The sequence below is a fragment of the Marmota marmota genome, unplaced genomic scaffold (assembly GCF_001458135.2).
Source record: "Marmota marmota marmota unplaced genomic scaffold, marMar, whole genome shotgun sequence".
NCBI lineage: Eukaryota > Metazoa > Chordata > Mammalia > Rodentia > Sciuridae > Marmota > Marmota marmota.
In genome coordinates, this window is record NW_025999853.1 from 21,856,684 (window position 1) to 21,908,951 (window position 52,268).

The following is a 52,268-nucleotide window of genomic DNA, read 5'->3' on the forward strand; positions in this document are numbered from 1 at the left end:
ATATATATATATATATATATATATATATATAGTGTATATAAAGTTGCCAATGTTCCATTTTATGTAGGTATATGATGAATTTTTAAAGTACTATAAATACAAATACATAAATTACTGACATGAATGACTGTAGGTCTGTATATTTTATATATTTATATATATAAAATAATTAGAGGCATCTTAATGTCATAACTTAAAATGCTAATTTTCCTTTGAGATTTTGCCAGATCGATAAAATTATATTTTTCTCTTATGCATATAAAATGAAATGTATTTTGCATTATAATATTGTATGTTTTAATAAAATAGACTGATGAAGAGTCACAGAAATACTAGGAAAATATTTTAAAATATTTTTCAGTAACATTCTTAAATATATGAAAATACTCAACTATCATCTTTGTTACCCAAATTGCTTAAAAAATTCAGAAGGATAAAAATGTATAGAAATGTCATAGCAAAAATAAACCACAGGGACTGGGGTTGAGGCTCAGTGGTACACTGCTTGCCTAGCATGTGTGAGGCCCTGGGTTTGATCCTCAGCACCACATATGAATAAAAAAAGTAGAAAAATAACTACAAATTTCAGCTATTTAAATTTTGGAAGTAAAGAAAAAAACCTACTAACCTTTTGAGTTTTCTTTGGAATGTAGAAAATTTTTAAATCTTTTGTCAGCTTTTTTGTTGGGTTTTCTATCTAGTCGAGCCCAAAGATATGGCTGATCTAAAAAAAAAAAAAAAATTCATAAAAAGAAAAGTGTTTAAGAGGCAAACAACATTTATCTTGAAAGATACTTCAAAGTAGAATTATCAATAAACAGTAAGGTGATCTCTCCAAGAGAAGAATCAAAACCCTAGAAGACAAAGGAAAATATGCAGTCCAAGATACACACCACCTAGCAGTACCTTATGTTATGAAAGACTGACTTTGATTAAAGAATGATGGAGATGAGATAAGAACTAAGAATGTGGTCCTTTTATAAGGATATTCCATAATCATATTAGTAGCATCTGTGAGAAACCAAAGAAAGCTATATCCAAAATGAAAATATCACCGTATTCACATCTCCCCTGAACATAACACTGTGCTGTGTAATTCTGTAAGAACTAACCCTGGAATCAGGCTGACCTGCTTTGCATGAAATCATATTAGTAGCATCTGTAAGAAACCAAAGAAAGCTATATCCAAAATGGAAACATCACCAGGTAATTGTATTCACATCTCCCCCTGAACATAACACTGTGCTGTGTAATTCTGTAAGAACTAACCCTGGAATCAGGCTGACCTGCTTTGCATGGGACCAACCCCTAGTCAAGCCATTAAACCTACTGATTGCTGCCTTGTAATGATGGGTCCGAGTTTCAGGGCACTGTGCCAACATTATTGGCACAGATGCATTTGATGAGTTGCACCTGGCTTTAGACTCTTGGATCGCTCTGCTGTTGAGAATGGTTACTTAGTAGGAAGATGCTTACTTGATCAGCAAAATTAGAATGATTTCTAGCTGAGATATTATTTTGGATCCCTGGTTTCAAAGTGTTGCCTGCACACATCAGTGGATCCTGATCCTGATCTGAGAAAATGTATCCTGCCAGGATTTAAAGCAGGAAAAAAATATAGTTTTCACCTGGCCTTTGTAGACCCCTTGCTCCCTCAGACAGTCCTTTGCTATAATTCACATCCTTACTTTTAAAGCCCTTTGTTATATTATATGCCTTTTACCAGTAATAAAATGTAGATTTGTATACACTGTCATCTTGATTTCCACGAGAGTTCTTTAGCAGTTAAACTCCAACCTTGCTTAGTTGATACTATCATGTACATAAGGATAACACTAAAAGTTCTTAATATTAAGGACAGGAAAAATCTTAGTTTCCTTAAATATAAATCAACATTTATAAAAAATAATTATACTTTGGTTCAGATATTTTCTATTGCTTACTAATTATCCAGATAATATAAAGAACCAAATTAAAATTATACTATCATTCCTAGTTGAATAGATGTTTTGTTCTTTTTAACCAGTAAATATAAAAAGTACAGTCCACTCATTTCCATTAGGCTACTATCAAAAAACAAAAATACACCAGGTATGATGGCACATGCCTATAATCCCAGCATCTCAGGAGGCTGAGGCAGGAGGATCTCAAGTTCAAAGCCAGCCTCAGCAACAGCAAGGCACTAAGCAACTCAGTGAGACCCTGTCTCAAAACACAAAAAGGCCTGGGGATATGGCTCAGTGGCTGAGTGCCCGAGTTCAATCCTGGTACCAAAAAGAGAAAAAGATACAAGTGCTCATGAGGATACAAATTGGAACTTTGGTGCACTGTCCATAAGAATGTAAAATGGTGCCACCACTATAGAAAACATGGCAGCTTCTCAAAAATGAAAATTACTATATGATCTAGTAATTCCACTTGTAGACACATACCCAAAACTTGGAAGCAGGGTCTTAAGAGAGAATTGTTTACCACTGTTCATAGCAGCATTATTCCTACAAAAGGTAGGAGCAACCCAAATGCCCTTCAGTGGTTGAATGGATAAACAAAATTTGAAAATATCTTAATTTATATATTTAAGTAAATGGAATATTATCAGCCTTAAAAAGAAATGAAATTTTGATACATGCTAACATGGATCAACCCTGAGGACATTAAACTAAGGAAAATACGTCAGTCACAATATGAGGCACCTAGAGTAGTCAAGTTCATAGAGACAAAATAAAATTCTGGTTACAAGGGGCTGGCTGGACAAGGAATGTAGGTATTAAGTCTCAGTTATAAAATATGAAAAGAGTCCTGGAGATGGGTGGTGTGAATGCACAACAGTAGGAATGTACTTAAACTACCACCATATTGTATACATCTTAAAAATGTTTAAGATGTTAAACTCTATTTTACCATCCTTTAAAAAATTTTTTAAATGATTTTTCAGAAGAGATTTCCTGATACAAAGAGTGTGTCTGTATGCCCACTTAACTGTTCTACTTCTTTTACTGGAATGAGAGGTAATTTCACCATCCAGAGATAATCACAAAGAATTCTTCTCTTTTCAGTGCATTTGTTTTCTTAACATAGTTGACAGCTTTTGTTTAAATTTCTACTACTTTTAAAGTACATTAAATGAAATTAGACATTGCCAATAATAATAAAACTAATGGAAACAGCTCTGGAATGATAAAATGAGAACAGGCTTTAGGGTTAGACAAAATTAAGTTGCATCAACAGTACAGCTATTCATTAACTATATGGTCTTGGACAAATTAAGAGAGCTGAGAGTTTCTTTATCTGTGATATGGAGAACCTTATTATACAAATTAAATATAATATATGAAGCATTTATAATACTGCCTGTCCCATAACAGGTATTAAATAAATGTTACTTTCCTACACCAAGAGAAAAACATAATAATGTAATAAATAACAATTATCACATTTTAATTTTGTTACTAAGGCTTCTAAGGGTTTATGAAGAGTAAATGCCCATTTCAGATTTATATAGTTTTAAAATGATCAATAAAGTTAAGAAATACTTGTAGGAAACATTACAGTTTTATTTTACCTTTGTAGGTAGTAACATAACAACATGTTCCATCCACTTTTTCTGTTGGAATTGCACTGTATATATCTGCATCTAATGCCTTGTGACTTACAGTTTCAGTTGCCAAAACTTTAAATGGCTTAAAAAAGAAAGAAAGAAAACTGGTTTAAGATAGACAGCCTCTGCCCTCTCATATACTCTCACCTGAAATGTTCCTAACTTTTTTGTTCTAAAGGATGATTTCCTGTCCATTCCTTAAGATAATTTAAAAATATCTGTGAAGTTTTCCTTAATCACCCCCCCTCCATTTTATGTTATTACAACAAAACCTGATTTTTCACAGACTATAAATTATTTGTTTCTTCTTCCACACATAATAACACAGTTGTTCAATATGCACAATAATATATTAGACAATTATTTATGAAAGTGCCTACTATTAAACACTGTCATTGGAATGGAAATATAGAAGGCAAAAAAAAAAGTACCTGCTTTTGTTGAAACTTGCTTTTTAATGAGGAATACAACAGAAATAAAATGCATAATATAGTATTAGGTATGATAAGTGCTAAAGCAAAAAAATGGGACAAAGACAGGGATGACATACTATTTTACATATGGTAGACATGGAAGCCCTTTTTGAGAAGGCGACATTTGAGGACTCTCAAGTGAGGGAATACACCATATAAACATCTGGGGGGAAAAGAGACCCCAAGTCTGAGGTTTCTTGATTTTTCTGCAGAATGCAAGTTAGCCACTGTATTTGGAACGAAGTGCAAGTAAAACCAAATCAAGTGAACTTTAAACGATTCCTAGGTATTTCTGGTGGTTCAATACAAGTATTTCCCAAAAACACTTTTCAGTTTTCCAAGAATGAATCTACTCTTCAATACATGATACCTTCCCCCTCTTTTATAAGTAGAAACATTTCAGTTATTTACAAAATTTGTCTTTTTAATTAAGTGGTTCTTTGTAAGTTTGGCAAGAATCTGGTGATATCTTCTTGCCTCAGGCCACATTCTCAGGGAGCAGGCAAGGGAGCTATGGAAGAGGGCTGTATTCTGTTTTTGCTTTTTTCTTGGAAAATGAAAACTCACATACTCATTTATAAAGTTAAAATATATAAAAGCATAAACAAGAAATCACCATAGTCTCGTTATTCAGATACAATCACAAAGAAACCATGGGCATAATTTCAGTATCTTTTTCATTGTCTTTTTATCTTTCATAGAATATCTATTTTCAACAGAGCATTTTTTAAAAAAGGCCAATCAGAATGCTTTCTGAATTTACTTGTTTCATACACTTTTCCTCTTCAACTGTATTATAAACATAATACTCTTTTCTTAATATTTCACCTTTGATCCATTGTGAAAGATCTTGCATCTCTGCTTAAATACTTTAGATTACAGACTTGAAAGCCATCTTAATTTCCAGAATAAGTTTATGCCTGATTCAATTTTCATCTTAAAACTGTTGAGATGCATTATAAAGTTCCTTTGGAAAATACCTGCTTGAAAGGAATATTAACCTCTGATGATTTCTTACTATTAACAATGACTTCTTGTATTGGAGAGATCTTTAAATATTATAAAGTTGAGCTGGGGTTGTGGTTCAGCTTTAGAACGCTTGCCAAGCATGCGTGAGGCACTGGGCTCAATCCCAGCACCACATAAAAATAAACAAAGGTATTGTGTCCATCTACAATTAAAAATAATTTTTAAATAAAGTTAAATTTCTGAGCTATATCAACTGTGGTTGTTTACATTTATTTATTTTTCAAAAAAGTCCAGAGCAAAATGAAAATTGCCTCTATTAAAAAAAAAAAAAAATCTCTTTCTTCTGAGTTAGGTTTCACCTTGACAATAGTGTTCTTCACAGTTAGCTGATAACACCATGTCATTTCATGAATCTTTTTATTTTGAATGTAGTATTCAGAAGTTTCATTATGTCAATCCAAAAATCTCTGTTGTCACTCATTCCACAAAGTTTGGGCATCTAGTTTGTAAAACGTGTTGTCTGGCAGAGTATACAGAAGGAATAAGACTCACTAGCATCACCTTTTGAGAGAGCCCTCAAATAGAGGACTCTGGGAAATCCAGCCTCTTAATGGCCAAAGGTGGACCACTGTGCCATATTAGGGATTGTACTCTATCATTCAAGTTCTATTCTCTATACAATGCATACTCAATAGTAGAGGCTGATTTTGATTTATTCATAGTTTTAACCTAACAGTTTTCACTGTTAAATCTACTAAGAATTACTTTTCTTTTTTTTTCTTAGATTTTGTTTGAGAGTATTCACTTCATATTCCTTTCATCTTTATCAACAGTAAACTGAATATGTATTTAAATTATGGCTTTTCTTCTGCCAGGAAGAAAAATCAAAGAGCATCAGGAATGGAGGAAAAGCCAATTTCTAATGTTCCTCCCAACCTTTTGTTATTTTCACTTCTGAAACAAAACTTATGACTACATTTTGTAATCTAAGTCTGAAGTTAACATTCACCTTACAATGTGAAAAACAATGCACAATATAAACCATATACTGGTGTATAGAGTATATTTCGAATAGAGTGAAGTAAACTAGGAAATCAGCCCCATTTTAGTAATGATTCAGTTCTTTTAAGATATATCTGAATGGGGATTATCACTAACATATGATTCTGATATCAGAGGATATCAGTTTTAACTAGAGTAGTAAAGCCAAAGGAGCTGACTCAATAGCTATGTGTATGTGTGTGTGTGTTTAAATTTAGCAAGTTCCTAGAGAGATTACTATGCCCATTAAGTTTTTGATGAATACAAAATGTTCCTTCCATAAGAACCAGTTATATCTCTCTTGCTATCAACACAGCCAAAGGACAAGACAAGACACAGAGGAGTACAGAAAGTTCTCCTTCTCTACCTATCATCAGACTTTAGGTGATGACTGGAAAAACAAGGCATGTGTATAAAAGTCATATCATTTGGATTGGATGGAACTCTACAATTTCTGGGCAAGGGAAATCACTGGGATAATTAAGCTGATCAAAGATTTAATGGAGAAGATAAAAACTGGAAAAATTAAAACAACTCTGTAGGTGATCCAAGCAAAGTGAATAGCCTGGACAAAAATAAAGAGGATTACTCAGTATGTTCACTTTGCTAAAACAGAGACCTCCTTTAGAGGTTAGAGAGTAGATGGGGCCTAATTAATAGGAGGCCTTGAATTATAAGAATGTGGATGCTATGCTACAATACCATAAGCTACTATTAATTGCAGAGTGGTAAGGAACTTATTTTTCTGGTAGTAAGTTTTACAAATTACTCCCTGAACATAAAAAGTTTAGAATCATAGAGTGAACCATTATTAAGAATGACAAAGCATTTGTCATTAAAACAAAAACAAAAAGTTGACAAGTACTGCTATAGACATTGGGTAGTAACTGTAAGATTTTGACTAGGGAAGAACATGATGATCATTCTATAATAAGAATAGCACTATAATAAGATAGCAGAACTATAATAAGAATAGCAGCAGAAAAGACTATGGAATGATCAGATATTATAAGTAAAAATATAGCATCAAGGTTGAACAGAAAATTGGTATGACTTGATTCCAGAATTCATTTTTTTTTAATTCAACATATTTATCCAGTGCCTACCATGTGTCAGGTCCTAGAAGCTGAGACTATAGATAACAGGGCAGTATCTACTCTAATGGCCATTTAGTCTAAAAGACAAGACGACCACTTTTAATGACGAAAATGAACATGCTGATTTCGTTTTAGTTGCAAACACCCCGCTAACAGGGATTTTTTCCCCCCCTCAAGGACTTTGTTACCTAATAAAGAATTATCCTGATGTAGACTACTTAGTATTCACCCACTAGCATTTTCTGAGGGTCCACTATGTAAAAGACGCTGCTAGGCGAATAGAAAACCTTGAGATAGAACACCAAAATTAGAATAAAGTAGATCATTGCTGGTAACAATACAGTAAGTCTGATCTTTAGTGACCTAATTAGGCGAGGTGTCAACACTGCCATCTATTCCCAGGGTTAGAAGAGGTAAGGCAAGTCTTTTAGTATCACCTGCACTTTCTCATCACACTCTCGAAAAGTCGTCAGGCTTGAGCTGCAGAGACTGTCTGACTGCTTAGGGTTTTACCCCAAAACTGCTAACCCGAGAAGAAAGAAATGTTATTTAGGACGTGTGGGTTTTCCATTTCCCTGAGACAGCAAGCTCGAATCGCCGGATCAGGAAAAAATTCCTCCCAGAATCCGTCCCCTTACGATTAGGAAGGCAAGGGAACTAGGTACTCAGGACACTCTGACTCCCAACGCAGACCTCCCCAGCGAAACCTACAAAAAACTCCCGGCCTGCAGGGCTGGCCGCCTTTGCCCGATTCAAACACAGCGGGTGCGCGGTACCTGATGCTCCCTTTTGGCGGAAGGCTCATCTTTCACCTCCGTCACAAACACACACGGCATTTTCCGCTGCACAGAGCCCAAGCGTCTCATGGTAGGCCCCAGAAGCGGTGAGCGACTTCACTGCAGAAAGGCTCCGGGTTTGGACAACAGAGAGCAGCAGCAGTCCTATGCGGGTTCAGATCACTCACGTTCGGTACCCACGGACAGCGACGGCGCTCCGAGACTGCCTACCCGAGACAGGGGCGGGGACTCGGACCGGAAGCGGCCTCCTGGCCGCGGCGCTTTCTGGGAGTTGTAGTGCGGCGCCGAGGCGCCAGGGTGTGCGCTCCCACGTGTGTCCCCCCTAGTTTTGATGACTGAAAAAAACCGAGGTCCGTTTCCGACGGTGTGTACGTGGCCACACCTAGTAACCGATGACATTGTCGATTTTAAACAGTGTCAAGTTGTAAGTGATCAGTAATTACAGATGGTGATTTAACACCGTAGTAGTGAAACGTACTTGCTTTTTCGTGGGGGAAGCGCTATAGAAGTTTAGAAATAACTGGAGATATTTTCTGATCTCAGAGAGAAAACTGATTTCCCAGAAAGTCAGAAAACGCTGCAAGTAAAACACCTGAGACCAAAAAAAAAAAAAAAAAAAAAAAAAAAAAAAAATTGAATTGCTTTCACCGGTGCAGCATATAATATGTTTGAAATTGGTTGATGGACTTTCCAGAATGAGTGCAAAGTGTTAACGTTTCACCAATCCAAAACCACAGGAATACAAACAACCATATCACACTGTTGAGTTTCTTATAAGATTCTTATTTACTTTAATTGAAGTTGAATTCCAATAAATGACATGAGTAGTTGTCATGAGCTAAAAAAATTAGAACTAAAAAATCTTATTTGACATTTCTCAAAATAAGTGATAAAGACAGTAAGTGATAAAGACAATGACTGAATAAAATAAATTTAAATAATAGTAGATTTTCTAAAATTTAGTCCTCAGCCTAAATTTTAAGGAAATTTTGACTTTACACATCATTTATGTGCCTGGATAAGCCCAGTAATTTTTGTAATTATGTTGTCTACATGTGTCCAACTGTCCAGAATTTCATAGACATAGCCCTTACAAAAATTAAACAATCTCACTTGAAGCTATCTGTACAATAAAGGGACTCCCAAAGAATGAAATATTCCTAAAAAGGAAATTCAGATTTTTGATATACAGGGAAGGGTGGGAGGAAAAAATTCGCCATTTCAAAGTGTTTCTTGTAATTTTTTCCTAGGAAAACACAACCACCACCACCAAATTAAAAAAAAAAAAAAAATAGAAGAGAAAATATGATGGTGGCTCTGTGATATTTGGAACTAGAAACATCTTAGCATTTTAGATTTAAGAACTCGTGAACTTTTTTCCTCCAAAGGAATTCTAAAAAACAGTTTTGTCACCTTGTGTGACTGGAAGAGACAATTAAGTAACCTTCACAACTAGCAACTGTCATTTCTCAAACTGCCTCAGAATCTTCTAGGTGCAACATTCTGTTATTTCTGAGAAAATATGATCTTTCAAAACATTCTACTTGTTCTTTGAATAGTAGAAGCAAAGCTAATCACCTTTCATGAAGCCCTGTTTCCAGTACTTTAGTTTTATCAGCAACCAGAACAAAGTCTCTGGTAGAAACACTCAGGGAAAGAGTCAAATCACAGTTCTAAACCAGACACCTACTATGATGGGTAACAGTCATCAGCTTCATCTGATTCTTAAAATCTCCAAAGAGAACAAGAAGTTGCTACCAGTCACAAAACGTGTTGTTACAGGATTACAAACTGAAAAAAAAAAAAAAATTATCTCTGACTGATGGGTCACTACTCTAACATGCATCAAGAAGGAGGACACTCAGGGTAATTCTGCTTTAACCAATAGAAAATACATAAGAATTTTCATTCTTACTCCTAGGTGTAAGACAACTTTGAAAAGACAAAGTTCCTATCACTTTTCTTTATAGATAATAAAAATCCTTATGCATAGGATGATAGCTTTCTGTAAGGGAAATTTGCAACAGGAAAGAATAGAAATGAAGAAAGAAAAATAATAAAATAGAAGAAGAGAGAATTTTTAAAAGGAGAAGATAAAACTCCAGTATCCTTAAGACTACCAAAATGTACAGATTCTATTAATGTGCTCTGCAATGAAACAATCTCTATGTGGATTTGACCTGCTTTTGCTGTGTCTAATTGGATGTGGCTGTTGGCACCTAATTTCAAGAGGTAAAAATGCTTTTTTTTCCCCTTCTTTTCCACCTATGTAAAATCATTTAATTATACACTAGTAGTGTTAGTATTTGAATACGGTCCATTGACATTCCAAGTTCAAAAGTAGAGAAAGATTTTACCACTTAATGATTTTTCTTCCAGATGTATGAATAAAATAAATTTAAATAATAGTAGAATTAGAATTAAAAGGAGGGCTAAACAAAAGTCAATATATATTTTTCTGTATATCTTTGCAAATATTTTCAAGGGTTTAGCCAAATCTTTATTTACTCTTTATTTATTTATAGTACTATTTAGTTCTTTTTTCATTATTTTATCTAACAGTTTTAGGCAAACAACATTTTAAAATATTTATTTTGTCTTCTAGATTTTAATTTAAAAAACATTGTATCAAAAAGGTTCATACCAACTTAGCCTGTTTAACTTAACCAAAGTGGAAATTCTTATTTGTCATGATCTTTGAAATTTCCAATTAAAATGATATTGCTTTTTCAATCTACTGTAATCTGTCATCTCCCTGGGAACCTCTAAATTGCCTATGATGAACATTTTTATTGATTTCTGCCAAGTTTTGATTCATTTAGTAAGACAGTAGCATGAGGATTGTAGTAACTACTGATCTAAATGTTTCATTCTGTGAATCAGAGTACTAAAATTTTCAATCTCTCTGAAAACTTTCTACTATAGAAAGAAGGCATTCCTTTTTTGATGTATGAGAAATGAGATAAAACTATAAAGTGAATAATTGGTCCAATTTATATTCATATTGTAGTACAATATTTAAATAATTGTTCTTATTTGCTTGAATATGGATAGCACATTTACATATTCTATTTAAAAATTTTTAGTTTTGTTTTCACAGAATATAAAGAAAATGGTTTAGAAATAGCTGTTTACTTATGAAATATTTATACTACTTTTAAATGTGAAAACATAAACTATGTTTCATATTCAATCAGAACACTGAAAAAAAATAAAATATACTTCTTTATTTTTTTTTATTTTCTGGGTTAATAAACCAGAATTGAGTAAGGGAAAATTAGCCTGCAAGTATACTAGCCTACAGTTACAGGTGAGGTCATTTATGATGAGCAAACAATGGATTAGGTAACAGTGGGGAAAATTCTGGAAGTTTGAGTTTGTGTGCTTACTAGCAACCACTTTCAACATTTCTGCAAAGCTAGAGAAGGTATCTTCTAATTTAAGTTTATTTAAGAATTATCTATTGTGTAATATACTATCAACAGAGGTCAATTTTAAAGGAATGCTACTGATAGCCTGAAAGACTGTGGAAAAGAAATTCTTTTTCCCCCTTACACACTGATAGTTCTTATATTTTCATTCCTGCAATTCTTATATATTTATATATAAACAATCATTGGATTAGCAGCAAGAGAGTTGAAAATGGCAGAAGTTGGGAATGACTGCTATTTCTTTTTTAATTCCACATGCATAAAGGTAAATATTGTACAATTTACAGTACTTCACATGCTTAAGCTTTTTAGTAAAATGAAGATATGGCAATAATTTGCATGGCTGAATCAAAATATACTGTTTTCCCACAAGATATTTTATATACTTAAAATCTGAAGTAAAAGTTTATCATGTATTTTTGGTATACTGAATTTCTCTGGGGAAATCTGAGATAATTTTAAATTATGATTGGTTTAAAATTACCCTTATATATGTCAGTTATGTGTCTTTGACTTTTTAATCTCTATGTGGTACTTTTGCTATATTATGGCTCCTTGAGATATCAAATTCCTAATATCACAACATTATATGATATATTGTATTGCTTTGTTTAATGTGATTCCAGTCATATAAATTCAAATAGTTAAATTTATTTAGTATAATAAACCTGTTTCTCTATCTGAAATTTATTAACATAATTACTGAATTTCCTCTGTTAAAAGTATCAGCAAATAATTAAATATTGTGTGAAAGGGGAAATATATTATGAACAAACCAACCAAATATAAAGTTTGTAAAGTTAAGTGGGGAAAATGAGGTTAGGTTTAATGGATCTCATTAAAACCAAATAGATATAGAAACTTGATGTTTGGTACCTCCTGCTTGTGCTAGTCTGAACTCAGTGAAAGGGAAGATGTATTTAGTTTAATATGTTTATCTCCACTAGGAAATTTGAAGTCAATCTTTTTGACCACAGGAATTAAATTTACTTCTGTCTTCTTTTATGTTCAGATTAAATTGTGGGATGATAAATAATAATAGAATTTATGTTTCAGGTTGGAAAAGAGGTTTTTCTTTTTCTCTGCTTATCACCAAGTACTTAGCACAGAGACTGACGGGTTTTAAGTCCTCAATAAATAATTATTAAAAAATGGCAACCACAATACCTTATGTCACATATTTTATTCTCTTTTTTACACATGAGAAACTGAGCACAGAAAGGGTACATTTTATCTTTGTGGCTATGGGCAAGAAGTAAAACCAGGGATTTCAGATACCAGCTTATCTGACTCCAAAACTTCTGCACACTACCCTTTTAAAATGGAAAGAGAGACAAGCCAAAAATAGAGGGTAGTTAAAAGATAAGAAACAACCAGGAACACGTGTCAAAAGAGGGAAGAATTTAATGGAATATTTTTATTCTATGTCCCTCTTGGCCTGCAGTGTTTTGCAACTGTGGATCTGTGTGTACAAGAACTTAATATTAAAAATAGTAAGAGCAGCCCATAGAAATAATCTATATCTGTTTTTCTTGGTACATAAAAGTGTCAGTGTACATGTATAGGTATAGGCAATTGTTTGTAGGCTAAGGTCATAAAGCATGTATATTATGCAGCATGACGTGGTAATTACTTAAAATTCCACAATAATAGAGTTTAAACTTCTTTCACTTTATCCATTTAAATACACTTACCAGTGCCACCAGAGATTAACAGACGATCTGAAAGGACTGAACAGTAGAGATTGTCTCCACAGTTATAATATGGTCAGTGATTCCTAAAATATCTGTCTGCTTTTCTTGGTGTGGTCAGGGGTATCACCAGTCTCCTATCTCCATTTTCTATTCCATAATGCATTCTGTGATTAACTGACAACCAAAGTAGCATTTTGTGAGCAAATTGCAGCTTATTGTATTGTTGAATCATTAGATTTTCTTATCAACTTTCTCACTAAAGGTAGACCCTTTGGCTAAACTGTAGCCTTGTGGTCCTGTATGGGTAGTGTGTTTTTGTTGCACTTCTAAATTGATACACTCATAATTCCTTTAAAAATTAGCAACTAATTCTTGTTAAACGCTAACAGAATTTACTGTTTAATATGTTGAGTTCTCTACACTGTTTACTTTTTCTTTGTAGGGTTCCCAGTGCCGATTTCGACACTGTGAAGAAGCCCTTGGCAGTGACACTGTGTGCTCATTATGGAGAGAGAGAAAATGTTTAGATCCACTTTGCAGATTTAGACACATGGAAATGCAGGTAAAATTACTCAGTATCATCATTTTTGTTAAAAGCATCTCATTTCAATAATCTTAAGTTATGCTTTTATGACAGAATAGAAAACAAATGATTCTTCCTCCCACTATTTAATTTTAGGTATTTTTCACTTTGTTCATCTTAAATTCTGAGAAAAAATGGAGAAACATGTTTTTGAAATACCATTGCATCTTTTAAATAGCAAAGCTTAGAAATACTGAAAACCAGAGAACACTTGATTCTAAATCACTAACTGCGGTTATTTTGTCACATTGGTTGTGTGTAGCACATTGTTTTATTGTGAACATGGCATCTAATCCTTGCATCTCCCCCCTTCCTTTGTCTAGCAAAATTGCAGCATTTCATGTTTTTGGGAAACTCAGCCTCTTGGTTGTGTGAAGATCAGTTGTATCTTTTATCACAGCAAACCTCGAAATATCAATGGATTATTTTTGCCACCAAGTAGCAGTGAGTATATCTGTATTCTAATAACCTGGACATACCAGATTATAATCTGGTTTTGGAGTAGTAGCATAGAATGACACATTAAAGTACAACAAGGCGAGCAATGTAATTTCGTAGCTAACGGATGGTTTGGGAATATTCTATCAAGAATCATGAGATAAAGTTTAGAATAAGCTAGTAGGTAGCTAAAAGATGACGATAACAAAAATTGAGTTGAACTTTGTGTATGTCGAAAACAGATTAGATCATCTGAAAAATGAAATGACTACTGATCGTACTAAGCAGACCATTACCTGCTTAGTAAGACTTGTACCACAAGTCTACATTTTAGCCAAAGGGTCTACCTTTAGTGACAAAGTAATAAGAAAATCAAAACATCACACATCAGAGCCAGACTCAGAGGTAATAGCTTCATGGATGTCTCCAGTGAATGACGGAAACATGTCTCATGGGTGGGGCCAGCAAGGACCTGGCCAATCAACAATTCTGCTTCTACAAAGTGGCTGTCTTCTGCTGTTCTTCCTAAGACTACAGTCGTGAAGCAAATGTAATCCTATTGCTACAAAAGCCAGGGTACAGTTCAACTAAATTATTTAGATACTCTATTTTCTGGCAAACTACAAAGTAGTTTCTGGAAGGGAAACAGAAGACATACCCAGAAGCTGTAAATGGCAAGAACCTTGCTGAAGAAGTTGGACCTGTCAAGATTTCCTTGACATTTCACTCTCCTGCTATGGCTACCAAATTTCTTGGATGGAGTGGCTTTAGAAATTGGTCTTTGGGTATTTGAAGTTTTGGCTTCAGATAATCCTCAGCAGATGGATAATTAAAACTTAGATTCTTCTCTGCCCTCTTCCTCCTCTTTCTCTCTGCTCTCTTTCTCTTTCTCTCTGCCCTCCTCCTCCTCTCCTCTTTCTGCCTCTCCTTTTCTTCCCCTTCGGGCAGTCCCCCAGTAAAATCTCTTGGTGGGGGAAAAAAAAAACTTAGCTTCTTTTGGTGTGCACTTTTGGAAACCTCTAACCTCATAGTACATCATACATGTAATACCTGATCAATGTTTCCCTTCCTCACTAGACTGTGAACATCACAAGGACGGGAATCATAACTGGTTTCCTTACCATTACTTTGCACAGTTTCTAGAGCAAAGATGCTTAGTAAAATTGGATGTTTGATAGACAAAAGAGGGAAGGATAGATAACTATTGATAGGTGACCTACTGGGATGAAAGTTATTGTGCTTAATTAATTGATCCTATTAATTTACATGTGATATGATTCTACTTCATGAAAATGTATTAAGTTCTTTATATATAGTTAGTGATTGGCTCTCTACTGGTCTATGGATAAAATTAGTATCTTAAAACTAGCTTTTTAAGGACTAAAGTAAAATATTGTATCCCTGGGCAAAGAAAGGGTGGAATGTTTGTGTAACTGACAATTATTGTTTTGAGACAGGGTCTCCTTAACATCACCACCACAAGGTATGCCCTGGACTAAGTGCTATAGTAGGTATATGTTCATAATAAATTAGAAATAAACTCTGAAATTTGAATATAAAATCTTCTGGTTTTTTCTGGACATCTCAATTCAACAGGTGTCAAAGCTTATCTTGACACTTTTTTAAAAAATTTTATTTGTTTGATTTTCACAACTTTATCTCCTCCATTTTCACCTCCTATGAAAATTTTTGTTAATTATCTTGACACTTTTGAAGTAAGCTTTCCCCTCAATAGATCAAACCTTGATCCGTGCACTAGAATCAAGCCCTTCCTCTAAGCATTTCACCTCCTCATGAGAGGGGCATAAGGGGACCCAAAGATTGATAATACCCTGCTTCCCCAAACCTCCTAGACTTGATCTATCAGGGACAAAAGGGCACCCCAGACACTCACCTCACTCTCCAACACAGCTTCCTCATCTCCTCTTATGTGTTTTGAATTCACCAGAAATTCATTCTCTTTTACTTCTGCTTATGTCATAAAGAAACTGACAGTAGAAGAGAGAGACTCCTTCTTTTGAGTGACTCACTTCTTTTTCCTCTTCTGTCCTTTTCACTCACACCTCCCCAACCTTCCATGGTCAACAGAATTAACTATTTCTTCTCTGAATTTTCCTACTCTGATTTAAGAAAGGTTTTCACCAGGCACTGTGGTGCACGCTTGTAATCCCAGCAACTTGGAAGGCTGAGGCCAGAGGATCACAAATTGGAGGGTAGCTTGGGAAACTTAAGGAGACCCTGTCTCAAAACAAAAAAATAAATAAATAAATAAGGCCAGGGCTGTAGCTCAGTAGAAGAGTGCCCCTGGATGATCAATCCCCATTGCAGGGAGCAATAAATAAATCAGCAAATAAACAAACAAATAAATAAATTTTTAAAAAGAAAGGTTTTTCCTCTGAGGATCCTGCTTTCCTGTAGCGCCATCTTTTCTCCCCACCCTTAAGTACCACTGGACCTACAGGCGAGAGGAGAGATTTCTTTAGTCCTCATTGCCAGTTTCAGATTGTTTTCTGTCACTTCTCTCTCAAACTACAAATGAACTCATAATACTGACTTCCAATCATGCTACATGGTATTCCCCCAACTCCTCATCTCTATTCTTCTGGACTACACGTCCTTACTATACTTTTAGTAGACAACATAAAAGTGGAGTTATTACAAATTATGTGGTATCAAAACACAACTAGTTAAATATCAGTATTTACATTGTGCTATCTGTGCTCTATCTGTGTTGGGTTAAAATAAAAAAAAATAGGTATTTGAACATGTAACCTGTGAAATTTCTAGAGCTTCTGCTTGATGAATTAAGATTCATCACATGGTCTATATCAAGTAGGTGAGTTGGAGACACAGTAGTGCTATCTAAATTACCAGCTGTACTCTTCCAGTGTGAGGTGCTTTGTTAAAAGCAATTTTTCATTAGTTGATTTGCCTTTGCATATTAGCTCTAAGTACTTAGTGCAATTATCAGGACTCTTGCATGTTTTGATTTTTTTTCGGGGGGGGGGGGCCGGTTGTGGGGATATCAAACAACCAATTAGATTTTTTGCAATTTAAACTTAACCTGCTAGTGAATTTAAAAAGGTTTTAAACTCTTTTGAGAGATTTAAAAGTTGCCAAACCAAAGATTTTCAAGAAACATTCTAAGTTCTCTGATTATCATTTCAAAGTTTAAAAGCAAATAACTACTAAACCAACTGAGAATGCTACGAAAACATAGTTCAGTAAATATTTACTATAATTACAAAAATTCCCTAAGGGTTTCTGAGTACATTTTCTGTTTTCTTTGCAAGCATAGTAAATGCTTATTCTTTCTCCCACGGTATACATTAGAGGTTAGTGTACTCTGAAAGACCAACTATTCCTAAAACAGTCCTAGATTTTTTTTTCCTTTTAGGTTATTGACTTTTCAAAAGAGTTTAGGCCAGTTGCTGTGCAGAATATCTTTTTACGAATTTTTTTTATTATTTTTTGTTTGTGTAATTAAGATTTGAATAAGACTAACTTTTACAAGAATATGCAAAGATAACAATCAGTATATTTTCAAATCTATACAAGTGTTTCTATTGCCCCAACCTAATTATTCTCTGTAGAGTTTCTTAAAGAATTAGTGAAAAGTAAAGAAAAAGAATTAAGAATCTCTGCCCTGTGAATTTTACAAAAATTAGCACCATTTTTTACTCTTTCAAGCACAAGGGAATGATAATGACCAATTTCCATTTGAATAAAAACAATTTGTTTGAATAAAAACAATTTATTTAGCAAGTAATTGACGTATTTATGCAAAAGTTCTTAAAACCTGTGTTGCATTGCAGTTGTATTTTACCCGTGAAAGCTATTTATACAAGAAAATATTGCATTATTAAAATAAAGTACATGACATCTACTTTAAATAATTTGTTTTGAAAATTGATAAAGCACAGATGAAGTTCATGTTTGCAATGTCTGGGCTTGATGTATTGTAATCTATCATAAGTACTAATTGAAACTTTCTTGGTTATAAGCGATTGTGTACCACTAAATGTTTAACAACTGGATCTTACCTACCCATCCTCCCTCACATCCTAAAAATTAAACAAAAAGTTAAATAGTCCTAGTTTGTAGTATTTACCAATTACCAAAGAGCAAATATTTGGCATAGTAGAAATTATGCCCAACTTCAGGCTACCAACGTGACATAAATTAGCAGCAGTATTGATGAAAAATTAACAAGCTGGATGTGGTTGCACACTCCTGTAATCCCATAGTGGCTTGGGAGGCTGAGGCAGGAGATCACAAGTTCAAAGCCAGCCTCAGCAATTTAGAGAGGCCCTGAGAAACTTAGTGAGACTTCTTGTCTCAAAAAAAAAAAAAAAAAATAAGTGTTGGGGATGTGGCTCTGTGGTTTAGTACCCTTGGGTTCAATCCCCAGAACAACAATAAAATTAAAAATAGGTTCTCATACTGATCTGAGTTCATTTCAGCACACCACTGTTGTAGGAAGAGAAAACAGCTCAATTCAATTTAAAGGAAAAATGGACAGAGCTGACCTTGGATGCAGGGTGAACTATTTGCCTTCCTCCATATAGTGTAGTTGCCCCAGAAAATCCAGACATAGAACCTGTATAAGCAAAGGTTAAGAACACTGATTCTAGCTTAGACTGGGTTAAAATCTCAACCTGCCACTGCTTTCCAATGTAACCTTGGGCAACTTAATCTCTGTGGCCAAGTTTTTTTCTTCTGTGTGATAAAAATGGCAATAGTACCCATGTCATGGAACTGTATTAGACAATGGATTCATATCTAATAATTTAGGGCTCTCTTCAAAGAGTAAGTTCTTGGTAATTAGCATCATTGTCATCATCATTTTAAATTAGCAATTTTAGAGGAAATTTCCAGTTAAAGCCTTAATATAAAATCTTATCTACTGATGTGAAAAACATGCTCATCCCTAATAATTTTTCAGGTCAGAGGAAACAGCTAATTTCTGGGGTCAAGAAGGCTATCTTTAGTCAAATTAAATTAGAATGGAAATGAGAAAAAGGTGATTCCCCTAAGGAATACTGACAATACTTTATGTAAAATGAAGGAAGCAATGACTACAGAGTAAGGAAAATACAACAAATGCATATTACAAATATTAAAAATATATTGTTTTCAAAAAGAGTTATATGAAATATATCTGATCATACCAAAATTGATCTTAGTTACATAAAACTATGTTTTGGGTAAATCAGGGTAGCAAAAATTGTGTATTTGTATAAATTCATGGAAAGAACATTATACTAAATCCTTAAAATGCAAAGACCATTGATATTTGAGGTCTTCTAGAAAAGTTACTGCAAATCGAAAAACACATAATGATATATATCAAATTCTTAGCACACCATTCATTGTTAGAAAGGTAAACTTAACCAGCAAGTATCTGAAATTTTATGTCCAATTCAACCAATAATTTTATAATCATATTTCTAATTATTTTCTATTCACTCTTTCCAAATCTATCTTTCTCCTTCTGATGTATATTTTAATACAGTGAATGAAAAAGTAATGTGCACTGATCTTTATTTCTGATGAACTATCCACTAAAACATGTTGATTCAATTTTTTCATCATTGCAAAGAATGTAATTTCCAGCATTTTATAGTACTGACATTTAAAAATAAAAGTTTCATTACTCAAGTCTTAAGTTCATCCAATTACATTTAAATTAACATAATGAAACTAGAAAAGAAGCTTGAAATCTCCAAATATAAAGTAAGGAGATGGAAATTTTAATTACAGTGATTTGATCAGTATACATTGTATACATATGTTGAAATATCATATTGTACCACATAAATATGTATAATTATTATTAAAGATTTAAAAAATGTTTAGATGGAAATGCTAGCTATACTGATTTGATTATTATATAATATATATGTATCAAATAATCACATTGTAACCCTTAAATACATAGAATTTAAATAATAATAATTAATAAAAACATAAAATACCATAATAATTTGGTATTTAAAATCTGTTTAAAAATAAAAGTATCAAACAAAATTAAAACAGGTTCTAAAATTTAATTGAAATGTAAAAAGTGAGGAATAGTCTAGACATGCTTAATATAGAGCAGAATGATAGAATTTGTTCAACCAGATATGAAGACCTGTGAAGTGAAGGAGATTAAAAAAACAGCATATAGTGATAAGAAACAGACATACAAACAAATGAAACAGAAGTGACAACTGGAAGCTGACCCCTGCATAGACGGAAACTTGATTTGTAATTGGGTTGTAGAGATAAACAGTGAATGGATGTACCATGATTAATTTATATGCTCCACTTTTACTGAATAGCCTCACAGATGAGGACAAAATGGGTTTAGAGATGTAAAGTGCTTCTGCAATAAATACCTAAACATATGAGAATGGCTTTGGAACTGGGTAAGAGGAAAGAGAGTAACTTTGAATCTGGTAGAAACTGGAAGTGTTCTAAAATAAATATTAGAAAAAGTCTATATTGCTATAAACAGAACACATAGGGTAATTCTGGTGAGGACTCAGAAGAAGAGGAGAACTATATAAACTAAATCTTAGAGATCATTTAACTGCCAAGTAATCATTATCAGAATACTAGTAGAGATATGATGGTTCCATTCTGATAATGTCTAAGATGAAAATGAGGAATATCTTACTGAAGAATGGAGGAAAGACCATCTTTATGAAAAGTTACAAAGAACTTGTCTGATTAGAAGCCTTGCACTAGAACTTTTAGAAAGCATTTAAAAGTGATATGCCAGGATATTTGGGAGGAGATGTATCTAAGCAAAGTGCTTAGATAATGTGAGATAAAGATAGAGTTTATAACTAAAAGGAAGCAGACATTAAAGATTTGGAAAGTTCTCAGCATGACAAAGTTGAAAAAGTTTGTTCAGGAGAAAATAGTAGGGGTATGGTCAAGTATCATTTCATTAGGAGATTAGTATGGATAAAAGGAAGCCAGATGCTATTTATCAAGACAATCATCAATGTTACCCCTCTCCCATAACCTGGAGTACTAAGGACTGAGGAGAAAGGGCTTTGGGTACCCATGGGACCTCAGCATTTGCTACCCTGATAATTCAGGTCTCTGTTTTCTGAATTTGAGTGCAGTGCTCCTCAACCACCCTGAATATTGTGCAAGCAGGCCCAGATACAATTCAGGCTGCCCTTCTGAAAGGTACCAGCCATAAGCCTTGGTAGTGACCATATGGTTTTCAGAGGATACTTCAGAGAGACCCAGACAGCTTGGGCCGTGGAAGAATGCAACCACTAGGGTAAGGCCTGGTGCAGCTTTGTGGGCAGGCCACCATAGAAAGCTTGCAAAGGGTAATGCCTAGTGGCACTGTAGAGTGGAACCAGCCCTGAGATCCCAGAACTGTAGACCCTGCAATGTTCAATTCCAGCCTTCCAGAGCTGCTGTTGGGTTGTATCTGGTTGGGTTGTGTCTGGCAAAGCTGTGGGTATAGGGAGAAGATGTAAAGAATGAAATCTTGGTGATACAACATCCACCCCAGGGTGTAAAAGGCAGAACATGGATTCAAAGAAGGAGATTGAATGTTTTCTGTTTGGGGTTTTGATTTACTTGGGATGTATTACCACTTTCTTGTTATCTAATTCCTTCCATAGGAATGTCTGTCCTGTACTTGTCTACAATTGTATTTTGGAAATATAGAGCTTCTCTGGTTTTACAGGCTCCTAATTGGAGAGAGTTATATGATTTACATATTTAAATAAAACTCTTGTAGAATTTTGAGTTGATGATAATCAGTTAAAATTTCAGGATGGAAATAACACCTTTAATATATGAGTGGGACAACAATTTCTGGAGCCCAGGACAGTATGTTATAGTTAGAATATTTGGGTATCTCCAAAATTCATATTGAATCTTCATGTCTGATGCAATAGTATTGAGAGTTAGGGACTTCAGGAGGTGATAGATCTGCAGGGCTCCTCCAACATGAATGGAATACAGGACCATATAAAAGAGGCTTCCCACAGAGTTAGGCCTATTTTGCCATTCTGTCTTCTGCCCTGTGAGGCCATATAGCCTGTCTCATCAAGAGGATGCACTAACAGGTGCCGTCTTGGAAGCAGAGACCCCTCACCAGATACCACACCTGACAGCATCTTGATCTTGGACTTTGCACTCACCAGGATGTGAGAAATAGATTTTTGTTGTTTATAAATTGCCTAGTCTTAAGTATTTTATTATTTCAGCACAGATGGATTAAGGCAATTTCTAAAAACAAGTGTCCAGAACTAACATGTTATTCTAGTATTTGCTAAGACACAGACGGTAAACATTTTATAAGCTGAAATAAGATGATGCCTTACTTTATTTATTTTTTTAAATAAATGACAGCAATTTATTTAAAATTCTTATTACACATATACAGCACAACTTTTCATATCTCTGGTTGTATATAAAATATGTTGACACCAATTCATGTCTTCATACATATTCTTTGGATAATGATGTCTATCTCATTCCACCTGCCTTGCTAATCCCCTTCCCTCTTCCTTTCCTTCCCACCCCTCCATCCCATCTAGAATTTATCTATTCCTCCCATGCTCTACCTCCCTACCCACTATGAGTCAGCCTCCTTATGTGTCAGAGAAAACATTCCACATTTGTTTTTTGGGGATTGGCTAACTTCACTTAGCATTATCTTCTCCAACACCATCCATTTACCTGCAAATGCCATGATTTTATTCTCTTTTACTGCTGAGTAAAATTCCACTGTGTACATATGCCACATTTTTTTATCCATTCAAGGATGATGCCTTACTTTAATTAGAAAGGTTCAGGGGTTTTAAATATCTAATAGAAAACCTCTCATCTAGTAAAAAAATCAGTTTAAAAATTTATCCACAGGTTTTATCTAATATGTCAAGAATAGTTTGGCAATCCTATAAATAATGCTTTGTATAATTAAAAAATTGTGAATCTAGGAATAACTTTTCAAAATGAAGTTGTGAAGAATTGCACAAATTTGTTCTTCAGTGAAATAAACCACAGTTGGTAAAAATTATATATTAAAAATTTAAGTCTCAGCCAGGCTTGGTGGCATACACCTGTAATTCCAGTGGCTCAGGGGCTGAGGCAGGAAGATCAAGTTTCAAAGCCAGCCTCAGCAACTTAGTGAGGCCCTAAGCAACTCAGTAAGACAGACTCTGTCTCTAAATAATATTTTAAAAAAGTCTGTGGATGTGGCTCAGTGGTCAAGTGTCCTTGGGTTCAATCCCTGATACAAAAAAAAAAAAAAAATTAAGTCTCTAGATATTGTCCTAAGGGCATATGGTGAATGATGTAATATTTTTGAAAACCTACTAAATCTCAGTAAGAACAGCAAGTCTGTGATATTAATATGAGCCACAACCTTTTCCTTTTACCACTTCCTACTTATTGTGACACAGCTCTACTCTGAGTGAGTGGATCCAGCTACATTAAAAAAAAAATAAGTTGGACTTCCCCCCCCACATTATATACAAAAAGTAACTCAAAATGGACCAAAGAATGAAATATAAGAAATGAAAGTATAAAACTCTTAGAAGAAGCCTTGGGTTATACAAAACTTCCTGAGCTATGACACCGAAAAGATAAGCAACCAAAGAAAAAATGGATTGAATCTCAAAATTAAAACCATTTTTATTTTAAGAATGCCATCAAGAAAGTGAAAAGAAGTAATCCACTTAAAAATTTTTTTCATGTTCTATATGATAAGGGATATAAATCTAAAATATATAGAGAAATCTTACAACTGAAAAAATATAAAGACAACCCCATTACAAAATGGTAAAAGGACTGAATAATATTTCAATTATATGTATTCAGAGAAGATACCTATAAATGGCCAAATAAGCACACGAAAAGATGATGATCATCATTAACCTCTAGGGAAACGTAAAGTAAAACAAAATGAAATGTCAATTCACACTAGGATAATTTTTTTTTTTATTAAAAAGATATACAACAGTCATTAATATGGTATTATGTAAAAATGTGGATGTGTAACCGATGTGATTCTGCAACTTGTATTTGGGGTAAAAAATGGGAGTTCATAACTCACTTGAATCAAATGTATGGAAGATGATATGTCATGAGCTTTGTAATGTTTTGAACAACCAATAAAAAAAAAAGATAAGTATTGACAAGGATGTGGACAAATTGGAATCTTTATATGTTTCAATAGGCATGTAAAATAGTGCAGTGCAGCTACTTTGGGAAACATTTGGCAGTTCCACAAAAAGTTGAACACGGAGACATCATATGTTCCAGCTATTCTATTCCTTGATATGTCCAAGAGTTGTGAAAATACTTGTCTATATGTACACAAATGACTGCCTTAACAGTAATTATAACATATAAAAATTAGAAAAAACCCAAGTGCCCATGGTAAATAAATGATTAATGGATAAAATGTGGTATATTCATACAATGTAATGCTATTTGTTGTAAAAACAAATAAAGTGCTCTTATATGCAATAGTATATATGAATTTTGAAAACATGGTAAGTGGAAGAAGTCATTCACCAAAGATCAGATGTTATATGATTCCATTGAAAATAGATATCCAGAATGGGCACATCCTTAGAAACAGGAAAATACATTGGTAATTTTGTATAGCTGTGAGATTGGGAGAAAAATGATAAGTAACTGCTAATCAGCATGTATTTGTTTTTTGGAGTAATCAAATGTTTTAAAATTGATCATTGAGATGTTTGCACAACTCTGTTAATATACTAAAAGCCACTGGGAAAAAATGATGAATTTTACACTTAAAATGATAAATTATATGACGTGAATTATATTGCAATACAGCTTTATAAAAATATGACCCTAACATTTACTGTTTTGATTAATCACTAAGTATTTTCTTTACCACTAATGACAATTCTTGGTAATATATATTGAGAATTAACTAAGACCTTTATGCTTAAATTCATGTTTTGCTTTCAGTTATTTACTAGTCCTTTCAAGAAGGAAATGCAAACCAGAACTACATTAAGTTTTCATCTTACTCCAGTAAGAACTGAATTCATCAAATAATACAGATAATAATAAATGCTAGTGAGGACAGGGATAGGGAACATTTTTATATTGTTGGGATCGTAAATTATTACAACTATTATGGTAGTCAGTGTGGAGGTTTCTCAGAAGACTAAGATAAAACCACCAAATGACCCAACTCTATTACTTTTTCAGTATTTATCCAAATGAATTTCAGTCAACATGCTATAATAATATATCATATTCATATCCATCACAATTTACTTTAGCCAAGCTATGGAACCATCCTAGGTGGTTAAAATGGAGGTTTATTCTGTCATAAATGAATGACCTTATGTCATTTTCAGGAAAATTAATGGAAATTCATAGCATTATATTAAATGAAATAAATCAGATGCAGAAAGTCAAGAGTTGTATGTTTTCTCTTACATGTGGAAACCAGAAAAAATCTGGGGAAATAAAGAGGGGGAGAATCTCATAAATATAGAGGAAAGACCAGTAGAGAAGAGGAAGGAGATTGAGGGAGGAGGAAGAGGGAGAAAGGGTACTGGTGAATTAAATTGATCAAATTATATACAAAGTATGTACATGTATGAATATGTCACAATGAATCCTGTTATTATGCACAATTTTAATGTACCAATGAAACATTTTTAAAAATAGTGGTATATTCTTTAACAATAGTCCAAAGATGTAAGAAGCAACATTTTCAATAAACATTTTTAATTACTACCACATTTTACCACGCATTTGAATTCATATCATTCCAATATGGATCCCAGTGGCATTTTTTCTAATACTCTGTGTGTTAGTTTTCTATTACTGCTACAACAAATTATCACAAACCAAATGACCTCAATGATTCTGGTTTATTATTCTGTTCTATAGGTTGCAAATTTGACACAGATATCTTTGGGTTAAGGTGTTGGCAGGCTACATTTCTCCTGGATTCTCTGGGAGTTGATTTCTTGGGTCATATCATCTGACCTTCCATTGTTGTGTTTCTTTTCCTGGTTCTCTTCTACTTTCTAAGATTCTTTTTGATTACTTTGGATCTACAGGAATAACCCATGACAGTCTGCCAGTTTTAAGGTTAGTTGATTAGCAAACTTAATTCCATCTTCAACCTTAATTTTCCTAGCATATTATACAGCATATGTGGAGGGTTTTGAGATTAGGACAGCTTTGGGTGGGGGAGCATTATTCTCTTCCTCATACCATAATTTTCTCCTGGTAGTATGGTATATAAATCAAGGTAATGAAGACAGCTCTTTGGGTTCATGGTAATTTGATAATCAGTAAAGGAGGATGTGTCTTTAGAGTAATAAATTTCATATAATAAATTTTAGCCTGGGTAAAGGGTAGGCCTTTATTTTGTAAAGCAGAGAAAATGATATTGTGAACTGAGGCCTGTTTTCATGAAAACCAATTATAGTGGAGAAATTTACATGAAAGGTGAGGATCTGGAATAGGATTGATTGCATTTGAACTATTGGAATGGCATGCCCAGCAAACAACTTACCATAATCCAGTGTTTTAATTGGATGGTCATTGATTTAGGTCAGTGGTTTCCACACTTGGCTGTTTTCTTAATTACTGGAGACATTTAAAATGGGTATCATATTTCCAGGCTTTAATCCAGACTGCCAAATCAGAAGCTCAGAAAGCAGAGACCCCAAAAGTATTTTGCATCATTTCTTTAGGTGATTCTGATCATTAGCCAGATTTGATAAAAATTGATTTAGAGAAAAAAAGGAACTTGATTTATAATCACAGAAAATCCATGAGTTAGCTAGCTTTATTGTTTTGGGATTAGTTTTCAAAGCTAAAGTGCATTTAAGTAAGACTTAGAGTCTTGGCCACTGTAATCAGTGTCCAGCCAGTAGACAGATCTTGTAGTTATCATTCTTTCATTTCCAGGTTATATCTGCCAGCTGCAAAAACCTAGACTCATTGGATCTTTTCCTTTTTTTTTTTTTTTTTTGGATATAATCTGCCATTATTTTAAGTTCTTTCTTTTTATGAGTCAACCTTTGTTAGGTATTGTAATCTGATAAGCAAATTTTTCTTATCTTTCAGATCTAATATATAATTACAATGACAATTATGATCAGTTTGCATTTGAAGATGTGGAATTACATCCCAGTAAACCTTTGTTTTAAATATTTTAGTTTTAAGTTGAAGATTCATTAAATACACCCTATCTACCATATATCATAACTTTGCCACACAGTATATGGTGGAATGTCAGTGGGTTACCCCCGTGATTGCATTGCTGGCCGGGAGCTGTGAGTTGTTATCACTTTAAAAAAAGTATCTACTGCTTACTGTTAACCTTGGGAAAAATATCAAAATTTGAAGTATGGTTTCTACTGAATTTCTATTTCTTTTACATCATTGTAAAGTTGAACCATCATGTTGGGACTGCCTGTATGCCCAAAAGTTCTGATGTACCAAATGGCCATCTACAGTTTATGAAGTGGCACCTTTTTCATGAGTTGTGGGCAAACTTTTGATATTTATTTTAAAATGGTTTAATCATCTTTCTAAAATAAAAAATATATTTTAACATGAAAGCACTGGTTGGTCATGGAATATACTTACCATAAGAGATGTCTTGAAGAGACTGAAATATTAATTTTCTCTGTAGATACCACACTACAGAAAGAAAGTCAGGAAGGAATTCCACCGGTGAACCACAGTCAGGAACCTCTGAAACCTCAGGATAACATAACACGACCCATTCATCATCCTTTAGTTTTAAAAACTAACTTTGAGGATGAAGAGGAGGAAGGAGAGGAACAAAATGGTTAGTAAACCTTTCATCAGATTATAATGCACATCAAAAACCTGGCAGTATTTTTACATAGTTGTTTGGCTACCAGAGGCTTATGATGTAATAATATATAGGGCAGATTTTGGTGAGAAACTCATTTTAATTTTATTAAATAAATAATTATGTTCTGATCTGTTCATGTCTGCATATGTTTGTGATCATTTGGATTGGAAGGTTGTGCTGCATGATGACTGGAAGATTTCGTGTTTATGTGCAGATGCTTAAAGAGATGCAAATGACCTCTCACATTCATATATAACAACTGTTGCAAAACACATTGATTACATGTGTGTCATCTGTTCATCTGCATATCTATTAATCATCTGTTTGTCTTACAAAGAACCCTTGGCATTATGAAAATCTATAGAGTAGTTTATAATATATGATGCATTATCATCTGCATTATCCCAGGGGATCCTCACAAGAGTATGAAGAGGATAAGGACACAGGTCTGCCTTTCTTCTTTTCCTCTCTCTCTCTGTTTTTTTATATGGTGCTGGTGATTGAACCCAGGGCCTTGTGCATGAGAGGCAGGCACTCTACCAACTGAGCTATATATCCCCAGCCTCTGCCTTTCCTCTCATAAAACCACAGCACATGGTGTCTGCCAGTATGTACATCCAAGAGAGACATGTAGGAAAATAAACTTCACTCTGTCTCTTCCCTGGAACATGTCCTCCTATGGGTTACAGGCCACCAGTGCCCTTGTGCTTAGGAATGCACAACTATTATTTTTAGCACGTTACATTTCCACATCTATCATCGTACATTTTCCTCCAGACACCATCTCAATGTGTGAGTCTGTGCCTTCAGTTTCTTATATATGATTAGTCATATAGTTTTGTCTTGACTGATTCTAATGTTTAAAATGATAACAATTAGAAACATTTATGAGTATGTGAATTTCTTGATTTTAAAAGCTAAAAAATATAATCTATCCATGAAAACAATATTTGGGATTTTTCTTTCTGATTTACAAATTTTCAGATTATTTGGATTTGGGACAATTTAATTTAAAAAAAATATATCCTATAGATGCTTCTAGTTTATGGACAAAGACTCCTGAAGAAATTGAAGAAAAAAGAGCAATAAAGGAGATGTGTTATAAATCTGGTAAGAAATCAAACATTTGTGGATTTTTCAGGACTTGATGTGATGCACATACTAACCATTCTTTTCTTATGGGAGATTAGGTGAATACTATAGATTTCAAACTCCTCCAGATATTTCATCATCAAAAAGCATAGCTCCTACAGTGGAAAAAGAGCTAGAAAAACCTTTGGAAAATGGCAGTGAATTGCAGGAAGGTAAGAAATGAAAAGGCAACATTAAAAGTGACTTGTAAGAGATACTTGGTGTGATAGAAAGTAAATTATTTAGTATAATGTATACTAAATGATAAATAATGCATCAGGTTTGAGAGTGGGAAGGAAGTGTTTTTTACTCACTGACCCAAATTTTCTATGAAAAGCTGCTATTAATGTAATGATATTTTCCTATAGGAGCCACAGAATAGATAGACTTCATAAACACATGGTGACACTACACACCTCATGCAGTAATCCTGTGAGCCATTGGCTTTTACAATCTTATTTGTGAAATAAATCTCCCTGTGAAATAGGTCTAGATTTTTTTCTAAACAGAAAAAGATAACCAAGTCCAAGAAAGTCAAAAAGGGCATCACAGAATAATAGGGTGACAGAGCAAGGCATATTTGTTTATTAAATGAATATGTTCTATATACCAAACAATTTTAGTACAATTCTGGTGGGCAGAATTCTTAGGTTCTGTCTTTCATGGAACTTTTCCTTTGGTGTGGTGAAGCTGACTTTGCTGTTATTGAACATTTTCCCCTTGAAGCGCAGGATAAGAAGAGCATTATGTTCTGGATACAAAACCAGGAACTCAGAGAAATCCATGAATGTCATGTATTTACATGGTTCTTTTGCATTTGCATTTAGGGTAAGCTTAAAAACACATTTTGTAGGAGTAGGAGAGAAGTGAGAGAAGTGAATGCCTCCCTGTTCCTGTGGGGGAAGAGAAAGAGAAGAGAGAGAGAGGAGAGAGAGAGGAAGAGAAAGAGAGGTGCAGAGAGAGAGAGGTGTGTATGTGGTAATGTCTAAGGATCAAGATGACTATAAGAAAGTACAGGATAAACTACCTACTTGCTAATCTGTAAGGGGCAAACTATTTGAAAATATGGCAGTAGGTGGCAGCAACGAACCATCAAACAGATGGCAGAATATGGGAAATATCCGAGGAGGAACAGATTGCAGGCCTGCACTTCAGACAAGAAAAAAAAAAGTTAGCAATAAATATTAAAAATGTAAGATTAAAAATCCACTTATATGTATTTTGCTTTAAAAGATTTTTTAATTTTTAAATAGTTTTAGCTAATCCTTATGCATAAACATTATGTATACACAATAGTGTTAATTTATTTAAATTTTTTAAATTGCCATTTGATTAGTAATACAAATAGGATATAATTAATTTGTTTGCTGCTTTGTTGACAGTTACAATGTTTGCTTAAAACTTGTGTATTTATATATTTTTCACTAGATCACAATGCAAACAACGGTTGTATTAGCTTTTTTTTTTTTTTTTTTTTTTTGAGGTGCTGGGGATTGAACCCAAGGCCTTGTACATGAGTTGCATGCACCTCTACCAAATGAGCTATATCCCCAGCCCTGTGTTAGATTTGAATCTATTTACTTTCATCATGAATTCTATCATTGACTTCTTACTTACTCACCTACTGGTTCCTGGAGTGACTATTTCTTTTCATCCTTGTTTCTAGGGGATGGTCTTATAGTTCCAACAAAATTTAGCCTATTTGAAAGGCAAGGTGAGATAAAAACATCATTGGATAGGAAACCAAGGACTGACATTGCTACTCTAGAAAATGGAGGTGAGTTAATTTGTAACTAGATGATTCTGAATATATTATCACCACAGGAAATTTTGTGTCATTTTGTTTTTTGGTCTTTTTCATGTGTAATGCAGGGTGTTGGAGGTACATTTGAAAATCAAATGCTTTCAAAGTCTTGTATCTCTAACAAATGTCTCTAGGAATTTATATTCATTGTGCAAGATATTCATTTTTTTGTATTTTTATTAGAACTGATTTTGTGTGTGTGTGTGTAGGTTCAACTTCTGGCTCTAACAAATTCAGATATTAAGCATGTTGAACAAGCATTAAAAGCAATAAGCTGGTTGAACAACCATTCCAAAAGAATGTTAACTGTAAATGAAGAGTACAAAATTAAGCATGTGCAATATTATCATAGAACTATAAACACAAGAGGGCCCTAATAAATCCTTTGAGTTAGGCTATGTCAAGACAGATGTATTTAAATATACATATGTATTTTATTTGTGCCAAGGCATCACATCCTAATTGTGTACTGTAACTTAAACATTTTGAAACCTGCCTTTTAGCATAAGCATTTCAGAAAATCCTTCCTCTGACAGAAAATTCTAAGCTTTAACAAAAAGATACAGAGATTTTTGGATAAGGAAAAAAGTTTGTGGCTGGGAGGAAGAATGTGTGAGGGAACAGGAAGGAGTTTAGAAGGTACTGGTAAGGACCAGTGCATCTGAAGCGCATTGGTGATATTTTCTGCAGTTCCAGCTTCAGACATTTTTAGTCATTTTCTTCTGTCAATTCTTTTTTCCTGGTGCCAACACAGTTTGATTCTTTCCTTTCTTATGTCTGCAATAGTTTCAGTCTAAAAATTTCATTTGGGTTTCTTGAAGCAATAAGCTTTAACTGTAAATGAAGAGTACAAAATTCGGACCCACTGCATCCAACCAGCTTTAGTTGTACATTTTGGTGAAATATTATTAAATCATATGATACTTTTTGTTAAAAGGTTATTTTTTACTACTAGTAAAGTGATGTTTTCACATAAAAAATAAACTTTCCTTTATGTTGTGACACCAGGAATGTATTTCCTACTTAATTGGGTCTTAGAAAATGTGAGACTGTCATTGTACTTTTATTACTCTGTATAATAATAATAATGTGAGAGCAATAAGCGATTGAACAATCATTCCAAAAGAATGTTAAGATTCTGTCATTTGGGATAACGGGTTTCCTCATTTCAGGATATTCTTTATTTTTATTTATTTTTTAGTTGTTGATAGACCTTTATTTGTTTTTAAATGGTGCTGAGAATCAAACCCAGTGCTTCACACATGCCAGGCAAGTGCACTACCACTGAGCCCCAGCCCCAGCCCGAGCCCTGTCATAGTCAGACCTGTTGATTCTTTAAGCATTATAATGATCTGTGTGTTCCCAGACAGAAGAATCTCCTGGGTATTGAGAACAACATAAACATATTTAAGCCTCCAAATTGATAAAATATCCTTCAGAGGAAGAGGATAAAAATTTAAAGTTATGACTGATTAGTCAATATTCAATTTGAAGGAAAACACTTTAGTCTTATTATTTTAATGTTTTATTGAGCTTTGAATTTAATAAAGTATGTAACTCTACTGGTATATAGCTCAATAAAATTTTACATGCATATGCATCCATATATAACCATATTTGTGGTACTACAGAGAGCTTCTCCTTTCCAAGTCAAGGGTCCCTCTTAATTGTAACTACTAATCTGATGTCAGTACCATAGGTTAATTTTGCATTTCCTGACCTTTACAGAAGTTGAAATGCACAGTTTATACTCTTTTAGTTTGAATTCTTTTATTTATCACTAGTTGTATGAGGCTGATCTATGTTGCTCATTATTACAGTAGCTCTTTTACACTGCTGTGTAAATTTCTATATGTATACAGATGTGTGTATGTGAGTGTATATAATGAGAGATAATATGTATACATATACATATATAACATATATTATATGTGCATATACACACAGACACACTGTCAATACACACATACATGCAGTTGATTATTATTATGCATATAGTTATATTCTATAAAGTTGACATGAACACTGAATTAGTGAATATTAAACCACTGCTTCTAGGGGAAATGTGTATACACACATGTGTGCACACACACATATACACATATGTATCTTTCATGGATTAAAATAATTTCTATTAAGTTATAGAAATAACTCATGCTGGTGGAGTCTATTTTCTTTTTTTTTTAATCAAATGGAAAACAAAGTTCAGAAGCATTAGGTGACCCTTCTGAGACTGTCCTCACTAAAAGGTGTTGGAACTGGAATTCAAATCCCCCCACCTGCCCTAGAGCTAAATTCTTGTCCATGATGTGCTGTGCCCCCTAATGCCTCCATCCTCCATTCATCTCTGCATGAAAACTAAAACAAAAAGGCTTAGCCTAAAAGCTTATTAGACCTCATCTAGGAATGTGTGGGTCCCATAACAAATTCTTTTACCTCTCTACTTGTGTTTGTGAAAAACTATGAAAGCCCCAAGAGTACTGATAATAGGGGTTTGCTGGAAATATTTTCAGTGTGTGGTTTCTGTGGATATTCATTCGTTTACATGTCTTCTAAAGGCATATGCACTCATTTTTTGTGTGTGTTGGGGGAGAATGCTTGCTCTATATCCTTACCAACACTTAGTAGTTTCAGATTTTAGCTACTTTGGTGGTTTGTCAGTGGTCTCACATTGTGATTTTAATTTGGATTTCCCTGATTGTTAATAATGTTGAACACATGTTCGTGCATTTATTGTCCATTTTGACTTCTTCTTTTGCCAAGTTGTATTTCTAACATCTCTAGCCCACTTAAAAGTATCATTTTCTTGTTGATTTCACTGGGTAAATTTGGATCCTTTCTGCCAACTTCTTTTGGTTTATTTTTTAAATTGTACCTTTATTTTATTTGTTTTTACGTGGTGCTGAGGATTGAACTCAGTGTCTCACACGTGTGAGGCGAGTGCTCTACCCCTGAGCCACAGCCCCAGCCCCTCTGCCAACTTCTTGTCCTGCTTAGTAATCCTCTTCATCTCTGCTTTTAACTCCATGTATTAAATTTCTACTTTCTATTTGATAATTGTGTGAATTGTCTGATTAAATTCCCCATCAGTCATTTTTGGATATTAGTCATTATTTTTTCTAACTTTCTGTTGTTCCCTATTAGGAGGATATACTTCATCTTCTGGTTTTTGGTCAATTGTTCTGTTTCTTAATGTACATTCTAATTTTAATTACATGTTGAACATTGTGGATAATAATGATTAGTAGAGTATGAATGAGGTTGTTTTCCCACAGGGAAACTTTTTTTTTTTTTTTTTTTTTTCCGAAGGCAGCTAAACTATGAATGAGCAGGACACCTCAATTATGTCAGGGTTTGGTTTTAGGCTGTGTAGTAGATTATGTACTATTTGCTTTTTCTTTTGATATAAGGTCCTTATTCTGAGGGCAAGGCCCTTATTCCTAAGACATTACATTTCTAGGTTTGTAATGAGAGCCTCCATGAGCCAAGATCTCTCTACTCTGGGGAAGCTTGAACTCCAAATTTTGCCTCCAAAGTACTATGCAGTTGCCAACATCTCTGACCAATTCATTAGCCTCCTGGATGCTCATTTGCTAGTTTTCTGGGGTCCCACTTTGTATATGGAAAGCATAGAGTCTGTGTTTTTCAAGGGTGCTTCTTTGCTCTTTTTACCTTTGTCAGACTTCCCCCCAGGTTGAAGCCACTGTGCCACCTGAACTTTGGACTCTTTCTCTTTAGTAGTTGGTTAGTCATTTTCTGGTTGGAATGTATTTCCCTGCATGATGAATTAGAAATACCTTCATGGAAAAAGAGGAGAAAGCCAGGGTCAAGGAGATGTGAAATTTACATGTGTGCCTCTGTTGCTCTCAGGCATTACAGTTCTGTGCAGTGGGTTGTTTTCCAATCTGTTTTGGATATTTTGTAATTGCTTTTGGCAGGAAAGTTCTTATACAAGCCATTTGCTCATGGAAGAAACCAAATTCTGTTCTGAAATTTTTATCATTGTTTTGTTGTAAGCTTCATGAGGCCAAGAACCAGGTATAATTAATTACCACAGATAATTTTCTGAAGCAGAATATCTGGCACATGGAATGAATTCAGAAAATACTTACATAATAAATAATTGTATGTTTAAATATATTGAATATATTGAGTGACTGGGTTAACAGAGACATGTTTGGAAAACTTGCAGATGCTGGAAGTTAATATGCTAGAACAATGAGCCAAATCTTTCAAGATAAACAAGCAGTGATAAACATAAAGTCTTACATTTAGGTTCAAGACCTTAATGGTGACTTCAAATTGGGAAAGACCTGACATGATATAGTTTGTGAGGGGATAAAAGTGATTTTTTTTTTTGCCTTCAATGTTTCAAAAAAATTCAGTAATGTGTTTCCACTATCAAATAGCTAAGATAAGTCCACACTGAATTATTAAGAGTAGTATAGGAATATAATTAAATGTGATGAGTCATTGAAAGTACTCAGTGGAGGGTGTGACACATAGAAAAATGCTCCATAAATATCAGCTGTTATTCTATTACTTCCACTGGTTTTTCCACAGGTTAGTCCAGATATGGGTGTTATTTTAAAGAAGGTTATTTGAAATAAATATTTGATTTTAAGAAAGGGTAACTTGTGTGGTGAAGGATCTAAAAATTTTGTATGTAAGTAATATTTAAAGCAACTATGGGTATTTACTCTGAGTAGCTGTAAAAGATTGTTATAAGTTAAAGGGGAATTAATTTTGTGGAATATGTACATTGTCTTGCAATTTTCTATATGTAAGTTTGAATATCGGGTATTCAGTTATACCTACACATTAATACTTATGTATTCATGTAAGCATTTTTGATACATGTAGAGAATAGGGATGGCATCGCTGAAGTATTTAAACAAAAGCAGACAAAGGGATATTGTGGAGGATATTCTTGTGTTGAAAGGTAGCTTTGTATCACTTTTTGCCATTTGTTGCTTCTGACAGTAAGTTTTTGTCTTAGGAGGTGACTGTTATGTTCCACAAAGGATCATATTTCTTGGAGTAGATGAAAGTGAAGCTTTAAGTGAAGAGAAGGAAATCACCACACCAAAATGTTCAAATAATAAAGGTAATGAATCATTCAATAATATTGACCCTTTTGTAATTTGGATAGGTAAATTAAACATAAAGCTTGATTGTTATAGAAACCAGTATAAGAGGGGAAAGTAATAAATCATAGTATCCACTGAATAGGAGTGAGGTTCCAGTCCTGGCTCCGTCCCTAATTGTTTAACCTTGGAATTTAAACATTTTTAGCCTCAATTTCCTACTCTAAAAAATTAGCCTGTTGGGCTACATAATTTTTAGGAGCCTTGCTAGCTCTAAAGTTATTGATTATCTTAGAATATAATACCACATCCTTTTTCAGTTTTCTTTTCCCAACTTATAGAAGAATGACTAAATTTTTTTAGAGTGTGATCATTGCCAACTGTAGTTTATAAACAATTGAGAGAAACAACAAAATCTATCCTCAATAGTTCTATGCTGCTTTTACTGAACTTGGGAGCCTTTCTGCTTGAGCACCTTTCTTAGACCCAGCCAAAATGTACTGCTAACCTCAAATTAGAGGGATTCACATTTTCTATAATTATTATAAAATGTAAACCCATTTCATCTACTTTTTTGCTGACTATTAAATATCCTCAAGCATAAAGTTTTTTGTGTTAAAATATTTTAATGAAAAGTCATGTTAATCTCTTTACCTTTCTCATCAGAGTTGGAAAAGTTTTGTCCAATTTATCAAAGAAACTCTTTAAAAACTATACTAATATGGGAGGCATCAGTTATATATGACTATTTACATTTAAATTAATTAAATTTAAAAAGATTAAAAATTCAGTTTTCAGTTACATTTCAAGTGTTTAGTAGCCACATGTAGCTAGTGGCTACCATATTGAACATCATAGATTCAGAACATTTTTATCATTGTAGAGAGCTAATTGGATAGTCCCACTCCAAAGCATAGAGCAAATAAAAGTTGTTACATTTAAATTATTTTTTCAGAAAGTCAATTATAAATGGACCCACTTGTAAAATTAACAACCTTTTAATTCTTTTGCATGAAAACATTAAAAATATTGCTTGCCACTATTATGTTATTTATGTATGGAAGAATAATGCATGTCATTCCAGAGTTTTATCAGTAATATTTGAGGTACAGTCTGGCAACTATGAAATTTTAATGACACTTTCTAAAAATTAATATACATTTATATCTCTAAAGAGGTGTGTCCATATAATGTTTGAAAACTGAAATACCAACTTAAATGCTTCTTTTACTAATATTGACATTTTATTTTTTTAATTTGCTTTAAAAGATAACAAGGACAGTCCTCATCCAAAGCGTTCCCTAACTACCCGACTAGTACCTACAACGCATGTATTAAATGCTACTGAGAATATCAGTATGAAGTGCAGAGAGGACCCCTCTTCAAGTGAGACATTAGCTCTATCACTTTTAGGCCTTAAATATATGTGTCTTAGTGTGGATTTGTTTTGCTTATTTGAAATAGAATTTTAAAAAGAAAAAAAGAGATGGTTTGAAAATTATTCAGGACTGAGAATTAAGGACAAAGTATTCCTGTATTAATTCTAACAATGAATCGTGAAGTAGGTCCTAGTAAATTTTATGCTTTCCCACTAGTTTAATATAGACGTTAAAATAATAACATACTACTTTCAGAAGATTCACTAGTATATAACATTTACAATTTTCCATGTAGGGAAATATATTGGCAATACATTGGGTTTTGGATTGTTTTTCCTGATTTTGTTTATTCTTGCTATTCAATACTCTGAACTATTTATCTTTATACATTAAGACTTGTGAATCTTCCTGATTCCTTTCTTGTTTCCTTCTGGCCCTTATTTCATTTCTTGAACCCCTAAAATAATTTTGGTTTCCAGTGAGACACTGAAGGGGAACAATTATGCCTTTTCCTAGGAAACCATGTTTGGTGTCGTGGCACTTGTTAAAAATACAATTTCTAACTCCCAGGCCTGAGAGCTTGGAAACAGAGGCAGGACATGATATTGAGGAGGAGGCAGTAAATCAGAGCTTCGTTGAGGGCTTAAAACTTAAACTGAGGTTGAGAGCTAGGGCAAAGACAGGTTTATCAGTCTACTGTAGAGAGCAAGTGTAATCTACACAGTGTGATTGATATTCATTTCCTTTGCTCAGTAGACACTTGTGAATAACAGAATGTCTCCATCTACAAAATGATTGTAAGCTTCCCTGGAAATATTTAACTTAGAAATTCCTGGAAAATTAAAAACTCATATAAAACTTTGATGTAAAAAGATGCAAGTAAAAAGTGAAAAATTTATGAATTTAGTATTTACAAATTCTGATTTTTCAGTAGTTTGACCAAATCACTTGTATATACTCAACTTCTTAAGACTTTAAAAGGCTTTTGGACTAAAAGAATACAAAAAGATTTATGTTGAAAAAATTACTTAAAAATAGCACTATAAAAATGAAATTTATAGTTATATTTGGGATGCATTTTTATGTTCTTTTAAAAGAATCCACACAGGCCTTTGGAAGGAAGCTTTTTTTTTTTTTTTTTTTAAGGAAAGCTGCTTGTTGAAGATTTTGTCAGCCATTTACAAGATAGTTTGTTTTGTGTCACTTAACAGTAAATATCACCCTTTGTTTTAAAAAGTAAAGTATTGGGGTAGTCCATTTTTTTTTTCTTGCTTGGTTTTTGACTGCACAGATATCTAATTAACACCTACAGTAACTTTCACATGAAACAATCTCTTTAAAAACTGTAAAAATTTGTATCTTCTCTAAGTGAATGATGTCCAGCCAGTGAGGAAGCCTCATTTTAAAGGTGTGAAAAAAAGAAAATGGATTTATGATGAACCAAAGAACTTTCCTGGCTCTGGAATGCGGAGAGGTAAAGGATCAATATATTTCATGTTTCTAAATTGTCATTTAAAAAGTGGTTAGATATCAAATATGTTCTTTGTGGAAAACAGTTTACTGTAATGTACCATAAATGTTAGACATCAACCTAACTCCTCTAAACTTAATTCTTTTAGCTTGTGTTGCCTTCCATTATACTATCAAATACTAAAAGTACAATATACTTTTTATGGATGTGAAGCCAGTTTTATCCTTCACTTTTGTTTTATAGCTGTACAGCTCCAAAATCCCAAAAATAAAATGAGTTACCATCATAATAATAAAAACCGAAATGCTGAGAATTCAGCTTATATCCACGTTCAAAGAGATGCTGTCAGGACTGTCCCACTGAATGCACCGCCCCGCAGCAGACCCCCGAGTGGATCCTACCATAAAGCTGATGTTAACAAGGAACCCAAACTCAACCTCTGTTCAGGTAAGGCTCCTGACTGATGTGGTTTACTGTGTCTGTGATTGCATTCCCATGGAATTTCCTGATGGATTGGCTAATCCTCACTACTATACCCCATCCCCCTCTTCTTTTTCTGGGTTGTCATCATAACATGTGAAGGAGAGGGAGGATTTCTTCCATGTGCAGTCATGCACATGATTTAAAGGCTATGGAAGAAAACTCACGTTGGGTGCAGATGACTTGACATGGTACCTCCCTGGAGTTATGCCTCAGAACACTGTACTTTGTTCCCCCTGGACAGCTTCATTTCACCAGAGGGGATTGTTTTTTAATGGTTGACATTTTCTTGTTCCACTAACTGCATTGTTCAGTTATCACTGTCAGGCTATTCTTTAGGCCTTCATGATTACTTTCTGAAAGGGTTACTTTGGGGGTTAACTGCAATATTGTTGACAACCTCTCATCTCTCCCACCATGCACAGATTGCTTCTAAATCATTTCATCATGTAATAGGCAAAGTCATAGTGTATGTCAGGAAGTACAAGGCCACAGGGGATAGAGAACCAAATCTCTTTTCTCCCTGTCTCAGAGGAATTTTTCTGTTTTGAAGTTGGTTTTCATTTTTCTCAATCTAACAAAAAACGCCACTTAAAATTTCTTTAATTTCATGTTTCTGTCTCTCCATGTTCACAGTGTCGTTGGTAAAGTTTCAAATGTTATGTACTTTCAAAAATCTTAGATTCTTAGATTCTTCAACAATTTAAATAAGAAGTTAGCTTTAAAGTATTTTTCTATTCATTTTTAGAATAAACTGACATATGGATGTCAGTTCTTAGATGAAACTGCCCCTTAGTTTTCTTTATAATAATAATGATATAATAATAAAATAATAAATAATATATTAAAAATAATATAAAATTATTTTATTACTACTTTACTCTAAGTGGGTGGCTGAAAAGAATATAAGTAATAGAACAGTTTGTTGCTAGGATCTAGATTTTTGTGAAGGTGCCAGTAATTACACTCTGATGTTTTTGGTTTTACATCATTAATGCAAATGTCAACAAGGGGAAAAAGCAAATTCTTTTTATTGTTACCAACCATGCTTTGAGAACCACAGCTTCATAGTAACACATGCAAACACAAATATAAGTGTTGGAAGTCAATTAATGGAAGAGGAAACATGACTTGGGCTGTACCGCATTTAAAAAAAATAAAGCTCTACAAAAGTAGCAAGATTTTGTGTTAAATTACAATAAAGCAAGGCAGTGAAATATTTTGGTTGTATCCAGACATCACCTTCTTCTCCAGCTTGCCTCATGGGAGAGAACCTTATTTGAGGAATGGGATAGTCAATTAAGAGATCCATAACCATGATCAGTGATAGCTTAAGTGGTCTCATTTATATCCCTGATGCCTTAGCTTCGAAATGTTAAAATGAAATATTTGGAGAATAGCTTCACTGTTGAGATGTTTGTAACTTTGAAACACCCTTGGAATATGATTTTAAAGTTAGAGAATATTTAGTAGTAGTCTTCTTTTATTTTTTCAGACAAATATATGTCAACTTCATATAATGGTTCAGCCTGGCGAAAACGAATTCCTTTTTCAAAACCTTATTCAAAAACTGAAAAAATATATCCAGGTAAATATTTACTTTAAGGTATCATGTGATTCTGAAAATGAATGACAAGTTTTTAAGTTCAAGAAATATTTTAGAGAAAAATTTAAATGAATACAACTTTCAAGATATATATGCACACTTATTTACTTGGAGTTTTGAAGTTCTCTTGTCTATTAGCAATTTAATTTTACCTTGTTTTATTGTGTTCCTCTTTGCCAATTTTTTTTAACTCAGGACCTCATGCGTGCTTAGGAAATCACTCTACCGCTGAGCTACATTTCCACCCTCTCTTTGCCTGTTATCAGAAAAACTTTTGATATAATTATTTTCCTTATCAACAGGAATAGTAAGTAGGTGCAGCAGTTGTATACAATGTTTAGATGTATCCTTTGCTACACTACAAGACAAACATATTAAACCATATTGTGGTACAAATAAGAGGCAAAGCCTTGCTATATATCTACCATAGACAAATATAGACTGATTTGGATGACAGGGCATCCAAGATGAATTTTCTCAGCCAGAAGGTGCCAAGTGACTGAGCTTTCCACCTGGTAGTACTTTGTGCTATAGGAGGGAATTGGGGATCCCAGGAACCTCCTCAGGACAGAGGATTGTAGGAGTCCTGACATGAGATTGATCTTTTGTTAAATAGCTTTCTGTCTTTTCCTAGCTTGAAAGGGAGTGGGCAGTAGATTTGGAAAACTACACAGAATAAAATTTCATTACTTCTCAGACAACTGAATCTTTCAAAAAAAGTTTCAGACAAAGCTCTTATCTATACAAGTATCCCAGAATTTTCAAAATAGTCTGAAATCTATAAGCTCTTTTATTAGTGCTTCCTGGAAGGAACCAGAACACATCCAGAATAGACATTTTCCCTTTCCCAAAGTGATAACTGAACTGTAAGGTCTTGAAAACTTTTTTGACTGCAACTGTGACTCAGTTCTTAGACCTATGTATATATTATACACTGGAAACAACTGTCTTTATTTCCTGCCCATCTTTTCCCAAATTATAATGTTCTGTAAAATAACTCTGTTGCAGGGCTATTTAAGTGACTATATTTTCTTTTAGCTTTGTTTTTCAAGTGATGATGGCATTTAATTTGGGGTGAGGGAAGGAGATAAAGATGAATATCTTGAATGAAGTTAGTAATTGTTGAGATACAGCATTTTCTCATCTTGAGTGAAATTAGCAATTTTTGAGATACAGCGTTTTCTCCTATGGTTTCCTTCTGGAGTGAGATGGTATTTGGAATATTAAAGGATGTAGTCTCCCTGACCCCTTTCCGGTTCCAATGAATACTCTTGTATCCCAATTGCTTTCTCCTTACCCATCCCAGATAAACATGAATCATACAAGAATTGTGGTAAGAATCATAAAGATGCTCTTGTTGTTGAGTACAATTGGAGTGGGGGGTTGGTATGCAGCTATAATACTCAATTGATGGTCTTTGCCAGAGAGATCAGTACAAACCAAGCCCAGCATTCACCAATCAAACCCTTGTTAATTAAAGTATGGTCTGAGGACCAACTGTAATGATATCACCTGGGAGCTTGCTGGAAATGTGGAATCTCCATATCAGACCTGTTTTGTCATAATTTGCATGTTAACAACATCCTCAGTTGATTATAGGTACACATTAAAGTTTGAGAAACCTCCATTTAAGACCCAGGCAAGTCAAGCCTATTGAAATTATATTCTCTTCCTAGCTGTCACAGAGCAGCAGACATTTCCCTTTGTTCCAATACCAGAAATTAGTATCAACAGCAAAGAGATGGGGTAGGGAGAAACCCCTAAGAAAAAATTTTAAATGTGTGACTTAATATGAAAATAAGTGACTAAGAAATCACTTGGGTTGGACTAAATTTTTGTGAAAAGAACTGGATACATTTTCCACATCAGTAAGAACAGGGACTTAGTTTCTAGAAATTAAATGGATGTCATAAATTAGTTTATAAAGTTAATAATCTATCATAAAATAAATTTTGTTTTCTTATTTGCTTTTGATTGGGAAATAGGTAACTCCAGAACTCATCTTTTCCATTTGTTGTCATTGAAAAAATATGAAGAGAAAGATTAGCTTGTGTTTTTCCCCCATATGTTCTTGCTAGGGCATAGAACAGCAATTTCAATATTTCCCAGGGGACAGATGGACTGCTAGAGGGAAGGAGGCAGAAAACACAAGCTGCCACCAGTCTGTTCATCTAAGGCTCTGGCAGCCAAGACAGAGAAGTGTAAATGGGTGAGAGGAGCCTTTTGGGAAAATGCTGTTGGATTCTATGAGGACAATGCAGAAGGAGAGGAAATTGTTGAGTGTCTGTGGGAATCAGGGCCAGGAGCTGAAGGCAACTAGAGACATCATTCTCATTGCCAGCTTTCCCTCAAGGCCACATGTCCTTTCTGATAGGGATATAGCTGATGTGAATGGCAGTGCCTGTCTCTATATTATGGAATGTTCATTCTGTTCATTGTGAATATCTCAGAGTGCAGACTTATATATAGTATTATCTCCATTCCATTCCTCCTCCCTCTAAATTCAATACTCAGTAAGCACTGAAAAGAAGTTGATGAAGTTTGAATGACATTTTGAAAATTTATGAGTAAAAGCAAAAGCTTATTTTTTTTGCCTTTAGATTTTATGGTAAGTAATTAGGAAAGGAAATATGATTATTGAAGTCCTGAAAAAGGCTGGAAAAGAAAATAAAATATTTTGTGTATTCTATTATTAGAGCCAAGAAGAAATGGTAGCAAGTAAACTTGGAGGTTGAGAGAAGAGAAAAATGAGAAAAGAGATAAGTGCCAGCCATCATCTGATTTACAATCAACAATGAAAATTCAAAGAATGAGATATTCAAGTACTCCATACTATATACTGGATAGCCAAAGATGATAAAATGCAAATTCTGAAAATAAGATGCAGGAAGTACATTGTGCTCTTTCAAAACTGATAAAAATGCAAATTACAAACAGCTGCCTGTGTATTTATGTAGGTCTGGAATTTATTCAATGCATTACCACAACATTTAATAAAGTTTAAAAGTTTGAGAATTAAAATCATTCTTTAATCATAAACCAAGTTAGATCGTACAGATTGTGGAGTAAAATTATGCCTTTGATCTCTATTTTGCAATACTCTTAATGGAAGGAATCTCACATTTTCTTACTTTATCGAAATTTTAAGCTGGGCCCTAAGCAATAATAATACACAAATCATAAACAAATTCAATGAAGCCTCAGGGTTACAGTCTGATGATGAGTACATCTGAGGAATTTCAAAGAATTACACTTTGATGTGTGGTAGGAGACAAAGTTGGTTTATTATGCAGGGTAGTTGCTGAACAACATCTTTTAATTGGTAACTATAAAATATATCTGCTGGGATGTGCTACATTCAAAACTGAAAAATAAATATTTTCCTTCCATGAAAACAAAACAATGGAGAAAAAGACATGTAAAATAATATTTAATAACACGGTGTCCCCAAGACTTAGTGAAGTTTTAAGACTTCCATAACTCCAGTAGTATAAATACTTATAAATGCAAAAATGACTTCATTTGAAAACTTATTTCCATTTATTTTGCATTTTGAATAATAATTGTTTTATTTAGTTTTAAAATTTCAGTCAGAATTAACCATCTGCACAGTGACAGAAACAAGAACTAAAAAATTTGTTCCTCAAACTTAAAAAAGTATGAAAAAAATCTCTATAAGGATTGCTTTCAAGTGATGTTTTTATAATTTTGTGGTGTTTATACTGCAGAGTTTCTTGAAGCTTAGAAATTTACTAAGACTTTGTGACAAGTATTTATATGCACATGCAAACTGTGGTTATTGGTATCCCCTTGTTCAATATTTATTGGGGAATTAATGTTCTTAGAAATATTTTATTTTTAAAGAATATCTTAAAAGATGTAATTCCATTTTGCCGAGTAATGAACCCTAGTTTTTGGCTTCTAATGATGTTTCATATGCTTATTTTTAGTAACATTGGATATAATCATTTTGTTTACATGCAGAGTAGATAGAAATATAAACTGTGCCAGCAAATTTGAGAGAGATGTAACAAAATAGGTGAGTTAAAAAGCTGCCTGGGTGGAAGCTGATAGGAGCCCTCATATAATCCCCTTTAACAAACAGATCTGTGTCTTCTAAAGCATTAAATATTGCTGAACATGAAAGAGTTCTGAGAAGGCATTCCAAAATATTTTTCTTGAAGTGCAGATTCTCAGTGTATGTTTTTACTGCATCCTGAAGAACCATTGGGATGAGAAAAATCTGAAGGCCAGGCTGAATGTGATTATATACATGCTGCTTCTGAATAAATAGAAACTTTCATTATGATAAACTTTGTCTAAAGGGTCAAGTAGAACATGGCATTAACCATCTCCGTTTTTATATTTGTGATTAGGAAAAAGGTAATTGGTTTAAATGGGGCTAAACTATTAGTGAAGAAAGAAGAAGATAGCGAACTCCAAAAGAAGAAAAGAGAGGAAAAATAAGTGGGCAACCAAAAAAAAAAAAAAAAAAAAGCCAACAGAACCTGTTTGCTGACTCCTGAACATATAAATAGAGCTTTTAAACTTAAGTTTCATAAAGCCTATGCTGGGTAGTTGCTTTTTTTTGGTACTTGCGGATGCTTTTTATGACTTTTCACTGGTGGCCTATGATTCCACTCTTTTAAAAATGCAGCAGTGATAAAAAATTATAATAACATTTATTAGATGCTTAGTATATTGTTTACAAGGGCAAAATACCCCAAAATGAGCATCAAAATGAGTGTTTCCTAGTTTTGGGGGAAGGAAGTCTGACATCAAGGCCTCACCAGAGTTGATTCATTCTGAGGACTGGGCGGGGAGAATCTGATGTGCTGTAGGCTCCCCTCCTTGGTTTTGAGTAGGGCTGTCTTCTTCCTGTACTACTCCCATTACCTTTCCTCTATGTGTGTCTCTGTGTTCAAATTTCCCCTTTTATAAAGATACAAGTCATATTTTTTTATTTGTTCTAATTAGTTATACCTGACAGTAGAATGCATTTTGACACATCTACACAAATGGAGTATAACTTCTCATTCTTCTGGTTGTGCATGTTGTAGAATCACACCAGTCTTGTAATCATATATGTACATAGGGTAATAATGTCCAATTCATTCTATTCTCCTTCCTACTCCCATACCCCCTCCCCTCCCTTTACTCCTCCTGCCTATTTGACTAGGACTCATCCTAATGACCTCATTTCAACTCAGTTACCTCTGCGAGGACCCTGGCTCCAAACAAAATGCCAGGGATGAGAACGTCAACACCCACATTTTGAGAGGGACATATGAGGGTGACTTCTGAATACTTCCTGGTAAATGTATAAGTCTTGCAAGTCTTACCTTTTCTTTGCCTTCCCTTAAGACTGGTGTAGATAACTTCCTATTTGTTTAGGAAGTTAACAAATAGTTAATTAATAAGTTAATTAACTTCCTGTTTGTTTCTCACATATCCAGATATGCATATTGTGAATATTACACAATATTGTGTTTTCTGACAACCAGTGCAAGAAAAAAACATGGATAATTACATCAGAAAATTATACTGTATTTAATAAAACATTTTTATGGTACTACATTCAAAATAGAGCCTACTTTGTGTAAACTTAATTGAAATTCATTCAGCAAGTGTTAAAGGGGCATCCTCTAAGATCAAGCCTTTTGCTAGATGTTACAGAGATAAAGTTTTTTCCTTCTAAATACTTCTAATATAATGAAAGATGCAATGTGTGATTTAATAATTTATAATCCTATGTGTGCCATATTGGAGGAATGGAATAGGTAGAATGAGATACCACACCTGAAAATTTAGCTCAACATTGAGTAGTCACAGATTTTGTAAAACTTTTCTTGCTGTTAGCATTCTTCCTTGAGCAGGAATGCTGATTTACAACACTGCATGAAGTGGTGGCCAGCCTGACACTGGTACCCCTGTGGGATAAAGGATGAATTGCTAATGATGAAATGCTAGATTTTAAGAAGCAGTTCTTCGCTTCAAAGAAGAAAAATTGTGTTTGTGCTCCTCAGAAAAAATGTGAGAAAATTAGTTTTGGAGTGAACTTTTTTACTTGGACATCCACCTGAATTTCATTATGCAATTATATTATGCATAGTGTTTAGCTTAGTTCTTCCATTAAGCTATGAGTATTTCCAAGGAAAGAGCAATGTCTTTTCTTCTGTACATGCCCTGAACCTGGCATATAATAAGCACTTAATACTACTTGAAGGATCTAGTGCCTGTCTCCGAGATTTCTTTCCATTGATCTTATACAGCCTTTAGGCAAAGAATGCAAGGTCATTTCCATGAACCTTGTGTTTTGAGAGACTTGTACTGGGCAAGGATTCCCCAAGATCATGAAAACATGCTCCTCCGAGTGTGCTAGTACCTGAGAGAGGCTGGATTTTATGGTTGAGATCACTGTATGGCCATTTCCTGGGCTATATAAACTTTTTCCCCAGGATAGCTCTCAGACAGTGGCCATGGGGAATTTGTTGATGAAGGACTGTTCTACCCTCCATGTACACAGAGTCTGTCCAACCTTGGAACACCGTAAAGAATGAGAAAAGAAGCAAGAAGGAGGATACTTCATTCCAGGAAACTGAGGCTTGTCATGCTTCTAGTTTCTAGTGTAAAATTGTGAATTGTTCTAAATTCTAAATACAAACCTGGTCTTATATCATTTTGTAGGTGTATTTGTTAGCATGATTTATAACTTTTAAATATTTAGATATATGGTTTAGAATCGAATATATGGTCATAGAATGGATCTTGCTCTGGGCTTTGCAAATAATGGTGGTTGGACTACTTAACAAGGGAAAAGAACAATTTCTATCCAGTGATCCCAATGCTCATCTTGTCCTGTTAATTCTGTTAACACTTGGTATTTTAACACAGATTGATTTTGGTTTTCTTTTTCATTCAAATCTTGTGCAGGCCAGAAAAGATTGTACTAGCTGTAGTAGGAGTCTAGGCTTTTGCTAGGGATTTGTCCTCACAATAAAGGGGCTTGGCTGAGAAGGAGGGGCAGTATAAATTTTTTTTGAATATTTCAGATGAAAAATGTAGCATATGAGTGTATAATCTCTAGATAATTCCCAATTCCTGATTCTACAACTCTTTAGGCAATACAGGGGGTTATTGTAATATGGTACTGTTGTGGTTAATTAAGGAAGCCTTGGGAAAGCCATTGGGTTTGGGCATCGTTTTGTGAGAAGTAATGGAGGCCATGATCTTTGATTTTGACCAAAGAACAATTTGGGAGACTCATTCAAATGTGTTTAGCATGTTTTCTAATCTCCAATGTTAAATCTAATCTATATTAGATTTTTAAGCTCATACTGTAATAGTATTAGAAGGTATTAAGTAGTAATTTTCCCCTCAAGTATTTTCATACTACTTTCTTCTGGTATCACATTACCATCTCTGAGACTTCTTTCCTTTGATCCAACTAGTATAGTTCTTAGGCCAGGAATGCATGAACCCTGAGTTTTGGGAGATTTGAACTGGGAAATAATTCCACAGGACCATGGAGACATGCTCCTTCTTCTAGGGCTGTAGTGCCTGGGATGCTTGGAGAGGGAAGAGAGAGAAGAGAGAAGAGAGGAGAGAGAAGAGAGAGAGAGAGAACGTTTGAGTGAGAGACAGGAAGAGAGAGAAGGACAGGGAGAGAGAGATGATTACTACATAAATTTGTAGGGTTTAGATAGATAGATAGATAGATAGATAGAACTTAGTTTGACACATAATAACTACTCAATAATTTTAGCCTTTATGAAAATATAATTAATTGTTAAAGAATTAAAATATAGACATATTTCTAACAGAATGTAAACTATACATTCAGAAAAATCTTTCCTGGAAAAATATACCTTAAAAACTCCATATCTAGAAAAAAACAGAGTACAGGGGAACAGGTAGGAAAGAAAGGGACTTTCTCAAAGGCCAGAATGATAAACAGGCAATTCAGAGGTGTAAGGAAGCATTAGCTCTCACGCTTACCCTGAGGTATCTACAAATCCCCTCCATAGGGTTTGATTTTAAGTGGTCTACAAATGGGGGAATTAGAAACAAAGTATAGGACATGAAGAGGGTGAGGGTCGTACTTAAATCTCAACAAAATCCAGGACCCTTTAATGGTGAACTAGAAAGGGAACCAGGAAAAGAACTTTTGCCTTGAGGACAGAAGAGAGTGTTAATATATAACTTCTCTCTTTAACATATCTAAAGATTTAACTTTTCTCTTCAGCTAAATTTGGGGCTTGAATCCACATTATTAGAATATCCTAAAAAACTTCAAGTCAAAAATTTAGTATAAAGTGTTCCCAAATTATGGTTACCTGTATGAAGCAAATGGAAATCATTTTTGGTCTATGGTCATTAAACTCAGTCCTCAAGTAATCATTGAGGTAAATTTCCAAGAAACGCAAGCAGACAATAAACGTATAGAAACAGCCATTGAATAACAAATGAGAATAAGACACGGTGAGAAATACTTAAGGTAAAAAGAATGTATTGAAAATAGGACGAATTGATAAGAAGGTATTGGTGTCAGAGATTTTAAAAGGAGCCATAGAATATTTAGATGAGAATGTAAATACTTGAAGGTAGAATAATAAAGGGTTGGGTAGGGAAAGGTTCAAAGCTTGTTGAATAGAGTGTATACTGAAGGATATGCTTGAACACACTATCCACGATGTAGTATACAAAGACTAAAACACTGAAAATGTAAAAGAAAGGTAGAAAGAGATGGGGAATAGAGTGCCAACTTGTGTTGCCCAGAGGAGACAACAAGAAAGTAAGAGACACAATAAGCAGAAAGTTTAGAAAATTTCCAGTTGTTGAAAAACACTACTCTTAGATCCAAGAATCCATTGGATTTTTTTTTTTTAAAGGAAGAACAAAAAGCATCCCACACCTAAACCCTTCATCTTTAAACTGCAGTACATCAAAAAGTATCATCTTAAAGTAGTCCGAGAGAAAAGACATTTTACCTACAAAGGAAGAAATATCATGCTGATATTTGAGCTCTAAAAAGCAACAGAGCCAGATGACTGCAGAATACTGCAGAATAATCAATGCACTGAAAGAAAATAATTATCAGTTCAGACAAAAAGGTTAGTTATTTTCCAAGAATTTGTGAAAAATATAAATCTCTTAGATGTATTAAAACAGTTTTTTTTTTCTGTGATTACTAAAATGTGACTTATGAAGAATATTCTTCAGGAAAAAGGAAAGTTATTTACAAAAATATTCTGAGGCATGTGAAAAATGGTAATCAAAGAATATGATGAACTTGTTGTTTAAGAAAATAATAGCAACATAAAGCAAAGGCCATGTGAATTTGTGAGTTTAAAAACACCAAGATAGAACTAACTACAATCTCAACAACAGCTGCAGCCAAAAAAGGGAAGGTATGATATAAGCTGAGGCATTAATGATACATGTTAAAATTTCTAGGATAACTGCAAGAAAAGAAAACCCAATTGCTGCAAAATTAGAAGGAATAAAATGGAACAAGAATTTAAAAAAAGGAAAAAAAGGGATATAAAAATCATATAAAATAGCAAAAGTGAAATGTATCAGTAATAACAAAATAAATGTAGCAAATTCTAATTGATAAATAATTTTAATATTCAACTAGAGGTTGTTTCAAAAAGGGACCTAGGTAAAACTTTACAACATAGAACATTTGATACTGGTGAATTCTAAGCAAAAGAAAACTAATGTTGTGTAAAAGATCATTATGACAGAAAGACAAAAAAATATTACTAGAGATAATTACCACATATGGATAAAAGTTTTTGTTCACCAACTATAAACAGAGCTGTTTTCAGGCACCAAATAAGTTTTTATATGCCCCCAAATAAAGACACAAACGATTTTAGCCAAACAATTAGTAAGATGGACATAATGACATTTAGACTACTATTGTACATAGAATGGTATGATGTTCCCTAAGAGTGTCACTCTCACCTTAGTGCACATGTCCTGGGTAATCCCTGTAACTATGGATAATGATGGATTAGCACTCCTGTCAGTAGGCTCTGATGTATGGCATAGATGACTTTAAGAAATGGAGATTATAATGGTTGAATCTGATTTAATAGAGTAATAATTAAATACTAGATAGAATGAAACAAGAATTGTGCAGAAAACAATGCAAGGGAGAGTCTATGTTACTAATTTGGGAAATAGAGTCACATGGCAGGGAATATGGGTAATATCTAGGACAGTTGCCCCCACTGACAGCCAACAAAGAAATAAGGACCCCAGTCCTACAGTTATAGGAATTGAATTCAGACAATAGCCTGAATGAGAATGGAAGCAAAATTTTCCTCACATCATATACCTCTGACCAGAACAAGAACTATGTGCTAAAACTAGAATTTTGTTTTTAAGAGTTTAAGTTTATGGTAATTTATTACACAGCAGTAGAAAACTATATAACTACTATGTTTAACAACTGGAGAATTTGCATTTAAAAACAAAACAAATGCATGGTCCTTTATAGAAACTGCAGAGTTGGTCCATAAAGCAAGTCTCAACAAATTTCAAAGTATTTGTTATGTGTACCTTTTGTTGTGATAATATAATTTGGTTAGAATCAACAAAGAATAAAGATATCCATATATGTGGAAATTAAATTACACATTCCTATTCTAAATAAATCATGAGTCAAAGAAGAAAGCAATGAAAATTAATATATGCTTAGTAATGAATAATAAAAGTTTTACATATCAACATTTGTGGAATGCAATTAACTCTTGCCAAACTTGGAATAGAAGGGATTTCTCATAAACTGAGAAAGAATATCAGCAAAATTCTAAAATAAACGTATTCAATTTTGAATGATAACATTCCCTTTAATTTGAGGATCAAAACAAGGGATTCTCACTATCACTGACTTAATTTATCACTTTACTAAAGGGCTTTGTAGACATGATAAGATGAGGAAAAATAATAAGCCATCTAACAATTGGAATTGAGGAAAGAAATATCATTATTCTTAGGTGATATAATTGCCTCTTTAGAAATATCTAAACATTAGTGAACAAATTATTAAATGTATTAGGATAGGTTGGCTAGTTTTAGATATAAGAATGATATATAACTCTGAGGGTCTCCTTCCATTTCCATGCAAATTCCCTTCTCTCTCCCTTTCCCTCCCACCTCTCATCCCTGTTTAATGTTAATCTTCTTCTCATGCTCTTCGTCCCTACTCTGTTCTTAGTTACTCTCCTTATATCAAAGAAGACATTTGGCATTTGTTTTTTAGGGATTGGCTAGCTTCACTTAGCATAATCTGCTCTAATGCCATCCATTTCCCTG

At 33.9% G+C, this 52,268-nt stretch overlaps 2 protein-coding genes across 5 annotated transcripts in view; one reads left to right on the top strand and one right to left on the bottom strand.

Annotated features, from left to right (window-relative positions):
- The window catches only part of CUNH12orf29 (chromosome unknown C12orf29 homolog), a 13,373-nt gene extending 5,166 nt beyond the window's left edge, over positions 1-8,207 (bottom strand). Inside the window, exons 1-3 of one of the 2 annotated variants that reach the window (XM_048804311.1) lie at positions 7,955-8,207; positions 3,563-3,680; positions 629-724 (exon numbers count right to left, since the gene is read on the bottom strand). In XM_048804311.1, coding sequence (XP_048660268.1) covers positions 629-724; positions 3,563-3,680; positions 7,955-8,044 — 304 coding nt within the window. In that variant the 5' untranslated portion in view covers positions 8,045-8,207. The remainder of the gene's footprint in view (positions 1-628; positions 725-3,562; positions 3,681-7,954) is intronic. The other variant, XM_015482956.2, reaches the window with a different exon arrangement.
- A 3,134-nt stretch (positions 8,208-11,341) lies between these two features.
- On the top strand, positions 11,342-43,817 carry CUNH12orf50 (chromosome unknown C12orf50 homolog). 3 transcript variants are annotated; one of them, XM_048800935.1, is made up of 13 exons: positions 11,342-11,402; positions 13,543-13,662; positions 14,007-14,127; positions 27,794-27,952; positions 29,015-29,092; positions 29,173-29,286; positions 30,780-30,890; positions 35,917-36,024; positions 37,274-37,390; positions 38,753-38,857; positions 39,098-39,301; positions 40,830-40,922; positions 43,637-43,817. In XM_048800935.1, exons 2-13 carry the CDS (start codon positions 13,651-13,653, stop codon positions 43,660-43,662), a joined length of 1,248 nt encoding a protein of 415 aa, XP_048656892.1. In that variant the 5' UTR covers positions 11,342-11,402; positions 13,543-13,650; the 3' UTR covers positions 43,663-43,817. The 3 variants fall into 3 exon arrangements, with proteins under 3 accessions (XP_048656892.1, XP_048656897.1, XP_015338138.1); XM_048800940.1 differs by lacking the exon at positions 37,274-37,390; XM_015482652.1 differs by lacking the exons at positions 37,274-37,390; positions 40,830-40,922; positions 43,637-43,817 and having other exon boundaries at positions 11,373-11,671; positions 39,098-40,003.
- Positions 43,818-52,268: the final 8,451 nt, after the last annotated feature.

What these genes read in the sequence shown, in the direction of transcription:
- CUNH12orf50 (XM_048800935.1), top strand. An exon ending in ATTTTTGCCACCAAGTAGCA is followed by an intron (nt 14,128 to 27,793) that starts GTGAGTATATCT and finishes TTTTCTCTGTAG; the next exon opens with ATACCACACTACAGAAAGAA. An exon ending in TGGCTCTGGAATGCGGAGAG is followed by an intron (nt 38,858 to 39,097) that starts GTAAAGGATCAA and finishes TTTGTTTTATAG; the next exon opens with CTGTACAGCTCCAAAATCCC.